General features: G+C 48.2%; 1 long non-coding RNA gene and 1 pseudogene across 1 annotated transcript; one reads left to right on the plus strand and one right to left on the minus strand.

Annotated features, from left to right (window-relative positions):
* Window positions 1-29,100: 29,100 nt before the first annotated feature.
* Window positions 29,101-51,882, minus strand: LOC136626040 (uncharacterized). The gene is made up of 3 exons (XR_010792611.1): window positions 51,576-51,882; window positions 38,369-38,446; window positions 29,101-29,522 (listed from the first exon to the last, which is right to left on the minus strand). It is a non-coding gene; the product is annotated as an uncharacterized lncRNA (long non-coding RNA).
* A 1,594-nt stretch (window positions 51,883-53,476) lies between these two features.
* On the plus strand, window positions 53,477-57,841 carry LOC136626608 (nuclear pore complex protein Nup155 pseudogene; annotated as a pseudogene).
* Window positions 57,842-72,089: the final 14,248 nt, after the last annotated feature.

The following is a 72,089-nucleotide window of genomic DNA, read 5'->3' on the forward strand; positions in this document are numbered from 1 at the left end:
TCTAAGACCATCCTACGATAAGACTGAGGTACCACCAGCTGTTCTACCATCTCCCCACGGACCTTGTCAACCTGATACAACAAGTCTTGATTGACTGCAACGTGTGGGAACTCTGCCTCAGCCCCTGGGAATTGAGGCTCCCCATTGATCACTTTAACACTTTCCCTGGCTTTTACTAAGGTGGGGTCTCGGAGCTGCTCCGTTCCGAAATTGGCACGTGAGACCTCTAAGTCAGGCATGGCAACCACTTCGTCCTGCACCTCCGTCTTACCTGCCAGTACCGTTAAGGGAAAGTTATCCCCATTCTCTTGGGTTACCGCGACTGCCGGAACCGTACCCTCAGGGTCAAATGGTTCGGGACATACATCATACATATTTGCATCATCATGAACCTTACTTGTAGACGACCCTTGGCTTTGCCACAAGTCCCAAAATAGGGGAAAGTCTCTCCCGAGGATCACGGTGTGCATTAAGGACCTTACGACGCCCACCTCATGAGTGGCAAGTCCACACGGAATCTCAAGTCTTACAGGGGCAATAGGATACTCCTTGGTGTCCCAATGCACACACACAATGCCCATGCGATGGCCGGTGACGGTTGTGGGATCGACCAAGCTGGAGTGCACCAGCGTAACCAAGCTCCCCGAGTCCAGTAGAGTTGTTCACCTTTAAGTGGCATAAGGGGCGATCAATCTCTGACACCGTTCCTGCAGAGCATACTGGCCGTGCGAACATCGACCTCCGCCGGGCAGAGTCACAGTCCATTGGCTCCACGGTGAGTGGACAGTTGGCGGCAATATGCCCGGGCTCATGACAGCGCCAACACAGTATGGGGGCTCGGTCACCTTGGGGTTCTATCCGGGACCAGACTGTCCATTTGGGACTCCTCTTTTGTCCCAAACGATCCCCCCTCTGAGCCGCCTCCCCTGCGACACTTTTGACACCCTTTACATAGGGAACAGTCTTACCAGGTGCTCCGGTCGACTTGCTGTTCCCAGGGTTGGAGCTTCCAGGAGGCACGGCTTGCAATAAGTCCTCTGTGGCTTTATACCTCTCGACGAGGCTCACAAGTTGTTCCACATCCTGGGGGCCCCCTTGTCCCACCCAGCGCTGAATGGCGGGGGCAACGAGCGGATAAATTTGTCCAGAACCACTTTTTGCATGATCTCTGCCGGGGTCGACTCCTCCGGTTGCAGCCACTTTCTCACCAGGTGGAACAGGTTGTACATCTGAGAGCGAACTGGCAGGTTGTCAGCGAAAGTCCAGGCGTGTACGCGTCGGGCCCGCTCATTGGTGTCCACGCCCAAGCGTGCCAGGATCTCACCCTTGAGCTTAGTATAGTCCTTGGCATCCTGCTCACCGAGGTCAAAATAGGCCTTTTGGGGTTCCCCCGTCAGGAAAGGCGCTACTACCTCAGCCCACTGATGCGCCGGTAACTTCTCCCTTTCTGCCACTCTTTCAAGGACAGGCCTCAATGTCATCGGTGGGCGTCATCTTTTGTAAGGACGCCTGTACCGCGGTACGGGTGGTGGAGAGTGAACCAGACGACCTCTGCACACTTTGTGCCACCGCCAGGACTTGCTCTTACAGCTGCTGGTTAACCCGCTGTTGCTCCTGCAAGGCTAAATGATTGGCTTCCGCCAGGAGAGCATTAGTTTCGGCCTGAGCTCTCATGGCCTCCTCATGGACCTTTTGCTGGGTCGCCGTCATCAGCATCAACTGTTTCATTAGGTCCTCCATCTTGGCCGTATCTGCTTGTTGCACCATGCAGCTTTCACCCAGCACATGGGGGGTTACAGCACTCTCCAGTAAATCCCTTGGGCAGTTGCCCTTAGCAACGGTTCTCCAGCTGCTGCAGCATAACGTCCATTAATAGGCGTATGTCTCTTTAAGACCGTTTGTCCGCATCCAAACACCATATGTGAGGGCTTAGAATTAGGATAGGTAGCGATCTGGGCGTTGACAGTCAGAGACAGTGACACTCTGGATAAAGTTCGTAGTCCAGGCTTCGCCTGGGTTTATTTCAGCACAAAACAAAGAAAAACAGGCCTTACCACCAGGCCAACATAAAGTAACTCCTGCTCGTCTGAGCACTTACTAGACATAGACCGACCCTGACTACTCACTTGCAAAAACAAACGCTTGCTGCCCACAGCCAGCCTGGCTCTCAGAGCTGCAGAGGTCTCAGCACACCTCTCCTAGGACCGGCAGGTCCAGGCTTTATAAGGCCTGGTACTAGCCTCACCTGGTACATGGGAGTGGCCATCCCACCCTTCACTTTGACCACTCCAGGAAAAGCCGGCCAGGATTATGCGGCTTGGAGCCACTTACCAACTACAACGTGTCAGTAACTTAAAGGGGTTGTCCCACGCCGAAACGGGTTTTTTTTTCTTCAACCCCCCCCCCCGTTTGGCGCGAGACAACCCCGATGCAGGGGTTAAAAAAGAACACCGCACAGCGCTTACCTGAATCCCCGCTCCGGTGACTTCTTACTTACCTGCTGAAGATGGCCGCCGGGATCTTCTCCCTTGGTGGACCGCAGGGCTTCTGTGCGGTCCATTGCCGATTCCAGCCTCCTGATTGGCTGGAATCCGCACGTGACGGGGCGGAGCTACACGGAGCCGGCATCCTGCACGAGCGGCCCCATTGAGAAAAGAAGAAGACCCGGACTGCGCAAGCGCGTCTAATTTGGCCATTAGACGCCGAAAATTAGTCGGCTCCATGGAAACGAGGACGCTAGCAATGGAGCAGGTAAGTGAAAAGCTTCTTATAACTTCTGTATGGCTCATAATTAATGCACAATGTACATTACAAAGTGCATTAATATGGCCATACAGAAGTGTATAGACCCACTTGCTGCCGCGGGACAACCCCTTTAATGCTACTGACACACAACTGCCGGCTTCCTACACTGAGCCCAGCCTGCTCGGTGGCACGTATCTGCCCACGTGCTCCCTAAAACCTCAGGCCAGAACCACGGCCAGGGAGAGGAGACACAGTTCAGGTGCAGGTTGCCTTGTTAGAGTGCCCTGGGTGGCACCATTATGCCTGAGCTTTAATGAGGCACCCCCAGTGATGATGCAGGCAGTGATGCCCAGTAGTTTCAGCCCCAACGATAGGGGATGTGAAGAGGGCTACCCCTCTACTTGCCCAGAGAGCTTAGGAAATGATTCAGCATGCCTAACATTCTTTCATGTGAACTTTTCTATAGGAACATATTGGTTCCTATTAGAAGACTAATAGCGCGAAAACAGCACTCGTCTGAACGAGTTCTAAGGGAAAAGTACCATGGCAGTTCGTTAGCTGTGATCAAGAAAGAAATGTCTTTTGAAACATGTATGAAGGTAGACATGGTGTTACACGGTACCTACCATTTGTGATTTATAGATTTTTAAAGTCGGCTTTTCTTGTAGAACAGTCTTACGGTCTCATTCCCATAAACTTATAGCTTGGGTACCAGGTCTTTTTCAGAGTCTCTGATGGAAGGGTTTGGCCTACCTGCAATGGACAATCTTCCCCCCTGAACGATTAAGGGAAACTGGGGTGAACCTACGGAGTTGACCAACTCTGATCTTTATGCAGTAGTAGTACAGCAACAACTTCTGCTATGCCCGTAAGGCAATCGGACCTTCCTTGCAGAGCCGCTCCGCATACGTCTCACTCTCTCAACAACCTTGCTCACTCTGCCCACTTTCCAAATTCTGGTCCATGGTTGCAGGCCGGAACAGCCATTGCTTGGGTCTCCGTGACTCTTAAGGATACAGGAACAAACATAACATGTAAAAGCAAAAACATTGCCCTGACTGGCTACCCTTTACATGAATATTATTGCAGACCAAGTATGTGACCTCCATTTGCAACCTTTGGACTGCCTATGAATCCTGTACAGTTGCTTTTTTTAATGGACTACAAGTTTACTGAGGAACTACTCAGACAGTCATTGGTTGTGCCATGTAGATATACCCCTGTATGTTGTGTGGAACAGCAAGTTGGCTGGATGACAGGCCTAGTGCCCTGCAATGTCATAGTATATATTGTGCTTTAGCTGGACTAGGAATGAGAGCCTTCTGAGGACCAGTTACATGAGAGGCATGGAGGAATCACTAAGCTAGGGGATAAGTATCTGATTGGTGGGGGTCCGATCACTTGGACCCCCACCGATCATAAGAACAGTGATCCTATGTACCTACAAATGACTGTAGTGGCAGTCTAGTATATGTGCTGCCCCCTATTAATTTAAATTAGACTACTGGAGATAGAATGGGCTGAATATGTCTAGAGATTTTAGCTCTTCCAGACACACCCATGCAGCTATCCCTGCTGATTAGCATTCAGTATACAGATGGCCTGTTTACAGCCCCCTTCAGGTCATTCTATGCACAATCTTGCCAATTTCTCTTCCCAAACTCTAAATGGATAAAAATGAGTTCATCATCTTTCCCTACATTGCTCCCTGTCCTTCAAACCATACTTACAAGCTATCACCACTTCCTGCCGCCTCCAACTCAAAAACATCTCTTGGATGTGATTAGAGATGAGCGAGCACACTCATCTGAGCTTGATGCTCGATCGAGTATTAGGCTACTCAAGATGCTCGCTACTCGAGTCAAGCACAACGCAGTACTCAAATACATTTCATTTCCCCTCCCAGCACGTTTACTGCCATTTTGTAGCCACTAAGCATGCAGGGAAGGCATTACCACTTCCTGCTGTGACGTGCCAACCCTGTGCACGTCTACAGCAGTGAGTGGCTAGCGAGATCAGGTGACCACGAAATACTTAAAATGGTGCCACCAGCGGCTCGCCTCAGACGCATGCTGGCAGAGGTTAGGGAAAGAGCTGCTGAGATAGGGAAAGTGTTGGTGTAGTCCTTCTTAGGACTACTCCTCATTTAGTGAATTATCATTTTAGCTGGCTGGGACCAGTAGTGCATCAATTTTTTTTTCAAGCATCCCGGCTGTATTCTGCCCACTGGTAGAGGTTTTATGCAGTGTACTGCCAGGGGTGTACACACAGAACATAGGAATTTACCATTTTTAATTTACATTTTTTCTGGCCTTGCTCAGAGTCTATAAAAGCTAACAGTCTCTGTGTGCAGAGAATTAGCCATAGTTCTCATTGCTAAACAGTGGGTTCATTTTTCTGGCCTTGCTCACAGTCTGAAAAAGCTAACAGTCTCTGCATGCGGTGAATTAGCCGAAGTTCTCATCACTATACAGTGAGTTGATTTTTTCTGGCCTTGCTCACAGTTAATAAAAGCTAAGAGTCTCTGTGTGCGGTGAATTAGCCATAGTTCTCATCGCTATACAGTGGATTAATTTTTTCTGGCCCTGTGCAGAGTCTGTCACATCTACCATTCTCTGTATGCAGTGAATTAGCCGTAGTTTTCATCGCTATACAGTGGGTTAATTTTTTCTGGCCTTGCTCACAGTCTATAAAAGCTACCATTCCCTGTTTGCGGTAAATTAGCCGTAGTTCTCATCACTATACAGTGGGTTAAAGAAGATGTCTCGAGGAAGCAGTGAATTTTTTTTTTTGCCCAGTCCCCCCCATTAAGTACACATTACTAAGCCCCCCTGTAAATGACATTTCTAGCTGGTTCGTACTTACCGTTCCAGCGTTTCAGCAACTTATAAAAGTTTCCCCAAGATGGCCGCCAGCTCTTTTCCCGTCGCTCGCTGCAACCCGACGTGCGCGCTCCCGAGATGCTGCCAGCTGTGTCTCCATGGCAACCAGACGCCCCGCAGCCGCCGACCGGACCCACCGCAGCCGCCGACCAGTCACCCACCGCCAGGCAGCCCCCCCGGCGCAGCGCTAGTTCCCCCGGCCTAGCGACAGCCCCCCCCGGCCCAGCGACAGCCCCCCCCCCCCGGCCCAGCGCTAGTTCCCCCGGCCCAGCGACAGCCCCCCCCGGCCCAGCGCTAGTTCCCCCGGCGCAGCGACAGCCCCCCCCGGCCCAGCGCTAGTTCCCCCGGCGCAGCGACAGCCCCCCCATCGCAGCGGCAGCCCCCCCCCGGCGCAGCCCGGCGCAGCGGCAGCCCCCCCGGCCCATGACTTACCAGGACAGCTGGGCGGATTCTCCGGACAGCTTGGCAGCTCTGCACCTTCCTCTAACAGAGGAAGGTACAGAATGGCCGCTCCAGCGCGCTCCCGAGCAGTGACAGCTCGTCTGCGCATGCGCAGAAGAGCTGTAGCGGGGAGCACACTGAAGCGGCTTGTGCTGAATGGAGAAGACCGGACTGCGTAAGCGCATCTAAAAAAGCAAGCTGCCGGCGAATTTAGACGGAACCATGGAGACAAGGACGCTAGCAACGGAGCAGGTAAGTGGAATAACTTCTGTATGGCTCATATTTAATGCACGATGTATATTACAAAGTGCATTAATATGGCCATACGGAAGTGTATAACCCCACTTTGTTTTGCGAGACCACCCCTTTAATTTTTTCTGGCCTTGCTCAGAGTCTATAAAAGCGACCATTTTCTCTGTGCGGTGAATTAGCCGTAGTTTTCATCACTATACAGTGGGTTAATTTTTTCTGGCCTTGCTCAGAGTCTATAAAAGCGACCATTTTCTCTGTGCGGTGAATTAGCCGTAGTTTTCATCACTATACAGTGGGTTAATTTTTTCTGGCCTTGCTCAGAGTCTATAAAAGCGACCATTTTCTCTGTGCGGTGAATTAGCCATAGTTCTCATCGCTATACAGTGGGTTAATTTTTTCTGGCCTTGCTCAGAGTCTCTCAAATCTACCAGTCTCTGTGGGCGGTGATTTAGGCCTAGGTCTCAGCGTTATACACTGGTTAAATTTATTCTGGCCCTGATCAGAGTCTCTCAAATCTACCAGTCTCTGTAGACGGTGAATTAGCCCCAGGGATCAGCGGTATCCACTGGTGAAATTTTTTCTGGCCCTGCTCTATGCTTTATCCTTCATGATGAAGAATAGGGGTAAGGGTCGAGGCCGAGGACGTGGGCCTCCCAATGAGCGTGTGGGCAGAGACCGAGGTCCTTGGCAGGGTGAAACAGTGCCCTGCTGCAGAGAGATTAGTAGAGCACCGCGTATCTCCACTCCCCAGCTTCATGTCACATTTTGCAGGTCCGCGTGGTAGACCATTCATTATTAAAAGCAAGCACAGCAGTGCAATCAGCTGCTGACGTGGATAGCGGATAACACCTCCACTACTTTATCCAACACCCAGTCTTCCACGCAGTCCACTCACGCCACCCAAGGGAATGCATCTCTGAATCCTCAGGCTGCTCCTTCTTCCGCCCAGCCTGGTCACTCTAGGAAAAGGAGAGATTATGATGAACAGGCATACACCCAAGAACTCTTCTCGGGTCCCTGCCCTGAGTGTAAAAAAATGGTTCAACAGCCACGTGAGGAGTTTTCCATGACCGATGCCGAAAATGTGGAACTTTCATAGACTCAGGGTGATGAGGGTGGGGACTTCGAATTACTTTCTCAAGATCTATTCGTGGATGATGAGGATGAGACACAGTTGTCTGTCAGCGAGGTGGTTGTTAGGGTAGTAAGTCTAAGGGAAGAGCAGACTGAGGAGTCAGAGGAAGAGCTGGTGGACGATGAGGTGACTGACCCCACCTGGCTTGCAAAGCTTCCTGAAGATAGGGCTTCAGAGGGGGAGGCAAGTGCTGCAACAGAACAGGTTGGAAGAGGCAGTGGGGTGGCCAGGGGGAGAAGCAGGGCCAGAGCAAATATTCCACCAACTGTTTCCCACAGCAATCCCTCGCGGCAAGCCTCCGTGCAGAGGGCTAGGTGTTCGAAGGTCTGGTGGTTTATTAGTGAGAACACGGAAGACCGACAAACAGTGTTGTGCAACTTGTGCCGCACCAAGATCAGCCGGAGAGCCACCACTACCAGCTTCACCACCACCAGCATGCACAGGCATATGATGGCTAAGCACCCCATGAGGTGGAACGAAAGCCATTCACCGCCTGCGGGTCACACCACTGCCTCTTCCCCCGTGTCACAACCTGAAACAGAGGTACATTCCCCCTCCCAGGATGCAGGCACGAGCGCCTCCCAGCCTACACCCACACCCTCACCTCTACGGTCCTCCACTGCCTCTACCAATGTGTCCCAGCACAGCGTTCCACTGTCGCTAACCCAATCGTTGGAACAAAAGCGGAAATACACGGCCACCAACCCGCAAGCACAATCTTTAAACGTGCATATCGCTAAACTACTCAGCCTGGAGATGCTGACATACAGGCTATTACAAATGGAGGCTTTCCGCAACATGATGGCGGCAGCTGTCCCTCGGTACTCGGTCCCCAGTTGCCACTATTTTTCCCGGAGTACTGTCCCTGCCCTACACCAGCACGTCTCACGCAACATAAACCGTTTCATCACCTATGTGGTTACAGGGAAGGTCCACTTAACAACGGACACGTGGACAAGTGCTGGCGGGCAGGGACACTACATCTCCCTAACTGCACATTGGGTGAACTTGGAGGCTGGGACCGAGTCTGACCCTGGGTCTGCTCACAAGCTACCCACACCGAGGATTGCGGGTTCTACCTCGGTGAAGGTTTCACCGGAGAATTATGCCACCTCCTCCAAACACCCTCCCTCCTCCTCCACACCCTCCACCTTTCTATTACCACGTGTGAGCACGTCGCCGGCAGTCGGTAGCTCGAGGTGCTGTAGCACTGCGGTGGGCAAGCGTCAGCAGGCCATGCTGAAACTACTCAGCTTGGGAGAGAAGAGGCACACCGCCCAAGAACTGTTGCAGGGTTTGACAGAGCAGACCGAGCAGTGGCTTTCGCCACTGAACCAGGCATGGTCGTGTGTGATAATGGGCGTAACCTGGTGGCAGCTCTGCATCTTGGCAGGCTAACACACGTGCCATGCCTGGCCCACATGTTCTATCTGGTGGTTCACTTTCTGAAAAACTACCCCCATTTGTCTGACCTGCTCACCAAGGTGCGTTGTGTGTGCGCCCATTTCAGGAAGTCCACCACAGGTGCTGCCACCCTCAGGACACTGCAAAAGCGCTTCCAGCTGACAGTGCACTGACTGCTGTGCGACGTGCCCACGCACTGGAATTCTACATTGCACATGTTGGCCAGGCTGTACGAGCAGTGTAAAGCCATTGTAGAATACCAGCTGCAACATGGCCAGCGAAGTGGTAGTCAGCCTCCACAGTTCTTCACAGAGGAGTGAGTATAGATAGCAGACATCTGTCAGGTCCTAGGAAACTTTGAGGAGTCTACACAAATGGTGAGTGATGACGCGGCCATTATCTGCATAACCGTCCCGCTGCTTTGCCCGCTGAGAAGTTTGCTGCTAAGGATAAAGGCTGACGCTTTGCAGTTAGAATAGGAGATGGGGATGACAGTATGTCGCTTCATAGCCAGACCACCTCCACGCCTGTTTCTCAGTGTGTATGGGAAGAGGAGGAGGGGGATGAGGAGGAGGAGGGGGAAGAGACTGCTTCCCACACTGCAAAGGGTACCCATACTACTTCCCTCACATTTGTTTAGCGTGTATGGGCTGAAGAGGAGGAGGAGGATTATGAAAGTCATCCTCCTAGTGAGGACAGCGATGTGTTGCATACTGGGACTCTGGCACACATTGCTAACTTCATGTTAAGCTGCCTTTCCCCTGACCCTCACGTTAGACGCATTCTGGTTAACAAGGATTACTGGGTGTTGATCCTTCTCAACCCATGGTATAAGGAGAACCTTTCCACTCTCATTCCCGAAGAGGAAAGGAGTATGAAAGTGATGCAATACCACAAGGCCCTGGTGGGAAAGCTGATGCTAAGGTTCCCATCTGACAACGCTGACAACGCTAGCGGTACAGGACGTACATCAGTGGGCCAACTAGCAGGGCACACGCAGGAATCAGGCAGCATGTCCAGCGCAGGCAAGGGAACACTCTCCAAGGCCTTTGCCAGTTTTATGGCTCCCCAGCCAGACTGTGTCATCACTCCCCAGTCTAGGCTGAGTCGGAGGGAACAGTGTAAAAAGATGGTGAGGGAGTATATAGCCTACCGTACCAACGTCCTCCGTAATCACTCTGCTCCGTACAATTATTGGGTGTCAAAGCTGGACACGTGGCACGAACTTGCGCTGTATGCCTTGGAGGTGCTAGCCTGCCCTGTCACTAGCGTCTTATCAGAGAGGGTGTTTAGTGCTGCTGGGGGGATCATCACGGATAAGCGTACCCGCCTGTCAACTGTCAGCGCCGACAGGCTTACACTTATTAAGATGAACAAAGGCTGGATTTCCCCAGACTTCTCTTCTCCACCGGTGGAATGCAGCGGAACATAAAGGTTCTTTCAGCTGGAACAAGAGAACCATTCATCCTATATCACCCAAAAAAGGGGAGAAGTTGCTTGGTCTATCCCTCTCTGATCTTCCTCCTCCTTTCTTAAACCAGCATGTCATCACGCTGAACAGCCAATTTTTCTGAGGGCCAAAAGGCTCCGTTAAAACAATTTTTTTTCCGAGGGCTGCCTCCAGGTATTGTTAGCAGATTAAGCAACTATGAGTTGTATCTTTAAAATATGTTTCTGGGTTTCACCTGCACCGTGGGTAAACCAATTTTTCAGGGGTACACCTGTACTCTTGGTACACACATTTTTACGTGCTTCGTCTATACTCAGAGCAAAACAATTTTTTCTGGGCTTTGTCCAAACTCATAGCAAACTAATTTTTCAGGCCTTCGCCTATACTCATAGCAAACCAACTTTTCCGGGCTTCGCCTATAATGTTAGTAAATAAATGTTGGAGGTGTTTGCCTATACTCTTGGTACAACAATTCTTCAGGGGTTCACCTATACTCTTGGTACAGGAATTTTTCCGGGCTTCGTCCAAACTCATAGCAAACTAATTGTTCTGGGCTTCGCCTATACTCACAGCAAACCAATTTTTTAGGCCTTCGCCTATACCCTTAGTAAATAAATGTTTGAGGCGTTTGCCTATACTCTTGGTACATCAATTTTAGAGGGGTTCACCTATACTCTTGCTACACCAATTTTTCCGGGAGTCAGCTATACTCTTTGTACAGAAATGTTTCAGGGGCTCGCCTATACTCTTGGTACAGAAAGGTTTCAGGGGTTTGCCTTTAATCTTGCTACTGAAAGGTTTCAGGGGTTCACCTATACTCTTGGTACAGAAATGTTTCAGAGGGTCACCTATACTCTTGCTATGGAAATGTTTCAAGGGTTCGCCTATCCTCTTGCAACAGAAAGGTTGCAGTGGTACGCCTACACTCTTTCTACAGAAATGTTTCAGGGGTTCGCCTATACTCTTGCTTCAGAAGGGTTTCAGGGGTTTGCCAATACTCTTGCTACAGAAAAGTTTCAGGGGTTTGCCTATACTCTTGCTACAGAAAGGTTTCAGGGGTTCGCCTATGCTCTTGCTACAGAAAGGTTTCAGGGGTTTGCCTATACTCTTGCTACAGAAAGGTTTCAGGGGTTCGCCTATACTCTTGCTACAGAAATATTTCAGGGGTTTGCCTATACTCTTGCTTCAGAAAGGTTCAGGGGTTCGCCTATACTCTTGCTACAGAAAGGTTTCAGGAGTTCGTCTATACTCTTGCTACAGAAATGTTTTAGGGGTTTGCCTATACTCTTGCTACAGAAAGGTTTCAGGGGTTCACCTATACTCTTGCTACAGAAAGGTTTCAGGGGTTCGCCTATACTCTTGCTACAGAAAGGTTTCAGGGGTTCGTCTATACTGTGGGTACACAAGGGTTTCCCATAGCAGTGTTCAACTATCTGACACATACACAGAATAAATTGTGTGGGTACACAAGGGTTTCCCATTGCTGTGTTCAGCTATCTGACACATACACAGAATGAATTGTGTGGGTGCACAAGGGTTTTCCACTGCAGTGTTCAGCTATCTGACGCACACACAGAGCGAATTGTGTGGGTACACAAGGGTTTCCCAGCGCGGTGTTCAGCTATCTGACACATACACAGAATTAATTGTGTGGGTACAGAAGGGTTTCCCATTGAGGTGTTCAGCTATCGGACACATACACAGAATGAATTGTGTGGGTACACACGGGTTTTCCATAGTGGTGTTCAGCTATCTGACACATACACAGAATGAATTGTGTGCGTACACAAGGGTTTTCCATAGTGGTGTTCAGCTATCTGACACATACACAGAATGAATTGTGTGGGTACACAAGGGTTTCCTAGCGCTGTGGTGACAACTTTGGAATACCTCCTGCCTAAAAGAAATCTTCCATTTTCGAAAGGATTGCTGAATTTTGCTGATGCTTGGAAGTACTAGCATTCGAGTCAGCTTTATGCCCACGATTGTTGGAGATGTGGGCAGAGGCCGAGGTCCTGGGTGAGGTACAACTGTGCCAGGTGTGGCCAGTGGAATTTCTTTGTGGTTGATCCAGTCTTTGGAGCAATGAAAGGAACCGTAACTGATTTAATGAGACATTCACAGCAGTACTAGCATCCGAGTCCGCTTTATGCCCACGATTGTTGAGTATGTGGGCAGAGGCCGAGGTCCTGGGGCGGTGGGGGTGCAACTGTGCCAGGTTTGGCCAGTGGAATTTCTTGGTGGTTTATCCAGTCTTTGGAGCGATGAAAGGAACCGTAACTGACGGCACATTGGGTCAACCAGGTGGAGGCTGGGCCCAAGTCTGACCCTGGGCCTGCTCACATGCTTCTCACACAGAGGATTGCGGGTCCTACCTCGGTCACAGTTTCTCGGGCTTATTATGCAACCTCCTCCTCCAGCTTGGGGTCTGGGGATTAGCGCTGGTCGACATGTATTTGCCCTCGTTTTACCACAGTTATCCGAGACACTGGTTTGGACCAATCAAAAGAAGCGTATCTGAATTAATGAGATGTTCACAGCAGTACTATCATCCGAGTTTGCTTCATGCCCACGCTTGTTGTGTCTAGTAGTGCGCACTAGGCTTTTGCAAGCATTCCGGCTGTTTAACAGGTCAACTCATTGTACATTGCCTGTCCCTGACAAGCCTGTTTTTGGGTGTCCGCTGACGTATAATGCCATGAGTTGTAAACTGCCGGATTGGTTTAGGTGTGATAAACGCACGCATCCCTAGGAGTCAGCATTGGTCGGCATGTATTATCTCTCGTGTTACAACTTACCACAGTTATCTGAGATACTGGATTGGAGCGTTCACAGGAAGCGTAACTGATTTAACCCTTTGCAATCCAATTTTGGATTCAGGGTTTCCTAGGGGGCTTTCTCTTTTTGCCATTATACAATGGCACCATCTGCTGGCTAAAGCCAGTACTGCGGTATGGGACATGCTGGAGAGGCCCCCGACAACAGAGTGGCCAGTAATATACAGTAAGAATACACTGCCGGATGTCTTTTGACATCGGAGCTGTACAGCCTTCAATCAGAATGTCTTCAGACATCAGACATTGGATTGGAAAGGGGTAATGAGACTTTCACAGGGTCACAGTATACCTGTGGTGGCTATTTTTGTGACACCTCCTGCTTCAAACCAATCTTTGGTCTTAGTATGCGCTGCTGCAGTGTGATGTGTAGAAGTACTGGCATCTGAGTCCCCTTTATGCCCACGTTTGCGGCTCCTGACAATTTTGTGATGGAGGTGGCACGGGATTGAAATTATGATTGTACGTTAATTTATTATCAGTTCTCATCAGCATTGTGGGCTATCGCCCACAATTTCAAAGAGGGTCGCTGCCAGGCACTGCCAACCCTCTGCAGTGTGTGTCTCCGGTTTCTCCTCATCCAAGACGCACTTATAAATAGACATGAGGGTAGTGTGGCTATCAAGCGAGCATGTGGCATGAGGCTGAGCCCTGGCTGTTGAAGGCAGGTGAGTATCATTTTTTTATTTTTTAAACTGTTCTTCATGGTTTTTCAGGGAAGGGCTTATATTTAAAACCCTTCACTGAAAAACCATCAACTGCCGGGGCTCAGCCACGTCTTAGCCGCGTTGACCCCGGCTCTGTAGCGCCGTTGATCTTTCAGCAGGTGGGGATTCAAAATCCCCGCCTGCTGATAGATCAGGACTACAGAGCTGGGGACAGGGTGGAGAAGATGTGGCTGAGCCCCAGCAGCTGAAGGGAGGTGAGTATCATTTAAAGCCCTTCCCTGAAATCCAATAACGGATGCAGGCAGCAGAATCCTCTACCGCAGCTGTCATGTGTGACAGCTGTGGTAGGGAATTGAAGAATTCATATGCTGCATCTGTCACAGATGTGGCAGATATAGCAGCAGGGAATTGTTCTTACTAGCAGGGATGAAGGAAACATCTGATGCATGCGATAGATGTGTTCTTCATCCCAGCGGGGGACGCGGCGGCGGGTTAGTTTTTTAAATTTTTTTTCTCTTTTTACACTAAAACTATTGCTTTTCAGGGAAGGGCTTATATGAAAATCCCTTCCGTGAAAAACAATTTAGGGGTGCCAGCAGAGCATTGTTTTCAATGGAGCCACTGGCAGCAGCCGCGGCTCCATTGAAAACAATGCACGCTCCGCCCGGATCATCAGTCACCCTGAAAAGTGCTTGACTCTCTCATTGACTTCAATGGGGTTCGTTACTCGAAACGAGCTCTCGAGCATTACAAAAAGCTTGTCTCGAGTAACAAGCACCCGAGCATTTTGGTGCTCACTCATCTCTACCCAGGTGTAATAGCATCCAACACAGTAACTCAGTAGTAATAGTGACCCCCACAGTTTCCCCAGTAGTAATATTATCCCCCACAGTTGTCGCAGTACTAACAATGACCCCCTCATTAGACTCAATAGTAATAGTGTTCCTTCACAGTAGTATCAGTTGCAATAGTGACACCCACAGTGGCCCCAGTAGTAATAGTATCCCCTACAGTTGCATCAGTTGTAAGAATGACCCGCACATTGGCCTCAAAAGCAAAAGTGTCCTCCACAGTAGCCTCAGTAGCAATAATGACACCCACAGTGGCCCCAGTAGTAATAGTATCCCCCACAGTTGCATCACTTGTAAGAATGACCCGCACAGTGGCCTCAAAAGCAAAAGTGTCCCCCACAGTAGCCTCAGTAGCAATAATGACACCCACAGTGGCCCCAGTAGTAATAGTATCCCCAACAGTTCCCTTAGTAGTAATAGTGACCCCCACAGTGGCCTCAAAAGCAATAGTAACTCCCACAGTGGCCCCAGTAGCAATAGTGACCCGAAAGTAGACACAGTAGCGAGTGTCGCCCACAGTGGCCCCAGTAGCAATCGTGTCCCCCACAGTAGCCTCAGTAGCAATAATGACACCCACAGTGGCCCTAGTAGTAATAGTATCCCCAACAGTTCCCTTAGTAGTAATAGTGACCCCCACAGTGGCCTCAAAAGCAATAGTAACTCCCACAGTGGCCTCAGTAACAATAGTGACCCCAAAGTAGACACAGTAGCAAGTGTCCCCCACAGTGGCCCCAGTAGCAATTGTGACCCACACAGTAGACCCAGTAGTAATAGTATCCCCCAGAGTTGCCTCAATAGTAATAGTGACCCCCACAATAGCCTCAGTAGTAATAGTGACACCACATATCAGCCCCAGTAGTAATAGTATCCCCTATATCAACCCCAGAAGTAATAGTGCCCCTACAGTGGCCTTATTAGCAATAGTGTCCCCCACAGTGGCCTCAGTAGTAATAGTGACCCCCACAGTAGCCTAAATAGTAGTAGTGACCTCCTATAATGGCTCTAGTAATAATAGTGTCCCTTATATCGACTGCAGTAGTAATAGTGACTCCCCACAGTTGCCTCAGCAATAGTGACTCCCACAGTGGCCTCAGTAATATTAGTGACTCCATATATCGACCCCAATAGTAACAGTGACCCCCAAAGTGGCCATAGTAGCAATAGTGTCCCCCACAGTTGCATCAGTAGTAATCGTGACCCCCCCATAGTAGCCTCAGCAATAGTGACTCCCACAGTGGCCCTCAGTAGTAATAGTGACCTCCACAGTGGCCTCAGTAGTAATAGTTACCTCCACAGTACCCTCAGTAGTAATAATGACCCCCTATACCGATCCCAGTAGTAATAGTGAGCCTCACAGTGGCTACAGTAGCAATAGTGGCTCCCACAGTGGCCCCAGTAGTATTAGGGACCCCCACAGTGGCCTCAGTAGAAATAGTGACACCCACAGTAGCCTCAGTAGTAATAGTGACCCCCTATATTGACCATAGTAGTAATAGTGCCCCCTATATTGACCATAGTAGTAATAGTGACCTCCACAGTGGCCTTAGTAAAAATAGTGAGTCTCACGGTGGCTTTAATAGTGACTCCAACAGTGGCTCCAGTAGTAATAGTGTCCTGCAGTAGCCCCAGTAGCAATAGTGACCCCCGCAGTGGACCTAGTAATAATAGTGTCCCCTACAGTGGCCTCAGTAGTAATAGTGACCCCAACAGTTGCCTCAGTGGTAATAGTGACCCCCCACACTGGCCTCAGATGCAAAAGGGACTCACACAGTGGCCCCAGTAGCAATAGTGAGCCTCACAGTAGACCCAGTAGTCATAGTGCCCCCACAGTGGCCCCAGTAGTAATAGCAACCCACACAGTAGCGTTTCAGTAATAATATCTGCCACAGTGGTCTCATTAGCAATTGTGACCCTCACAGTTGCCACAGTAGTAATATTATCCCCCACAGTTGTTGCAGTAGTAATAATGACCCTCATGATAGCCTCAAAAGCAGTAGTGTCCCCACAGTGGCCCTAGTAGCAATAGTGACCCCTACAGTAGACCCAGTAGTAATAGTGTCCTCTACATTGGCCCCAGTAGTAATAGTGACCCCCGCAGTGGCCTCAAAAGCAAAAGCAACTCTCACAGTTGCCCCAGTAGTAATAGTGTCCCCCAGAGTGACTCTAGTAGCAATCGTGTACCCCGTAGCAGACGCAGGTGTAATAGGGTCCACCACAGTGGCCCCAGTAGTAATAGTATCCCCCACAGTTGCCTCAATAATAATACTTACCTCCACAGTAGCCTCAGTAGTAATAGTGACCCCCTATATCAGCCCCAGTAGTAATAGTGTCCCTAATATTGACCCCAGTAGTAATAATGTTCCCCACAATGGCCCTAGTAGCAATAGTGACCCCCCCCCACAGTACACTCAGTAGCAAGTGTCCCCAGTACTAATGGTGACCCCCACAGTAGACGCAGTAGTAATAGTGACCCCCACAGTGGCCTCAAAAGCAATAGTGACTCTTACAGTGGACCCAGTAGTAATAGTGTCCCCCGAAGTGACCCTAGAAGCAATAGTGATGCCCACAGTAGACCAAGGTGTAGTAGAGTCCACTACAGTGGCCTCAGCAGCAATAGTGATCCCCACATTGGCCCCAGTAATAATAATATGCCCACAGTTGCCTCAGCCTTAATAGTGACCCCATATATTGGCCTCAGTAGTAATAGTGTCCACTATATCGATCCCAGAAGTAATCGTGACCCCCACAGTGGCGTCAGTAGCAATAGTGTCCCCCACAGTGGCCTCAGTAGTAATAGTGACCCCCACAGTAGCCACGGTAGTAATAGTGACCTCCTATATCAGCCCCAGTAGTAATAGTGTCCCCTATATCAACCTCAGTAATAATAGTGACCCCCACAGTGGCCTCAGCAATAGTGACTCCTACAGTGATCCCAGTAGTAATAGTGTCTCTTACAGGGACTTAGTAGTAATAGTGATCCACACATTAGCCCTAGTAATAACCTCCTCAGTAGCAATATTAACCCGAAAGTAGCCACAGTTATAAAAATAACCCCCTAAGTAGTATTAACTCCACGTTAGCATCAGTAGTAATATGAACCCCTCGCAGTAGCCCCAGTCAGAGGCGTAACTTGAAGCTCCCGGGCCCCAATGCAAAACCTGTAACAGGGCCCCAACTATAATGGTTTAATAATAGTACTGGGCTCCCTATATAGAGAAGAGAGGCCCTTTGGGCCCCCTAAGGCTCCTGGGCCCGGGTGCAACCGCATCCCCTGCACCCCCTATAGTTACACCCCTGGCCCCAGTAATAGTAGTAACACCACAGTACATTGTTACGCCTGTCAGCTCATAGTTTATTTTGCCAGCACACCTCGTTCTGTCCAGACAAGCCAGGGTTAACATCTCCCGTGCCTCCCAGTCAGGTTAATTATCCTGCTATGTGTCTGAGGAGTGTGCTGGTGATTGACAGGTCTATTTACCTATCGGCTCCTCCCGCCTTCCTATAAGATCCAGCTCATGCTGCCTGGAAGTTGCCAATTATTGTTCTGTTGTTCTAATTTTCTTGTCTGTTGGACCTTGCTATTGTCTGCTTTACTTTCTGTTATCTGCCAGGCCTGTCTGCTAGACCTTGCTTTTATTTTCAGTTTTCAGTGTCTGCTGTGTAGTTCAGCTACTCTGACCTGCTGGTAATCTGGCCCTGGTACTTTGTGTCCTTCCCTCAGTCTGCTTGCTAGTCTGCCTCGTTTTGGTATCCTGCTTCCGTCACCTTGTCCGCTAGACCTCACTGTTATCAGCCACTGTTTTCCAGTCCACCTCTGTTTGTATCTTGCTTCTGTCAGTTTGTCTGCTAAGCCTCGCTGTTATCAGCCACACCTTACCATCTGCCTTTCCTGTCGGTGCTAGTGGGTAGTAGTCTCTTGCATAGGTACTGCGGTCCCTGTCTGTCCCCCCTAGTAAGCGTAGGGTTAGAGTTGGCGGCCTGGACGAGTTCACCATAAGGACTATCTCCAGGAAGGGACAGTGGCGTGGGTGTAGGTCAGGGAGCCCCGCGCCTTGCGTACCTAAGCACCCCACTAGTACCGTAACATACATTGAGTAATAGTAACCCCCTCAGCAACCCAAGTAATAATATTACCCCTTCCAGTAGCCCCAGTAATTAACTCCCTCAGTAGTAATATTATTTCCCACTGTAGCCCCAGTATTAATAGTACTCACCTAACCCATATACTTACCTCCTCCTTACAGTCAGCGCCGCTTCTTCTCTTCGAGAAGTAACAGCCGGCTCCCACTGTGGGATAGTGTTGGCTCAGCTTCTGAACCACGCCATGCACAGGACTTAATTTATGTCCTGTTCCGTTAAGTATATGACAGCTAGGACATAAACTTACGTACTCTAGAGTTAAGAGGTTAAAGGGCCATTCCAGTGATTTTTTTTCCCATTCATTATATAGCTGTCCCTCCAGTATATAAAAGTGAGCTAGTGTAAGTTGATCAGATTTTTCCAAGGGTCAAACCAGGACAAAGGGGTGTGGTCAGGGGGTGGGGCTTATCCGATGTATGATTCTCATCACAATTGTTACAAAACGTACAGGGCCCCCACAGTAGCCCCAGTAGTAATAGCGACCCCCACAGTGGCCTCAAAATCAATAGTGACTCCCAAAGTGGCCCCAGTAGATAAAGTGTCCCCCACTGGCCCCAGTAGTAATAGTGACCCCCACAGCAGACCCAGTAGTAATAGTGACGCCAAAATCAATAGTAACTCCCACAGTGGCCCCAGTGGATAAAGTGTCCCCCACTGGCCCCAGTAATAATAGTGACCCCACAGTAGACCCAGTAGTAATAGCGACTCCCACAATGGCCCCAGTAGTAATGGGGTCCCCTATATCGGCCCCAGTAGTAATAGCGACCCACACAGTAGCCGTAGCAGTAATAGTGTCCCCCACAGTGGCCTCAGTAGTAATAGTGACCCCCACAGTTGCCCCAGTAGTAATATTATCCCCACAGTTGTCATAGTAGTAATCGTGACCCCCACAGTATCCTCAGTAGCAATAGTGACACCCATAGTGGCCCCAATAGTAATAGTATCCCCCACAGTGGCCTCAAATGCAATAGTGTCCCCACAGTAGCCTCAGTAGTAACAGTGACACCCATAGTGGTGCCAATAGTAATAGTATCCCCACAGTTGCCTAAGTAGTAATAATGTGCCCCACAGTGGCCTCCAAAGCAGTAGTGACTCCCACAGTGGCCATAGTAGTAGTAGTGTCCCCCACAGTGGCCCTAGTAGCAAGTGACCCCCACAGTGGCCCAAGTAGTAATAGTGACCCCCACAGTAGAACCAGTGGTAAAAGTGACCCCCACACTTGCCTCAGTAGTAATAGTGACCCCCTATACCGATCCCAGTAGTAATAGTGAGCCTCACAGTGGCCTCAGTAGCAATAGTGGCTCCCACGGTGGCCCCAGTAGTATTAGGGACCCCCACAGTGGCCCCAGTGGTAATAGCATCCCCCACACTTGCCTCAGTAGTAATAGTTACCTCCACGGTAGCCTCAGTAGTAATAATGACCCCCTATACCGATCCCAGTAGTAATAATGACCCCCACAGTGGCCTCAGTAGCAATAGTGGCTCCCACGGTCGCCCCAGTAGTATTAGGGACCCCCACAGTGGCCCCAGTGGTAATAGTGTCCCCCACAGTTGCCTTAGTAGAAACAGTGACACCCACAGTAGCCTCAGTAGTAATAGTGACCCCCTATATTGACCATAGTAGTAATAGTGCCCCCTATATTGACCATAGTAGTAATAGTGACCTCCACAGTGGCCTTAGTAAAAATAGTGAGTCTCACAGTGGCCTTAGTAGAAATAGTGTCCACCTTAGTATCATCAGTAGTAATAGTGTCCCCTATATCGGCCCCGGTAGTAATGTCTCTGATATTGGCCCTAATAGTAATAATGTCTCCCACAGTGGCCCTTATAGCAATAGTGATCCCCACAGTACACCCAGTAGTAATAATGACCCCCCCACAGTGGCCTCAAAAGCAATAGTGACTCCCACAGTGGCCCCACTAGTAATAGTGTCCCCCACAGTGACCTGAGTAGCAATAGTGATTCCCAGAGTAGACCCATGTGTAATAGAGTCCACCACAGTGACCTCAGAAGCAATATTAACCCCCACAGTGGCCCAAGTAGTAATAGTATCGCGCACAGTTGCCTAAGTAGTAATAGTTACCTCTACAGTAGCCTCAGTAGTAATAGCGAACCCCTATATCGGTCCCAGTAGTTATAGTCCCCCCAACGCATATACTTACCTCCTCCTTGCAGTCAGCGCAGCTCCTCCTCTTCTTGGCGCTGATCCCGGGTACACACTGACAGCAGTGCAAGTGCCCGGAACATTTTTTCCCTTGTCCTCTCCTGCGGAATGAAGGAGAGGACTTAGGGGAGGAGGATCCCGGATGCACACGTTTACATCAGAACATGCGCCATGATCAGTGCTGCCAGCGCCACAACTATGAAGGGCTCTGCATGCCACCTCTAGCACGCGTGACCTACCCACTGACCTAGGTGTGTGTGAAGACTTATAAGACGATCGATACTCTTTTGGAAATATGCAAAAAGGGAACATGGAACAATACCTCTGCAGCACCACCTATTGGAAGACAACATTCATGCAAGTCATTGTTATAAAGACTTACATAAAGAGTCAGACAATGCCTTGCAGGAATGCTGGTCTCCTCACTGGCCTTCTAGGTTATAACTTATAACCTTAAGGAGAAACGATACACTTTCTGAGGGTGCCTTCCCACTTGCAAACGCGATATTGCTGCATTTTTTTAATGCGAATGTCAATGGGACTTTGTAATGTTAAAAATGCATCGCACAAAAATCCCAAGTTTATGCTTTGTGATTTTTGTGCAATGCCTTAACATTAGAAAGTCCCGTTGATATGCACGTTAAGAAAGCGCAGCTATATCGCGATCGCAAGTGTGAAGGCACCCTGACCGCCATTCCTATATAAAACACTGAGTGGGGAGTGTTTAAATCCACCGAGAAGTGAGCAAGCCAACGATGATTATTGTGCTGGCTGAAACTGAACAATGAACGATAGGTTAGTCGTTGGCTCGCATTTAAACTGAGCGATTTGTTCACTTTCATTAGGCTTAACAATTGTTTGAAGGATAATCGTTGCGTCTTAACGCACCTTTAAGCGTACAAGGAGAGCGGTGTGCAATGCATATTCTAACATTTCCTCCATTATGAAACAAAACTGCTAATATTCCTTGTTAATAGATTTTATTACTCTTTTGTATAGTTATAAAACACCTAGAAAAAAATTAAAGAAAGAAACCCCAATACATTTAGGTCAGTTTCACGCGACCAAGAAACTCACATGAGATTTGTGCGTTGCACACAAATCCCGCATGAATATGATCCCTATTCTTTGGAGTCATACGCATAAGCAATGTAAAACGCGCTGCATGTTCTATCTTTTCACGTTCCTTGGAACGCATTGCCATTGTTTCCAGTTGGACAGTAAACCACAGTGCACTTGTCGATCCTCCGACACGGCTGAAAGCTGCGCCGGAGGATCGCTTCTTTACTGAAGTGATTTGAGGCATTTTTGCCGTGGATATCGCGTTCGCCCCTGTGTATAGGTAGCCTCACTGATTAGCTATAAAATTAATTAAAATGAAAAGTCCACTGGAGCTCTGTTTAATAAATCTATCTATTTATTTAACCACAGAGGGCTCTGTTACTTCCTAGTACATCCTACGGACCTCACCAGTCCACACACCTACACATGTCCATCCCTAGGCAGTCACATTTGGCACTATACGGGTCACCCTGAGCGCAGGAGTCATCCTCTTTTTCTCTTTACTTAACCCCTTAGTGACCAAGCCTGTTTGCGTCTTAATGACCAGGCCAAATTTTGCAAATCTGACATGTGTCACTTTAACATGGAAAAACACCAGAAAGGTTTTGCATATCCAAGCGATTCTGACATTGCTTTTTCGCCACATGTTGTACTTCATTTAGGCGGAAAAAAAAGACCGATAGAATTTGTGTTTATTTATTAAAAGCGCCAAAATTGGGAAAATTTTGAAAAAATCATCATTTTTTCAGATTTCCAACTGCAATATCTCAAATAATCTGCAAACATTATCCAGAAATTTTTGCTGAGATATATATTTCCACCCGTTTACTTTATTTTGAGCGCACATTGGAAAAACTTTTGTTTTTTTAACCATTTAGGAGACGTATAAATTTAACATTACTTTTCAGCATTTTGAGGAACACAAAGCCAAGATTGGAAAGGCTCATAGGAGTCAAAATGATAGATACCCCCACAAGTGACCCCATTTTAAAAACAACACCCCTTAACGTATTCACTGAGGGGTGTCATGAGTATTTTAACCCCACAGTTTTTTCTCACGAGTCAATGCAATTTAGAAGAGAAAAACTAAAATTTTTTATATTTTTGCAAATATGTTATTTTAAAGACAGGACTAAGGATGAGCGAGTATACTCGCTAAGGCACTACTCGTCCGAGTAATGTGCCTTAGACGAGTATCTCCCTGCTCGTCCATAAAGATTCGGGGACCACTGCGGCTGACAGGTGAGTCGCGGCGGGGAGCAGGGGAGAGCGGGCGGGAGAGAGAGATCTCCCCTTCGTTCCTCCCCGCTCTCCCCCGCAGCTCCCCGTTCCGCGGCGGCCCCCGAATCTTTAAGGACGAGCAGGGAGATACTCGTCTAAGGCACATTACTCGGACGAGTAGTGCCTTAGCGAGTATACTCGCTCATCCTTAGACAGGACGTTTTTCTATAGTACACATGAAAATGAGGATTTGCACCCCAGAATGGATACCCCTGTTTGTCCCGTGCTCAGAAACATACCCATTGTGGCCCTAGTATTACGTCTGTATGCACAATGGGGCCCAAAATGAAAGGAGCAACCGGTGGCTTTCGGAACAGAAATTTTGCTTGAAGGAGATTTAGTCCCCATTGCACACTTGTAGAGCCCTTGAGTGACCAAAACGTTGGAGAACCCGCACAAGTGACCCCATTTTGAAAAGTAGACCCCTTAACGAATTTATCTAGGGGTACGATGATTTTTTTGACTTCACAGTTTTTGAATAAATCTAAGCCAAGCAGAAGGAAAAAATTATGATTTTCATTTTTTTGGCAATTGTGTCAATTTAAAAACAGTTTTTTTTTGTACAGTGTACATAGGAATGAAGACGTTCACCCCAAAATGGGTACCCCTGTTTGTCCCGTGTTCAGAAATATACCCATTATGGCCCTAATCTACTTAAAGGAAACATAGCTAGGCCTATAATGGAAGGAGCACCTGTTGGATTTCAGGGTACAACTGAATAAATTCCAGGCCCCATTGCCCACTTGTAGAGACATTGAGCGGCCAAAACATTAGAGAACCCCCACAAATGACCCCATTTTGAAAACTAGACCCCTTAACGAATTTATCTAGGGGTGTACTGCGTATTTTGACCCCACGGTATTTGAATGAATTTAAGCAAAGCAGAAGGAAAAAATTACGATTTTCATTTTTTTGGCAATTTTGTCAATTTAAAAATGGTTTTTTTTTGTACAGTGTACATAGGAATGAAGACGGTCACCCCAAAATGGATACCCCCATTTGTCCCGTGTTCAGAAACATACCCATTGTGGCCCTAATCTACTTACAGGACACATGGCTAGGCCCATAATGGAGGGAATGCCCGCTGGATTTCAGGGTACAACTGAATAAATTCAAGGCTCCATTGCCCACTTATACGGAAAAAAAATTGACTTCCTAAAAATAATCCCCCCCGCCATCGCCATTTTTTTGGCACTCCCTAAATATTAGATAAAAGTAATAATATAAACTGCGTTTTATGTCCAAAGACAGGGGTAATTACGGTGGCTGGTTGGGATGGGCACATGGGGCAAGAAAACCGGGTATCCCCCCTTCTCTCTCGGGGGTATTTCGTGACCTCAGCGGCAGGGATAGGGGTGTAAAAAGTGGCGCTCTGTGAAGCTTCGTAAGCTTGCTGCGGTGCGGCGGTCTCACACAGAAGTTGCTCAATAAGCTGCTCCTGGAACTGCAGGTAGGCGAGCGTTCCCGGGGCTTCTTGTAAATTACGGATTACAGGTAGCGATCTGAATAACGCCGGGCTCTCACGGCCATATGCAGAATCCGCTTGCGGAGGCCCGCAGCGGATCCCAGCTGTGCGCCCGGACGTGACCCTGCGTATGGCTGCGTAATGTACTGCGCATAACTGCCTACTCACACAGGCGGTCATGCGCAGTACACCGTTTTTTGTTTATATTTCCCGTGCTGTTGCTTAGAGATGACCCGGGTACCCGCAGCCCGTACACAATGTATTTGCACATGGGCTGCGAGTATATCCGTGGTCATAGAGCACAATGGGCTCTAGGTCACGGATATCCACGGTAAAATATAGCATGCAGTGTTCTGTTTCTGCGAGTGGATTACGTAATTCCGACCCGCTAATTGGGGGGAATTGTGTAGTCCAATGCATGTGATTCCTCTCCAGTCATGCGTGACCGGCCTGTTATATCGCTAATTTATCACGTGACCGGGGACCGCTCAACGAGGCCTCCGATCACTGCTGCAAGCACTCAGCGACCAACGCAAGGAGATTTAAAATTTCCTGGGCTCCCCGGCTCCTGTGAATGTGTCCGGCATTTTGCCGGCGGGTGCATACCCAGTAGCCGGCAGGATCCATGGAGGATAATCGCATCTGGATTCAAATGCGGAAGCCTCCGAGAAGATGTTTCATCTCCTCTCACCGATCGCATTGGTGAGGGAAGATGAAACTTCCACTTTAAGAACTTTTACGTGATCGCCATTATGCATTGGATAACGGCGATCACGTGATCAGTAACCGCATACCGCAGCTCCCCGTGACATCTCCAGGCTCTTGGCTACGTTTGGTAGCCAGGAGCAGGGAGATTTTAAATTTCTGGGGCAATCTTTCACTTTTGCGCATGCATCCGCCATCATGCTGACATGCGCATGCGCCGAAGCTGGGGTAAGGTCCGCGGATCAACATCCCACCAGGGAACAAATCCGGGGATCTTGGGTACGTAATTTCATCCCCCCTTACAGATATGATCCGTAAGCGGAGATGAAACTTTAACTTTATAAACTTTTAACTTTTTTTTAAAAACTTTTTAACGTTATATGATCACCGTTATACGATTGATAACGGTGATCATATGACTAGAAACTGCATACAGCGGTCCCCAGTCATATCTCCCTGCACTCGGCTATCTGTGACAGCCGGGTGCAGGGAGATTTTGAATTTGACGGGCTCACCGGCCTTCTGCGCATGCGCGCCACATCGGTGCGTGCGCAGAAGCCAGCGGAGGGTCCCGAGACTGACCGGAGGACATGGAGAAAGCAGGGTGAGTATTTTCACCTTCCCTCATGGATCCGATCCATGAGGGGAGGTGAAGCTTTTCTTTTTTTTACATCTTACTTCACTTTTCCGCGATCGCCGTTATCCATTGGATAATGGCGATCGCGGTACCGGGGACCGCTCACCGCAGTCCCCACTGACATCTCCTGCCTCCCGACGACCTACAAGAGCCGGGAGCCAGGAGATTTTAAATTTCCCGGGCCGCCGGGGCATGCGGCTGACGTAAAGCCGCCTGGCGCGCATGCGCAGAAGGCCGGCTTCAGGGCCCGGAGGACCAGGAGAGCGGGGAGCAGTGCGGCGGACTCAGGTGAGTAATTTCAGCTGCCCTAATAGATCCGATCCATCAGGGCAGCTGAATCTTTAACTTTTTAAAAACTTTTTTTTAACTTTAATGCCGATCGCATTGCCGGGGGGGAGGGGGGTCCCTGCAGCCCGGGATGACAGCTCCATGCTGTCGGCTACCTGCGGACACCGACAGCATGGAGCTGTCACGTCCAGAGCCCGAGGGGCTTTATTCTCTGCAGGACACATGTTTTTACGTCCTCAGAGAATAAAGCCCACTTGGGCAGGACGTAAAAACACTATGGGCTGGTCGTTAAGGGGTTAAAATTAAAACCTGTCACACGTGAAGTGTGACGTGAAAAACATTTTCTTGTTATAATCTCACCTGTCAAGGGGTGGGATATATTAGCCCCTTAAGGACATGACCTATTTGGGGTTTAGAGACGCAACGATTTTCTGGGGATTTTCGTTTCTGCTTTTCAAGAGACATAACTTTTTTTAATTTTTCCATCGACACGGCCAAATAAGGGCTTGTTTTTTGCATGGCGAACTGTAGTTTTTATTGGTATCTTTTTGGGTGCATATAATATATTGTAAAACTTTTATAATGTTTTTTGAGAGCAGGGAGAGAAAACATCAATTCTGCCATTCTTTTTTAATTCTCATCAAACAGCATAAATGACACAATATATATTTTTTGCGAAACAGTACGATTACAACAATACCGAAAACATAATTTTTTAATGTTTTCCACTTTTGCATAATAAAACCCTTTTTTGGAATTGATGATTATTTTTGCATAATTGCATTCAAAGTCGCATAACTTTTTTATTTTTCCATGGACGGAGCTCTGTGAGGGCTTGTTTTTTGCGTCACAAGCTGTAGTGCTTTATATACCATTTTGGGGTACATATGGCTTTTTTGGAGGTAAAGGCCGCCTGCAGACAGGCGGAAATTCTGCGGCGGGATTTCTGCCGCTGGAAGCCTGCATAGGATTGCGTTAACAAACGCAATCCTATGCAGACGGCCGCAGTTAGGCTTTGTGAAATCTCGCGAGGCAAACAAACCGCGGCATGTTCTATTTCTGCGAGCCCCGCACAGAAACGTCACTCACCCGCTGCTGGCTCCGGTCTGCGCATGCGCCAGCTGCCGGTACATGAAAGATCCGGAGCTGCGGGGCATGGGTGAGTATGCGCTGCTCTCTGCAGGCGCTCGGGTCGGGTCCCGCGGCGAGAATTCTCGCTGCCGGATCTGATCCAGCCGTCTGCAGGCGACCAAAATAAATAAAATAAGCATTTTGCCTCCATTTTTTACCATTTTTTGCTGTGCAGGATAATTAGTGTGCTCAAATTGGTGCTCAAACAGGTCATTAAAGACACGAGGATACCACATTTGCGTTTTTTTTTTCTATAGAAATAGGGAAAAATGAGCAAGAAAGGGTTTTCTTTCTTTCTGTATTTTTTTACACCATGTCTTTTGTTTTTTACACTGTTTATGTCCCTGAAGGGGACCTCATTCATAACAGCTATGATAGGGCATTGCAGGACTGCTATGGCTTTTCGCTGGTTTTAGCGAACATAGGCAATGGCAAAGCAGGATGCCTGTATCTGGCGTCCTGTTGCCACGACAACCCGACGGTCCTCGCAATTACATTGCGTGGGTCCAGTAATGTCCAGAGGCAGCGCACTCCCTCTGTGAACCCTTTAAACGCAGCGATCTACATAGATTGCAGCATGTAAAGGGTTAACAGCGGGGATCACTGTCCCAATGCACCCCCGCTGTTGCAGGCTATCAGTATAAGCCAGCTCCTGCTGCCAGATGGCGCAGGATTGTTTTAGATCCCGCGAGATCCACATGACGTAAGGTTATGTAATGTTGCCTTAAGTACCACCCTACCATGACATAACTCTATGTCCTATGGCGGGAAGGGGTTAAAGGTGTTGTACCAGGATATAAAGTTATTCCCCTATCCACAATATATGATTGGTTAGGGTCCTAGTGGTTGGACCCTGACCAATCGCAAAAATGGGGGTCCCAATGGTCTCCACGTGAATGGAGCAAAGGACACACGAGCATGCCACAGCTACGTTTATTTCAATGACAGTGCCTGAAATTGTCGAGTATGAGCGCCAGAGATTGCTGAGCGCTGTCACTGAAGTTAATGGAGCTGCAGCACGCATCACACTCATCCTCACATCCAGCCATGAGGGGTCCATCGGAACACCCATTATTGTAATCGGTGGTCGGATCATAATGTTATTCCCTATCCTGTAGGCAGGGGAATAACTTTATATCTTGGTACAACCCTTTAAGCATCAAGTGAAGAGTCAGCTCTTGGTGTGTTGGAAGCAGGTAAAATGGGCAAGTGTAGGAAACTGAGTAACTTTGGCGAAATAGTAATGACTAGACGACTGGAACAGAGCCCTCCAGAATACCAGGGAGGGCGGTTCCCAAGATGCAATGGTTAGTACCTACCAAAAGCGGTTCGAAGAAGGACAACTGGTGACAGGGTCATGGGCACCATAGGCTCATGTATGCATGTTGAGAGAGACTTTTGTTAAATGTAAATGAGCAAATTAAAGAAGTATAGGGATCATCGCACTGTAAGAGGTCATTAGATACCTCTACACCCTGGACAGTGGATTTCTAAATTACACTTTAGTTTTTTCTTGCTGGCACAACATTACATCTTTCCTCACAATTAAAACACTAATAAAAATGTAACTACAAAACTCATCTTTATTTTAGAAAATAAAAACATTTAGCAAAAATGTAACATTATACACAAGTTTTCACTGTATACAAATCTGAAAACAATCGTCCCTGTTCATTCCCAGTGAAGGTACAATGGTAAACGGCTTTATGGGTCGGGATAGTCACAAATGGTAGAAGACTTCAACGTGTAGCGATTTGTAGACTCATTCTATGGAGCGGCAACGACTGCAGTATAAGATGCTGGTTTTAGAAGAACAACTGAAGACATGGTAGAGGATGTTGAGCCCTGGTAGTACCTTCTCATGCTTGCACATAACAGTTTAATCGTTTAGTATGGTCCGGCTCAGGGGTCGAAGTGGGCTAGGGGTCATCTGCTTCCAACTCTTCCACTAATCCGGCCAACTTCTCCATCCGGGATACTTGTTGATCTGAAAAGATTAGACCTAAACAAATGTTACTGCAATTAGAACAGGATTCTCTCCAGTCTCTCCAGGTTGCTCCATGATGTCGGGTAATCACTGAGAAGGATCATAAGAAATCACTGCTTTTGACAGGAACATAGTCTTATCACAGTGTACATTGACACTTACAAGGTGCTCTCAAGCTGGTGACAGACTGTCTGAGCAGTTAGAAGACTTAGAAGGTTCTTTAGGGATGCTTCTTTACCAAATTAGTGTAGGCACAGGTTAGACTGTTCATATCTGTGCAAGCGTCTTCGGCACACAGCTGACATAGATTCCCGAGCAGCCTGGCGGAAGCCCGGAGGACACCATGCTAGTCAACTGGGTCCTATGGACATCATTCATGTCAGTTAAGCATGGGGTCCAGCACTTCCAATGTTTAGCTCCTATGATGGAGCCAAACAATGGAAATAATAGTGCAAATGTGAATCCAGCCTAGTTTTTGGCTGTGGATGGAGGGTTTATTATACAATCAGGATCAAATATGGCTGGATATTCAGAGGAAGTGGATAGTTTGATTGAGAAAAGAGGTCCATCCAAGTGTAAAATACCCCATTTTTAATTTTGCATAAAATGCCTTTATCAAAAATACAAATAGTGGGGGCGTGGCCTGATGCAGCGGAGGAAAGTCGAGTGAGAGACAGCTCCGCTCTAAAGACCCAGAAAAAGCGACTTTAAGCGACCCCAGCCTTCTCAGAACGAGCAGAGGAACTCATCTTACCCTGAAGAAGAGATGCCTAAGAGAAGGAGCTCAAAAACACCGCTTACCAAGGTGTCGGACTTCTTCTCTTCTCGGGGCCCGGCAAGACAGCAGCGCAGCATCCAAGATGGCGCCGCTCCGAGTGCAAGCGCCGGAGCTAGCGGAGAGGAGCGGCAATCCCCCACACATCTCCCGGAGGGAGCGATCCCGCGGACTGTCAGCGGAGGGAAAGCGCGAGGGAAGCAGCCAAGAGAACCCGCTCAGGAGAGGGTGAGTGAGGAGAATGATAATCTGCATGTTAATGAAGCAGGTACACCTAAAATGGCGCTGAGCTGCTCTCAGTCGCCATCTATATCTCAACGCTCCTCCCCCTCCACCAGCCCTGAGAAGCAGAGACCCTGTCTTTCTCCTTCTTCTAGTACATGCCAACAAAGGCTACAATTTGGGGATGAGCTAATTATGAATGTGCCATCTTCTGACGCTCCAGCCTCAGAAGAGTTCATTAAAAATATGATTCTAGCTCTTCACAGCTCCCTGCAAAAAGACATCCATGCCCTATCAGCCACAGCTAATAAATCTATACATGAGCTGGAAGCCCGTGCGGACCACGTGGAAACTAAAATGGGCGAAATTACAGCTTCACACAATAGCCTAATTGATGCCCACTATACGTTAGAGGAGGAGCTAGAGACTGTTAAAAACAAGCTGACCGATTTAGAAGACAGGAGTAGGAGGAACAATCTAAAGATAAGAGGCATTCCTGAAAGTGTTCCCCAAGCGCAATTAAAACAGTTCCTCGTCAAACTAATAAAATCAGCTATACCCAACGTTAATGACCGGGACTGTATAATCGACAGGATCCACAGGCTAGCCAAGCCAAGTTTCCTACCAGATGCGGTGCCACGGGATGTAATTGCTAAGCTGCATTTTTATCACATAAAAGAGGAACTGATGCTAGCGGTTAGACAGAACCAATCGCTACCACCTGCATTCGCTAACATAAGTCTATATGCGGACTTATCACAATCTACAATAAGAGCAAGAAGAGCCCTTTCGCAGATAACAACATCCTTACGTGCAGCGAACATTCCATATAAATGGGGTTTCCCAACAAAAATACTAATTCATAGAAATAATGTCATGCATGTCATCTCCTCCCCGGAAGCAGGAGAAAAGATCCTAAAGCAGTGGAATATTCAGATACTGGACGTGACACAGCCGAGCAAGCTTCCCAACCCCAAAAATGGATCCAACAGAAGGGAGTTGCCGCCCACTCCGTCAAGAGATGAGTTTACCAACCCGCCGTAAAAAGCACCTTTCGGAAGGACTGATCTCATAGAATTTGTGAGTAACTGATGGGTTTTTTCTTTCTATAAGGCGGACTTTTACCCCCATCATTTACCAGGTTAACCCTGAGAATTTACAGAATTTCTTCTGTTATGTGGCACAGATCTTGATTCTAGTGCACAACGACCTACTGAGTAAGACAATGTCTGGAAAGAGACCTGTGACAGTATTTCTATGTTATTCAATTTATGTTATGTTTGTTTTTTATAATGCCAGCAAGATTTCTCACACTATGCTATCTCTAAAAAAATACCATGTCTATTAAGATATTCTCGCAAAATGCCAAAGGGCTTAACACTCCATTTAAAAGGGCAATGATTTGGAGAGATGCAAGAATGCATAAGGTAGATGTACTATGTGTGCAGGAAACGCATTTTACTGAACTTACATCATCCAAATTCACGAATAAAGCTTTTCCCCAAATTTTCTCGGCCACGGCCCAAAACAAAAAACATGCGGGTGTGATTATAGCCTTTAAAGAGGGCTGTCACTTCTCTGTAGAAAATCAAATAACTGACCTAAAAGGGAGATACATTATTTTACAAGGGACGCTGGGTGGTACCCCCCTCACCTTAGCTAATATCTACGCCCCCAATAGTTCCCAAATCTCTTTCCTAAATAAAATAATGAAAAAAATCAGGAAAATCCAAAAAGGGAAATTAGTTATTTGCGGAGATTTTAATATTATACCGAACAAGGATGCAGATTCAACAGCTGGACACAGGACAGCTCCCACCTTACAACCGTGGCTGCACAAGGAAGGCATGTACGACACCTTTAGGTGCCTCAATTCTTCATCCAGAGAGTTCACTTTTTTTTCACCTAGATTTAAAACATTTTCCCGTATAGATTTGGTGGTAGTGGATAGGTGGACACTTTCTTCCATAACGGACTCCTCTATAGGGATAACCACGTGGTCTGACCACTCTCCTGTTAGTATTAGTCTTGAAGTAGGCCCTCCCTTTAATCCCACCAGAATTTGGCGGAACGATACGAGCCTATTCAAATCACCAAATACTCAGGAACAAATAAAACAAGCTCTACTTGAGTATTTTGCTCTTAATGAGAATCAGGAAACGAGCAACCTCACTATATGGAACGCCCATAAGGCAGTGATCAGGGGAGAGTTGATTAAACTAAAAATAATAGATAGGAAAAACAGACAAGCAAAAATAAACTCCTTATTGGGCAGAATCCAAAAACAAGAAGAGAAAGAACAAAAATTCCCCCTAATAAATACTAAATCAGAGTTGACCTCACTGAGACAGGAACTACGGAAAGAACTCCTAGAAAATTATAATAAGGGTCTGATATACTCAAAAGCTAATTACTACACCAATATAGATAAACCTTCGAAATTGATGGCAAGAATGGCCAAAAAGAGACAAATAAGAGCAAAAATCCCATATTTAAAATGCCCGACTAACTCTACAATACGTATTTCCCACCCGCAACAGATAGCAGAACAATTTCAAAAATTTTATGCGAACTTATACAATTTAAAAGACTGCGGGGAGACCCCCCAGCCTACTCCTGAAATTATAAAAAATTTCCTGGACAGGATATCCCTCCCATCGATGGGATCACGCAACATCGCCCTGAATAAACCCATCTCGATTAGTGAAATTAACAAAGTGATATCACTATCCAAAAGTCACAAGTCCCCCGGGCCAGATGGCCTGTCGAACGAATATTATAAGTGCTTTGCCCCGGTCCTATCCCCTCGATTGACATCTATATTCAACGACTTCATGGCTAAAGGCGAGATGCCTGAAGAAATGCTTCAAGCAACTATCATAACGTTACCTAAACCAGGTAAAGAACCAACAGTCCCGGCAAATTTCAGACCCATCTCGCTATTAAATTCCGATGTTAAGCTGTATTCAAAAATCCTAGCCTTGAGACTGTTGGAGGTCTTACCAGAGATCATACATAGTGATCAAGCAGGGTTCACAAAAGGCAGGAATGCAGCTGATGGGGCGCGCAGAACTCAAAGCCTGATTGAGATAATGGGCTCGAGTCGAGCGCCTTCTCTCCTCCTTTCCCTGGATGCGGAGAAGGCGTTCGATAGAGTCCACTGGGAATTCGCGTTTGCGGTTCTCCAGAAGTTTGAGGTGGGGGAGTTTTTCCTTCAAGCGGTCCGAGCACTCTACGCGAAACCATCGGCAAGAATTTTAGTGGATGGTGCCTTGTCCTCCCCTTTCTATATAACGAATGGTACCCGTCAGGGATGCCCCCTCTCCCCTCTGTTGTTTGTGATGGTAATCGAACCTTTAGCAGAAGCAATCAGAACAAACCTAAAAATTAAAGGAATTTCCAACAACATAAGACAGCATAAAATAGGGCTTTTCGCTGATGATGTTCTGCTGACTCTGGAGGACCCCCTAAATTCATTGAGAGAAGTGCGGGAGCAAATCGCACACTTCAGCAGTGCTTCTTATTACAAGCTTAATGTAGATAAGTCGCAAATCTTGGGAATAAACATAGACAAGAAGTTAAAACTAGACATCCAGAGAGAATTTACATTTCAATGGCCCACAGAAATATCATACCTAGGGATTAAACTATGCCAATCCAAGACAAACATTATTACATCCAACTTAGATCCGTTATTTAATTCACTAAAGTCGGAACTAGCTGACCTGGCAAAGAGGGAGTTCTCTTGGGTTGGCAAAATAATTTTATATAAAATGTTAATCCTCCCGAAAGTCCTTTACCTCTTTCGAACATTATCCTATCCTATTCCAAGATATTCGATAGCCAACTTTCAAAAACAACTCTCCTCATTTATCTGGGGGGGGAGGAGGCCTAGAGTAGCTGCCTCGATCCTGCACTTGCGAAGGGGTCAGGGGGGCCTTGGAGTTCCGAATCTTTGGGCATATTACCAAGCAATCATTATTGGACAGTCAGGGGCATGGGCGAGGAAACCGTCAATCCCCCCCTGGGGGCACATAGAAAAAAGTATCAATCATAATAGACCTCTAGAGTTGCTTATCGTGGCCTCCATAATAGAAGCATTGTATCCTCATATTAGCACACACTCGTTAACGCACAATCTCTCTCCTATGATGGAAAACACCATGCAATGCTGGAAACATCTAGCAAACAACTATAAATTGGCTCCTAGATCAGGGGCGGTTCGGCTCCCCATTGAAATTCTCCTATATTATATCCAGGACATCAATATAAAGGAATGGAAAAAGAGGGGGATTGAATGGATAGCCGATCTCTTTGATGGAGATAAGATGCTCACTTTTGATAAACTTCAAACAAAATTCGATCTACCAAACTCAGAGCTATTCTCTTTCATAAAAGTTGTCTCTTTTCTAAATAGCTCTCGACTGGAGAAATGCTATATTCCTACACATCTAGAAACACTGCTCCAAAAGGTGTTCTCGGGTCAGGGCTTATCGACTAAAACAATATACGACTGTATTTCTGGTAATATGAATAACACTAAGAAAATGCACCTAATCAACTGGGAACGTGACTTAAATAAAAACTTCTCCCCGGCTCAGTGGCTAATTTCCTTTGCGTGGGCAAATAAATCCACCCTTTCTGCCGGATTACTCCAGACTCATCAAAAAATCATTTCCAGATGGTATTACTCACCTGCGAAACTAGCTAGATGTTTTAAAGAAGTAGACGGTGGGTGTTGGAGAGGTTGTGGGAGTGAGGGATCCCTGTATCACCTATTTTGGAAGTGCCCGATAATTCAACCATACTGGAGAGAAGTCTTCAATAATATACGGATCATAACTGGTGTGAGGCTGTCGGGCTCTCCACAGTTGGCGCTCCTACTCATAGATTGCGAACTTATACCCCAAAAAGATAGAAAATGGATATGTCACTTCCTCTTAGCAGCGAAGAACCTGATAGCAAGGAGGTGGAGATCAGTGGTACCCCCTACCATCGCAGAAGTATTAGACATGATGGCAGATCACTATTATTATGAGAGGATCCAAGCAAAGAATAATAATGGTTTACATAAATTTAATTATGTGTGGAGACACTGGCAAAAGTTCAAGTTATAAAGTTGTTTTTTAGTTCAGAAAATACAGAGATTTAATTATAATAACTAGTAAAACTATACAATTTTCTCATCGGGAAGTGGAATTATCAGAATTCCTTAATGAAACATTGAACACGTTAATAATATTGCAAATTTATCTTTAAGAAGAAACTTTGTCATTTGAGGGCAAAACGTAATAGTATATTGATGCACATTATTAGTAACAGCAAAACAATATTGCGTTCCCTTGACTGTTTACATTACTTTACTCGCGGATAGGAGGGTTCATTTTACAACGTGTACTTGTACTTGTTTACATCCAATGAGAAACATCTGTATGTATTATTTGAAAATGTTCAATAAAAAGTTTTTGAAAAAAAAAAAAAATACAAATAGTGGGTGCCTTACTTGACTTATGGTCAGTAAATTACGGTGTAGCATAAGCAGAGGCAGTGAACGATAGCAAAGTACAACTCAAATGGTGCATTTCCTTGAAAGCCAACAAAATCTTGGAGATTTTCTACAGTATAATTGGCTGTGAAAATCAAGACTTCTAGACCAGCTTTTCTCAACTCCAGTCCTCAGAGACCCCCGACAGGTCATATAGGGGGGTCCCTGAGGACTAGAGTTGAGAAACACTGTTCTAGACCAGTCAACGCTTTGATGGGCTGCGCCAGCTGTCTTGGCAATGCTGATTGGAGGACCGTCTCTGACTGATGCATATCCCAAGATATGGTGCATATTTCAAAATGTTGGTGCAGAAAATGAACATGGCATGGGGTGGAGGGGGAAGGGGAAGGAAATATCATACTGCAAATGTGCTGATAATGTAAGCCTTTAAAAAGCTAAGTTGATATTTCTGTTGCCAAATTTTGTGCCTTCTGAAGTGTCTCTCGTTTTGATTGGAAAAATAGCTCTGCATACAACGCTGTTTTTCTAGTCAGAATTAGTGATGAAGGCTCCAAATGTAGCCCAACCTTTGCAGAAGTCCTTACCACCTCATGACATTAGCACAGTCTAGTCTTATAGTTTTCTTAAATCATAAGTCATATGAGTACAAAAGTAACCAGTCATTTGTAGTAACTCATACCTCTTGTTATAGTTGTATATCTCAAGATCTGTAAGTTATAGCATTAACCTCTTCAGTGGCACGCCCGGAAATTTTCCAGGACTAGCTGCGCTGCCCATAGTGACATAGCCCAGAAGATTTCCTGGCTATGTTTCACTATAGGACCATGCAGAACACAATGCCATAAGCTGTGGCATTGTGCTCTGCCTGCATAGTCCCACAAAGAACCAGTGCAGGACTTTAAAAAAAGAAGCGGGAAGATATAACCGATCTACCGGCAACTTTCCGATTCTTCCCTGCACTGTTTACATCTGGCCACGGAAACCATCGGCTTTTCAGACGCCGGCTGATGGTCCGCGTGCAGGGAGAGCTGGTGACCAACTGTCAGATGATAGCCGGGCACCAGCTCTTACAGCAGAGAACAAAGAAAACCTCCAATCTCCGCTGTTTAACCCTTTACATACCGCAATCTCTGTGACCGCAGCATGTAAAGTGCTGACAGCTGAGAACGGAGAAAACCTCTGATCTCCGCTGTTTAACCCTTTAACATGTTGTGGTCTGTGCGACTGCAGCATGTAAAGGGCTGACAGAAGCAGAGGGCTCCCTCTGTCACCATTGGACAGCTCTCCCTGCCACGTGGACCATCGGCTCGTCAGAAGCCGGCCAATGGTCTCCATGGCAGGGAGAGCTGGTGATCGGCTGTCAAATGAAAGCCGTGTCACCATCAGAACCCTCGCAATGTGATCAGGCGGTTCTGAAGGGTCTCAGTTGCATCCGGAGGCTTGAATATAGCCTCCGGGTTTGCCAGCTAAATTAGGCTATGGCGCTAAGACTCTGAGCTTCATAGCCTGTCTAATACCCTACTATGCCTCAGCATTCCAGAGTATTAGAAGAATAAAAAAAAGGATTATGCAAGTTCCCTAAAAAAGACAAAAATGTAAAAAAAATGAAAAAGTTAAAAAATTATAAAAAAAACAACAATAAAAATGCCAAAACCCCACCATTCTCCCTTTAGGGCTTATTTAGACGGGCATATATCGGTCAGGTTTTCACGCCCGGCTGATATACGCTGCCCCTTTCTGCAAGGGGAGGAGCTAGTGCATTGAACTCCCGCCCCCTCTCTGCCTCTTGCTACTGTTTGCAATGGAGGGTTGGGTCAGGGGCGGAGCTATGTTCCATCCTGTTATGCCCCCTCCATTGCAAGCAATGGCGAGGGTCAGAGAGGGGACGGGATCTCAGTTCACCAGCTCCCCGTCCCATCTCACCTGTTTCTGGGCTGGTGCACTGAGCTGATTTCTGCAGGAAGCAGACAGCTCCATAATCACTGCAGTGGCAGGGCTCGGTATTGCATCAAATTTTCCATTCATTTCAATGACTGCAATGCCAGGGCTGGCCACCGCACTGAGAAGGAAGCTGTCTGCTTCCTGCAGATTTAAACTTAGTGCATTGGCCCTACAAACAGCTGATCGGTGGGGTTCCTGGTAACGGACTTCCACCAAGCTACTATTGATGATCTATCTTCAGGATAGGTCACCAATAGTTTACAAACTCTTTAATTCACTTCCCTCAGCCATAAAACAGGCATGCATTACTTAATACAGTTTGATAGAAGAGAAATCTGTAGGATGAGTTTCTGTTTGCTGGTGTAGACTGGATTATGGTCATGATTTGCACTCGTTACTTACCATGTTTCACCTGCTTCAGCGCTGATGCGACTTGATAACTGAACACGGATTCACAAATGAAAAATCCCTCTGCGCCATCTGCAAACAGAAGGATAGAAAAACGCATGAGCAACGTTCTTGACCAGACTGCACTATTGTATGTCCTGCCTACAAGTTGTAGAACATCTACTGACACTGGCCAGGATTCCAATCATTTCCACCTACTTTTACTGACATGTGCATGTTATGGCCCCCCGTGCACGCTTATGGACTACTAGCGCCAAACACATGTCTAGGTTAAATGGCCGTTGATGAAACTGTCCCGCATCTGCAGGCGCGTGTAGTGTGTGTTTGCGGTAGAAACATTACATTGTGAGCGTTACCGGCGACCATGACAGATATTAGGGACGACAATCTCTGTACATTGCTGCAGAATATGTTGGAGCTATAGAGGTAACAAGAAAATGAAGACCAGCACAAGTAACCATTTCTCCGCATTCACATGGGCGCTTGCGTATTTCGGTCTGTAAATACGCTGTTGCCTTGCGCTTTGCGGCGTATTGGTATTCTTTTACTTCACATAAATATGCAGCGTATTTCCGCATGTAATAGAAACGTGCGAAATCTTCTTGATTTTGTGGGTAAATACGTAGCGATTACGCAGGTTTCCTGTGTATTTTGTGTGCATTTGCGCATGCACATTGATTTCAATAGGCTTCTACAGTGCGTAACAGACGCTAAGATACCGTGCTTCCTTAAAAAGAAGACCCTGTCTTATATTAACCCCTTAAGGACACGGCCTATTTTGGGCTTAAGGATGCAGCTATTTTTGGCAGGGTTTTATATCCATTTTTCAAAAGCCACTTTTTGTCGCCACGGCCATATAAGGGCTTATTTTTTGCATGGCGAACTATAGTTTTTATCGGTGCCATTTTTTTTTACTCTAAATCATCACTGTTATCTATTGGATAACAGTGATCACGTCCCCGGTGACATCTCTCTGCACATGTTACCCAGGAGCAGAGGGATTTAAAATTTCCCGGGGCACGAGCCCCTCTGCGCAGAAGGATACTTCAGGTCCCAGAAGATTGGGACATCGCGGAGGACCCGAGTGAGTATTTTCACCTCTCCTTATGGATCCGATCCATGAGAGGAGATGGAACAAACTTCTTTCCAACCTTTTAAAACTTTTTCGTGATCGCCGCTTTCCATTGAATAGTGGCAATCACGTGCACAGGGGACCGGTCACCTCGGTCTCCAGTGACATCTCCTGGTTCCCGGCTACCTTCAGGAGTCGGCATCCAGGAGACTTTAAATTTGCCGGGGCTCCTGGCCTTCTGCGCATGCGCATGACGTCATACATCTGGCACACATATGCAGAAGAGCGGTGACGGGTCCCAGAGAACCAATTCCCCGTGGGAGACCACGGACAAGGCGGGTGAGTAATCTCAGCTGCCCTGATGGATCGGATCCATCAGGGCAGCTGAATCTTAATCTTTTTTTAACTATTTATTCATTTAATTGCGATCGGCGCTATACACCGGATCACATTGCCGGGGGGGGGGGCAATAGGGCTTTAATTCTAAGAGGATGCATGTTTTTATGTCCTCCAGGATTAAAGCCCGCTTAGCTAGGACGTAAAAAGGCAATGGGGCTGTCACTAAGAGGTTAAAGTTGAAAGTGTAAATTGTTACAGATGCCCATAATCCCACTGACAGATGATGTCACAGGAAATCAGGTGACCGCTGCAACCAATGAGAAGCTGCAGTGTCACCATCCATTCTCCTGGCATCGGCGCTCAGACCCTGATAGCCGCGATGCCAGGAGTTCAAGAACATGATGCTGCATTTATCATTGGCTACAGAGGTCATGTGACTTCCTATGCCCCTCCCCCTGAGTCTGCAGCAGGCTGCAGTGCTGAGTCCTGGGGTACGCGTGTATCTCTGTATATTATTTTCACACAGGGCGTCCTACTGAAAAGGGGTTGTCCGGTAACCGGAGAGTCCTTAAACATAGACATATACCTTATATTTACCATCTACAATGCAGTAACAATAAAGCAATATGACCGTTGTTCTCAAACAGCTGAGCGATCTCTCCGAATAAGTGCGAGATTTACTAAACTGAATAAGGCAAAATTCTGCCTCAATCTTAGGCTGAAGCGGTGCGCCCCCTGTGTACGTATGATGTAACTACACGCTATGCCTCACACTCACTCATCATCACCATAGCATCTGCAGGGTGGTCCACGGAAAAGAAGGACGGCAGCCCACACTGTCTATAAGAAAGTCTATCAATGTTGTCCATAGCAACCAATCACAGCGCAGCTTTCATTTCTTATACTGCTGAGGTAAATGAAAGCTGCGCTGTGATTGGTTGCTATGGCAACAAAGATTTTCTTTTAGACAGCTTTGATGAGAGTGTGGTGACGGGCTAATATTCCGTGGCCCATCCTGTACAAGAAGCTTCATTAGAATATTGCTTACTGGGAAATATTGTAATTAGATGCGCCAAGAATATAACAAAAGTCTGGAAGCTGCTGAACAGTTCCGCCCGTGGCTACAGAAATATGGCGGAGGGGGCATGCAGAGGGACCTCCATGTTGGTTCACCCCGAGTACTTTGTGGATTAGGAACAGAGGACGCCTTTACATTATAACTATTATTCCTAAGGGCTCGTGTCCTCGGGTGGTCTTTCACCGCCTATTACACATGCGTTGCACGGCCACGTAAAGCGTGCTGAATGGAGCTAATGAGAGTAAATGGACCTTCATTAGTCCTTGCACATGAGCGTATAGACACTGCATGTAGATACCAGCGAGAACTAGATCGCAGCATGCTCTATTCTCCGGCGTACCACGCAGAGTGAGCCGTATACGTTTGTATAAGCAGCGTATGCAAACCTGTCCATACACAATACATTATGTACGGGCGGCGATTCATACGCAACGCAGATACGACACAGCGGGGGATTAAAAAAAAGACAGCTACACTGCGCATGACCGCGGCCGTGAGATACGCAGATATGCACAGTACACTCGCTGCCCGTACGCGGTATCACAAACACTGGTAAAACGCTGCGAGGGCACCTGTGGACATGAGCCCTAAGGCCGCTGAGTAATTCTCCTGAGCATGGAGATATGTATATAGATTGCAGTCGCCGTCGGGACGGGCTTCCCAATAATACACCATATCCCTGCAGCACATCATATATTCTGTCACACAAGTACCACGTCCGCTGCCGGATATCCATACTAATAGTATACATGCTAAAGTAAGGCCCAATGTCCACAGGCGGATTCGATTTGTGGAACCAGCGCTGGAGAACCGCAAATCAAGCCGTCCATAGGGATGCATGGATGTCCGCAAAGCAATGACAAGCATGCAGATGTGATTTTTCCCACACACCGCATACAGGGCTCAGGCAGGCAGATCAGCCGGAAGGTCAGTTTCTTACTTTGATATCTGATGTTCAAAGCAGCTTTCAAAGATGGCGCCGTTGTGCTGACTTCCCACAATGCCCTGCGCTCTCCCCCCTCTGTGTGCGAGCTCCCAATGACTGGCCTCGCTCAGCTCCCGTCCTGGCCACGCCCACCTCTAGTGAACTCATCTAAGTCTCTTCCTGCCCAGGCCCCGCCCCCTCTAAGTCCCTCCACAGGACAGCATGTTCTCCTGCTGTACAGTGTACTTAGAGGGGGCGGGGTCAGGAGAGACTGTCTATACTCACAGGATAAAATCCTGAACGACCAGAGTTCAGTGTAAACAGCAGCCGTTCAGTACTGAACGTCCGCTGTGCAAAGTGAATGGAGAGGGGCGGGGAGAGAATACCCGCTTGACAGGCACCTCCCCCCCGACTGTGACAAGTTATGGTGACAGCCCCCTCCCACCGTGCAACAAGTTATAGCAATAGCCCCTTCCCCCCTGCGACAAGTTATGGTGAGAACACCCCTCCGCCTCTCCCAGTGCGACAAGTTATAGCGACAGCTCCCCTCCTCCCGACAAGTTATGGTGACAGCCCCCCTCCCGTGCGACAAGTTACGGAGACAGTCCTCCCCCGTGACAAGTACACTGACAGCCCCCTTTCCCCCCACATGACAAGTAACACTGACAGCCCCCCCCTCTTCCCCGCGGCGACAAGTTGTCAGCACCCCAACTCCCGCGGCGACTAGTTGTCAGCACCCGAACCCCCGCGGCGACAAGATGTCAGCACCCAAACCCCGCGGCGACAAGATGTCAGCACCCAAACCCCATGGCGACAAGTTGTCAGCACCCCAACCCCTGCGGCAACTAGTTGTCAGCACCCCAACCCTCGAGGCAACTAGTTGTCAGCATCCCAACCCCCGCGGCGACAAGTTATCAGCACCCCAACCCCCGCGGCGACTGGTTGTCAGCCCTCCAACTCCCGCGGCGACTAGTTGTCAGCACCCCAACCCCCGCGGCAACAAGATGTCAGCACCCAAACCCCCATGGCGATAAGTTTTCAGCACCCCAAACCCCACAGCGACTAGTTGTCAGCATCCCAACCCCCGCGGCAACTAGTTGTCAGCACCCCAACCCCCGCGTCGACAAGTTGTCAGCCTCCCAACTCCCGCGGCGACTAGTTGTCAACACCCCAACCCCCGCGGCAACAAGATGTCAGCACCCAAACCCCCATGGCGATAAGTTGTCAGCACCCCAAACCGACTAGTTGTCAGCATCCCAACCCCCGCGGCAACTAGTTGTCAGCACCCCAACCCCTGTGTCGACAAGTTGTCAGCCCCCCAACTCCCGCGGCGACTAGTCAGCACCCCAACCCCCGCGGCAACAAGATGTCAGCACCCAAACCCCCACGGCGACTAGTTGTCAGCACCCCAACCCCCGAGGCAACTAGTTGTCAGCATCCCAACCCCCGCGGCAACTAGTTGTCAGCACCCCAACCCCCGCGTCGACAAGTTGTCAGCCCCCCAACTCCGGCGGCGACAAGATGTCAGCACCCAAACCCCATGGCGACAAGTTGTCAGCACCCCAACCCCTGCGGCGACTAGTTGTCAGCACCCAAACCCCTGAGGCAACTAGTTGTCAGCACCCCAACCCCCGCGGCGACTAGTTGTCAGCACCCTAACTCCTGCGGCGACTAGTTGTCAGCTTTTAACCCGCGCGGGGACTAGTTGTCACCCCCCAACTCCTGCGTCCACTATTTGTCACCACCCCAACTCCTGTGTCGAAAAGTTGTCAGCACCTGAACCCCCGCGGCGACAAGTTGTCAGCACCCCAACTCTTGCGGCAACTAGTTGTCAGCACCCCAACCCCCGCGTCGACAAGTTGTCAGCACCCTAACCCACACAGCAACTAGTTGTCCGCACCTCAACCATTCAAAATAGTCATGGCTCTCCTCCCTGCACAAACAGGATTACACTGAGATGAGACACATCTGTATAGATAACACAGGACCACTATTCACAATACTCACAGCTCACCTCCTCTCCTCCCTGCACATACAGGATTACAGTGAGAGGTGACACCTATTTGTAGAGAACACAGGACCCACCATTAACAATAGTCACAGCTCACCTCTCCTCTCCTCCCTGCACAGACAGGATTACACTGAGAGGTGGCACCTATATATAGATAACACAGGACCACCATTCACAATAGTCACAGCTCACCTCCTCTCCTCCCTGCACAGACAGGATTATACTGAGAGGTGACACCTATATATAGATAACACAGGACCACCATTCACAATAGTCACAGCTCACCTCTCCTCTCCCTGCACAGACAGGATTATACTGAGAGGTGACACCTATATATAGATAACACAGGACCACCATTCACAATAGTCACAGCTCACCTCTCCTCTCCCTGCACAGACAGGATTACACTGAGAGGTGGCACCTACATATAGATAACACAGGACCACCATTCACAATAGTCACAGCTCACCTCCTCTCCTCCCTGCACAGGCAGGATTATAGTGGGTGGGTTGGTGGCTCGCTGGGCAGGTCGGTGGCAGGGGCAGTTATACAACCCACTCCCCTCCCCCCCTGCAATAAGTTATGGCAGCCCCCTCCCCCACTCCCATGAGAGAAGTTATGACAGCCCCCGCTCCCAGTAGTAATACTTACCCTTCAGCTGATGACCGGTGGACACTCCTGTCCGTCTCTAGTACGGACTGCGCATGCGCGAATAATCTGACGCGTGTTCCTGAGCCGGCAGGCGCTGCTGCGCATGCGCAAAAAAACAGGCGCGCACCCCTGGCCCGAGGACGTGTGTTTACGGCCCGACAAGAGGAGAAGACTGAAGATAGGGAGCACTCCTGTAGGTAAGTATATATCTTCTGTATGGCTGATTTACAAAGCACAAAGTATATTACAAAGTGCTTTGTAATGGCCATACAGAAGTGCATACATACATTTGTCAGGGCCAGACAACGCCATAAAGTGCGGTGGAGCGGAGTGCCTCCACAAACGGGCAGACAACTGAGGGCAGACGTCGTTGCCGCACGTATGTGATTATTAGGCTAGCAGGGGTACCAGCGTTGCCCCGGATTAAGGGTGGGTTCACACAGGGCGGATTCCCGTCGGAAATCTCGCGGTTTGGCCACAGCAAAAACCGCGAGATTTCCGCCGGGAGAACCGCCGCGGTTTAAGCTGCGGCAGCTTTGAAGCAGCTCGGCGGCATGCTTTTCCGTTGCGGCTGGTGCTCCCATAAAGGGAGAGCGCGGCCGCGGTTTCAACCGGATTTACTGCAGCGGATTAGCCGTCCCGTGTGGACGAGGTTTCTGAGAAATCTCATCCACATGGCTGGCTAATCCCGAGATTAGCGGCCGCGGGCGGATCTGCTGCGGCAAATCCGCCCTGTGTGAACCCAGCCTAAAACTTGAATGAATGCCACATTAACATGGATTGAGATTTTAAAGAAAATCTGGGTTTCCCATAGCAACCAATCACAGCGCAGCTTTTATTTTACCTCAGTAGTATAAGAAATACCAACCAATCACAGCGCAGCTTTTATTTTACCTCAGTAGTATAATATATACCAACCAATCACAGCACAGCTTTTACTTTACGTCAGTAGTATAATACATACCAACCAATCACAGCACAGCTTTTACTTTACGTCAGTAGTATAATACATACCAACCAATCACAGCACAGCTTTTACTTTACGTCAGTAGTATAATACATACCAACCAATCACAGCACAGCTTTTACTTTACGTCAGTAGTATAATACATACCAACCAATCACAGCACAGCTTTTATTTTACCCTAGCTGTGTAAGAAATGATTTTGACAATTGTATTTCCCATCCATTTTTTGCTCTTCCTGTAATTCGCCTCACAAGGACAAGTCAATCACAGAACATGGCCGTTACTTACTGAGTGAGGAGTGCATATAGACAAGTCAGCTCGAGCGCATCTGATGACCAGAGCATTTGTAATGACCATCAATAAGGCTCAAGGGCAAACACTGAGGCCCAATGTCCCCAACCGAAAGATACACAAAGGGAAACATGGCCGTCCGCAATGAAATAAAGCATGTGGATTTGATTTGTGGACCTTTCGGTCTAGAAACAAGTTGCAGCATGCTACATTTCAGTGCGGATCCCTCATGGACGACTTCCATTGCAGTCAATGGAAGCAGTCTGACCCGCGGCCCACGCGTATCTAACTGTGCCGCCGGGCAGCGGATCCCGCGGGAAAGCAGGAGACTTGAAAAAAATCCTCCACTGCGCATGTACGGCGGCACGCCAGCCGGCACTGCCGCACACATACGTAGTGAAGAAAATAGAAGACCCGGACGGGTAAGCAGTGTCCTCGGCCACGAACAGAGTGGGAATCCACTGCGGGCTACTGCCACGGAATCCGACCCGCCCGTGGACATGAGACCTTATGGTAGGTGGTGTACATTTTCTCATGGGCACCTATGCGCCGCGCTCACATGTATACAGGCCACAAAACCTTTATATCCTAGCAAAAGATGACAAGACCAGAAACGTACAGAACTGCGCTGACAGCAGATCGCGGCTACATTCCTTTCACTATTTCATAAAAAACACAAATTCCACGCAGATGGAAATATGCTATAGCCCCCCCTTGGCTCATGTGCTGGGATAGCGCTGCCGCCGCACACGGCTGGGGTCAGGGGTTGGCCACGGCAGTCATGTGTGTATATGAAAATGTCACCCCAGCAGCATGTCAACAAAAGCCAGCGAAGAAGCCTGGAGCAGTGGAGAAGACTAACCACTTTACCCCTCATCCGCTCCATCCATGGCAGGGCGGCTGTCTCTGACAGCTGACACCCGCCTGTAACAGCCGCCATCAGCGTTCACATTGATCGCAGCTGTTAATCCTTTAAATCGATCTGACAGCGGCATTTAAATGCCCCAATCGGCATTTAGTGGTCCAAAACAGCCCCCTCGCGATGAGATTGCAAGGTGCGGTTTGGTTGTCATGACACCCTGGGCCTCCTGAAGATTCCCAAGGCTACCATGAAGAGACTGACTGTCAGCATACAGCATAATGCAATACTATGGTACTGCATTACACAGTATGGCCTCATGCCCATGGCCGGGTCCATTTCCACCTGTGAAATATCGCAGCAGAATCAGACCTGGCGTCCCCCAGACACCCTATAGCAGTGATGACGAACCTTTTAGAGACCGAGTGCCCAAACTGAAACCCAAAACCCACTTATTTATCGCCCCAGCGGTAATAGTGACTGCGCACAGCGACCTCAGTGTTCATAGTGACATCCCACAGCGGATTTATTTAGCTTCACAATACATTATATGGTGCATTAAAGAGAACCATAAAAAACTACAATTCGCCCCACAAGAAGCAACAAGCCCTCAGACAGCTGCGTTATCGGAAAAATAAAACGGTTCGGATTTTCTGAATGTGGGGAAGAGAAACGAATCTTATATAAAAACCGCCTGCAGGCTTTTCTTGCACCGCACTTTGACCCCTTTGTGTGACCTTGGGTGGATGATTTTGGTGTCATTAGATTTGTGACATCGTCACCACCGCCGTAAAATCATGAAATTAGAGTTTGATGCATTGAGTGACTCTCAGGCCGGGTCAAAGATCTTATGTTAAGTCTAGCGGCGCTGTTGTGCTTCACCCATTGATTATGAGCGCTATAACCAGCGATAAGGTATTGCTGTACAGAAGTCATGCAATGCCTTACCATAGCAATCACTGCTGCTATGGAGCAGGTCCGCTTCAGGGCTTATTCACGCCTGTCCGATATACGGTGTCCCTTTCTGCAGGTGGAGGAGGTGGGCTGGTCCAGGAGCAGTGCACTGAGCTCCCGCCCCATCTCTGCCCCTCGCCACTATATGCAAGCGGAGGGGGCAGGATGAGGCGGAACTTATCTCTGCCATCCCCACCCTCCTGCCCCTCCCATTGTAAACAGTGGTGAAGGGCGTAGAGGGGGCAGGAGCTCAGTGCACTGCTCCCGGACCGCCTCCTCCCCCTGCAGAAAGGGACACCGTATATTGGGCGGGTGTAAAAACCAGGACAATATACGGACGTCTGAATAAGCCCTCAGAGAAATAAACAGTGTAAATAAACTAAAGAAATAATGTAAAGAAATAAAATAAAATACCTTGGTTTTTTACTTGTTTACCGCTATTTGCAAGAAAAAAAATTACTAATTTCAGAAAAACCTCACATATGTGGTATCATTGTGTCGGTAATGAGCACACGAATTATCCTGCGCAGCAAATATCTCCTAAAAAGAGCAATAAAGGCAATCCAAAGAGCCATATGTACCCCGAAATGGTACAAATAAAAACTACAGTTCGTGACGCAAAAAACAAGCCCTGACAAAGCTCTGTCCATGAAAAAATCAAAAACGTTATGTGACTTTGAATGTGATGAAGTGGAAAAACCTAAAAAAAATTATGTTTTTGGCATTGTTGTAAACGTATCGAACCGCAGAAAAAATGAATTGCGTCATTTATACTGTTAGGCCTCATGTCCACGCGCTTAGAATCCGCAGCGTTTCTCCCGCACGCGGATCCGCGCCTCATAGGGATGCATTGCACACCCGCAGGTAGTTAAATACCTTTGGATGTCATTTCCCGCGTCAGGCGCGGATCCGCGTGCGGGAAACAAAATGGACATGCTCCATTTTCGTGCGGGTCTCCCGCGGGGACGGCTCCCGCAGGCTTCTATTGAGGCCTATCGAAGCTGTCCGGATCCGCAGGAGACCCGTACCAGAATTAAACTCACCTGCTCCGGACGATGCGGTTCTTCCCTTCTTCGCGGCCGGATCTTCTTTCTTTGGCCCGGCAGATGTGCCCGGCACGCCGCCGGCGTGTCGAGCACATCCGCCGGGTCGGAGAATGAAGATCCGTCCGCGAAGGAAGGAAGATCCGCATCCTCCGGAGCAGGTGAGTTTATTCTGATTTTTAGGCATCATGTCCGCGAGGCAGGAGGGACCCGCTGCGGGATTCTACATGAAGAATCCGCGGCGGGCCTGATTTTCCCCGTGGACATGAGGCCTTAGATTGTCGCTGTAAAAAAAAAAAAAATTAAAAACAATGGCAGAGTTAATTAATAAAAACTATAGTTGACCACGCAAAACATAAGACCTTATACGACTGTCGACTGGAAAATTAAAAGTTGTGGCTCTTGAAAACTGTAAATGAAAATCCCTCAGAAATCGTTGCGTTCTTAAGCCCAAAATAGGCCATGTCCATAAGGAGTTAACCGCTTAACATCACAGGACCACAGATCGCGGTATGATGTAATGCTATACATTAGATCATACTGTAGGAGCGATCAACGCATCACAAGTTGTTGTCCCCTCTGGGGACTAACAAAAAAGGTAAAATTGCATTTTTACTGATTATTAAATTAAAAAAGCTAATAAAAGTAAAACAAAACCCTTTTGCCATATTTATAATAAAGGGATCTAAATAGTAATACAAAAAAACATATTTAGTATCGCAGCGTCCGTAAAAGTCTGATCTATCAAAGTAATGCATTATTTACCCTGCATGGCGAACATCATCAGAACTAGAGATGAGCGAGCCTACTCGGCCAAGCCCCTTTTTTGCCTGAGTACCGCGATTTTCGAGTACTTCCGTACTCGGGCGAAAAGATACGGGGGGCGCCGTGGGTGAGTGGGGGGTTGCAGCGGGGAGTGGGGGGGAGAGGGAGAGAGAGAGGGCTCCCCCCTGTTCCCCGCTGCTACCCCCGCTCCGCCACGCCGCCCCCCCCGAATCTTTTCACCCGAGTACAGAAGTGCTCGAAAATCGCGGTGCTCGATTGAGTAATTACTCGAAACGAGTAGGTTCGCTCATCTCAGAACATAAAAATAAAGAACACCAGAATTGTGCTTTTTTGGTCACCCCTATATCCAAGAAAAAATGTAATAAAAAATGATCAAAAAGCCGTATGTACGCCAGAATGGTAGCAATGGAAACAATGGGGCGTCCCGCACAAAATGAGATGTCGTACAACTATGTCGAAAAAATGAAAAAGTTATAGTCGTCAGACGATGGAAGCAGGAAATAATTTTTAAAAATTACATATCTTCGAAAAACAAAAAAAAGGAGTACAGCCCAAAAAAAACCTATATAACTTTGGTATTATAAGTATTCGTACTGACCCATAGAATAAAGTGATCAGGTCATTCTTGTTGCAGTCTGTACGCCGTAAAAACAAGACACACCCAAGATGGTGGAATTTAGTTTTTTTCCCATTTCACTCCACTGAGAAGTTTTTCCTTACATTATATAGTACATTATATAGTACCACTGAAAAACACAACTCGGCCCGCAAAATACAAGCCCTCATAGAGCCACGTCGATGAATAAATGAAGGAGTTATGATTTTTTTAAAAGGGGAGAGGAAAAAGCGAAAATGGAAAAACAAGGGCCGTGTCATTAAGGGGTTAAAACACATATATACCGAGCAAAAAATATATAACCATCACTTGCATCATATATACACTTCTGTACATCCCATATGCCCCCTGTATATACAGATAACGACAGTTATCACACATTTTATATATAATGTGAGCCCTCACTGACCGACTCTGAGGCTGACTTCACACTGCGCTCGTCAACGTGCGATTTCACCGCGGATGCGAGGCGTCTTTTGTATTAAAAACATCTGGCATCACTTCGGAGAAGTAGCGATCCTCCGCCGCGGCTGATCACGGAGTTTCTCCCATTGTTCTCATTGGTGAGACGCCTCATTGCATCGCGTGCATCTAGCACATGGAGCGATGCTGCCGCCGGCCCCACTGACAACAATGGCCGCTGCGATGTGAAGGCGCGCCCAAAGACGGTACGTGTCGCGATTCTTTTCCTGTATCGCTTTGTGGTGCAATGTGGGTAAACAATCGCTCATGCGTATGACCCCGTTCAAAAGAATGGGGATCATATTCACATCCCGCAAGGCACAAGACTCGTGGGAGAATCTTGCCCGTGTGAAGCCGGCCTGACTCATCACTAATTCCCTAAGGCCGCTCTCACGCACGCATTAGCACATCATGGCGTTTTACTGCGATTTCGTGCGGCCTTTTCTAAGGCATTCCACTATTTGTCAGCGTTTTTTGAAGCGCCCCACTATGGGTGATGAGGTGCGTTAAAAAGTGCTAAAATGCACGAAAATAGAGCAGACAGCGCTTGAAAATCACAGCGTTAGACATGCTGCGTCCGAGCGCTAGTCGGCAGAACATCACTGAAATCAATGGAGGCGCTGTGCCGCGATTAAGCATCGCAGTAAATAGCGGGCTGTGTGAGAGCGGCCTTACTCCCCATGGAGGACAAACATGACATTTGGCGCAAATGTTCCTTAGATCCTAAGTAGGAAAAGTAACGGGGTCACAACTGGATTATACAATTCTAGTCAAGGAAGCACGCGGTCACCTCCACGCGGTGTTTCCTGGGTAACGTGAAGAACCAGGCAAAGTGGGGAACATACTATAATCCTCGGTTCCTGTTCTCTGTACCAAACTAACTGGGGCGAAGCCGAGTATATCAGCCAGTATATATATATATATATATATACACACAACACCCGTATGCGCATAGCGCTCACACCATACATACAGCACCATCATCCACCGGCCATACACGCCTTCTACACAGGAATATGGGGTCGGACACATATACTCTATCATATATATATATATACAGAACAGAGATCAGAAGGCAGCGCCCCAGAGTGGGGGGGGGGGGGGATTTATATTTACCAATTTAATAAATATAATATTTTTATCTCACCCTGCGGTAACCGGGTTTCCCTGGGGAGCGCCGGTGGGTCAAAGATCCAGGCCGGCAGGAAGAACCAGATAATCGGGTGGTTGAGGTGATAGATATGCTGGTCGCCGGTCCTTACGACATCACATCATGGAGAGCATCGGAGGGAAATTAGAATATATAAGTATAAACCGGAGAGAGATAGACAATAGCAGAAACTAAATAAAAATCCCCAGCGAGCGGTCCGGACCATGCGGAAGGGGCGGGCCCAGGGGATTATACAACGCTTCTTTAGATGAGGGGTGCACTCGGTGTGAGGCACCCTGTGAAGTAGGTCCAGCACATTTATATGTCTGTTGGAGTCCGTTCACTGCAGCGCTGGGAATATTTATATAGAACACACATATACAAACGTTATACAACATCCAGAGCATCATATACAGACAGTATGCACACAAGGTATAATGTGCATTCACAGCATGCACACGGTGTATTATTTAGGCCGCCTGCAGACGGCTGGGTCGGAGAATTCTCGCAGCAGGATCCGACCCGCGCCCTGGCAGTGAGCAGTGCGGCTCACCTTCTTCCGCGTCTTCTCCTCTCTGTGATGTGCAGGCTGCCACCCAGCGGGCACATGCGCAGAGCGGAGGCGGCGTGCCAGGGGTGACATCTCTGTGTGGGCCTCTGTGAGACCCGCACAGAAATAGAACATGTCATGATTTGTTTACCGCGTGTGATTTCACACGGACAAATCACGGCCGTCTGCATAGGATTGCGTTTTGCAAAGCAATCCTATGCAGGCGGGCACGGGCGGAAATTCTGCGAGAAATCCCGCCGTGGAATTTCCGCCCGTGTGCAGGGGACCATAGTCATATACAATGTATACCAACTATACAGTGTAGTATACAGGCATATCTATATACAGTGTACTACATATAGAATATACACACTATGCCCACAGTGTATTATACTACCATATACACACACTGCACACTGTAGTATACAGCCATATATACACACTATACATACCGGTAGTATACAGCCATATAGACACACTATACATAGCATACAGCCATATACACACACATACATAGTATACAGCATATATACACACACTACACATAGCATACAGCCATATATACATACATACATAGTATACAGCCATATATACACACTATACATAGTATACAGCATATATACACGCACTATACATAGTATACAGGCATATCTATATACAGTGTACTACATATAGAATATACACACTATGCCCACAGTGTATTATACTACCATATATACACACACTGCACACTGTAGTATACAGCCATATATACACACTATACATACCGGTAGTATATAGCCATATACACACACACATACATAGTATACAGCCATATACACACATACAGACTATACAGCCATATATACACACTATACATACCAGTAGTATACAGCCATATACACACACACATACATAGTATACAGCATATATACACACTATACATACCAGTAGTATACAGCCATATACACACACATACATAGTATACAGCATATATACACACACACTATACATACTATACATAGTATACAGCATATTAACACATACATAGTATACAGCAAATATACACACATATGAGCAGACTACATACACCAGACGTGCAGCAGAGTGAAGCTTCTCTCCTTCCGCAGTAGGAGCTCCGAGGCTCCGCAGAGCCGCTCACCATGATGTAATCCTGCGGAGGGCATATTAACTTTTTCTTCCCCAGTTCTGCCTAAACTCAGCAATTCAAGCAACCTTAGGGTTAGGGTTTAGGCTTGGGCTTAGTTGCCGACCCTCCTACGGCCGTGCTGCTGCTTGTTTAACTACCCGGCCACACGTGCACATCTCCAAAGGGGGTGTGTCTCCAACAACCAATCAGGTCGCTGGAATCGCTCACTGCTACTGAACTGCGGCTGAAATCCCAAATATGCCTCCCGGCTACTCTGTGTTGCAGTTCTGCAGGAAGAAGAGACAGGAGTCACGTGAGCTGTCAAACCCCGCTCGAGCTCCGCGGGTCACGTGTCCTCCCGCGCGCACCTGATGTCACAACAGACTGCACACGGCTCAACTGACAGTTGAGAGTCGCGCTCAACCCGTATGGACGACGCGATGGACGCAGCCAAGAAGAGGATCCAGCGCCTGCTGCACGAGGCCTCAGCCTACAGGGACTTGTCATCCGCCCTGGACCTTCGGGACAGCCCTGCTCTGTCAGGTAACTCCCCTGCTGATTACCCTCTGCAGGCCCCTCATCTGCTCGGTGTCGCCCCCACACTCCCGGTGGTCAGCGCTGTGCACACAGTGCCGCTTCCCCCGGAGATGTTAGATTATTTTAACCCTATGAAGAACACTCATTGCATGATGGGAGTGTTCCCTGAGATCAGCCAGGCTTGGCTGACCATTAGCAGTGACCTCTTCCTGTGGGACTTCCGCACCGGCCGGAATGTCACTCGCTTTGGTGGCCTCAGGGACACAATAGTGTGTGCTGGACTGGTCAGACCTCAAGAAGGTGTCGTCCAGCCACAGACATCCCATCTGCTGATCATTGCCACTCCGGTCACACTTGTTGTATTAGGAGTGAGCTGTCTGCAGCCTGAAGATCCCCATGACAACCCTTCTGGGCAGATCCAGCTGCTAGAAGAGCCCTTGTATTCAGCCGCTGCAGAAGATACCTACGTATCTGTCGCCGGCACACACAATGGGCGCATCTTTCTGTCTGGTACATCCGGCTGCTTGTATGAAGTGGTCTACCGGGCTGAAGCCGGCTGGCTTAGCCCCAAGTGGCAGATTATTAACTGTACGCGGAGCGCGGCCGGCGTGCTGCTCGCCTCCTGGCTTCTAAGCAGCCATGACCCCGTCGTTCAGATCGCTGTGGATGACAGCCGAAACATCTTGTATACCCGCTCTGAGAGCGGCGTACTACAGGTCTATGACTTGGGTCCAGATGGCAGCGGAATAACCAAAAAGGCGTCAGTATTCCAGGACGCCATCGTATCCGCTGCTGTAGGGATCGCCAAGACAGCCGACCCGTCACTCTTCAGGCCCATCATTCAGATTGCTGTCATTGAAGATTCAGAATCTGTGAATTGTGACTTGGTGGCTATTACTGGCGCCGGCGTCCGCCTTTACTTTACATCCGCCCCGTCAAAGCGGCCCGCAGCTCAGCCCTGGCGATTGGATTTAGTCCATATTCGCCTACCGCCCGGATTTATAGACTCTGCCACCGTGGACAAGCCATCAAACGTCCATCAAGTGCTTTATAGCGATGGCGTTTTCCTTATGGCAGCTGCTGAAAACGCCGTCTATGACCAACTATGGTGCATCAACCATAACTGCGTCCCATTTCAGAACCAATTAATGGAAACACATGCCGTAAAACATCTGCGGGGTCATTCCTGTGTAATTGCGTCTGTCAAGGACTCTTCCATCCAACAACATATGGTTCCAGCCAAGACGTTTGTTGTGCTCTCCGCACATGGAAGCCATATCTTCTCTCTGGTCAGACCGGTGGAGCAGCTTCAGGATCCTCTCATCGACGCTTATGAAGATGAAGATGAGCAGAAGACTGAACAACTTTTTAAGGTGTATCACCCGGACCAGGCCTGTGCAGCTAGTTTACACCTTGCGTGTTCTACTGCTGCCTCCGATCAGAAGCTGTCTACCTGGGCTACTGAGGTATTTTTCAGATATGGAGGAATAGCGCAGGTGAAGAATAACTCTTCACTTCCCGCACCCAATAACACCAGGGCAAATAACACCATATCTGTTGGGTCACCCTTACCCACATGTAGCCAGATACCAAATAAACGCTTCCAGGGTTCAACTCAACAACATTTTTCTGGAGGACACAATGGGATTTACATCTATTTTACCAGCATTATTCACCTCATCTGGGATAAAGACCTCATAGTCGAAAGAACATGCAAGAATGACAACGGTGACTTCATAAAAATGGATAGTGGCATCTCCGGAGAACTTCTGCAATCAGCTCTACGAGACCTCAGAGACTTACAAGGATTTCTGGAGAGAAATTTTAATTTTGGAACGGGCACCCTCAGAGATCTAAAGTCTAAATATGAGAGCACGGTCCCTCGTGGCAACAGGGCGACCACCGGCACAAGGCAGAAGCTGAAGAACAGTTCTGGAAAAGCCTTCAGTTTCCTAAAGCGTGATACCAACACCTGCCATCACCAAGAGGTACATGACGAGTGTCACACTGAGGCCCCGCTAACGGAGAAGACCTCCCTTCAAGGAATTCACCAGTTGGTCAAGAAGACCTGCCAAACCTTAGCGGTGTGGAACCAGTTCTGTGAGCCCTACTTTCACCAGGTAGTGTCTGGGCTTCGCAAGGAGTTGCAGAAGCAGCTGAAAAACATGACCTTTAAAGATCTAGTCATCCGGGGGAAGAAGCTGACCAAGACTCTCATCGCATCATTGATCGACTGCCATATCCGTCACAATGTAAATACGGATGAGGTGATCTCTTACCTGCAGCACATGTGCCCGATATTTTACAGCAGTGAAGATGCCATATTGTCCAAGGCTTATGTACTTATACAACGATCCCTTCAAGTCAACAACAAGTATGATAAAGAACAATTGCTGCGCGCGTCACTGCAGGAGTACCAGAAAGTATGTCACCTTCTTGACTTGGCTAGTGTTTGTGGCAAGTACAGACAGCAGTGTTTTTATGAGGGTGTAGTACAGCTGTGCCTTACATATGCTGGAAACAAGGATCCGCAAGGCCTTGGTTTGCGCTATCTGAAGAACGGTGAGCCCGAAGGCGATGAGTTGGGCTTACAAGCATTTGAAACCAAGATGCACAGCTACAAAATCATCATTGATTTACTGCAAGAGCTGGTCAACCAAAGGAAATCTGCTCCCCGAAGAGTAACCACAAAGCACGACCCCTCTGGACTTCTTTTTCACCAGATACTGGAATTGCTTCCGCGCTCTGCAGATGAATTCTTCCATATTGTGTTATTCAACTGGCTCATCAAGGTTGATCTCACAGACGTCCTGCTGGAGCTGAAGTCACCTTTTCTGGAGTCTCATTTGGTGCGCATGTCCAACCATGAGGACAACGAAGTGCGCTACATGAATTTATTGTTCTGTTACTACCAGAAGAAGGGAAGTCCCATCAAAGCTGCCAGGGTGATGGCCAAACTAGCGGACTACGAGAGCCCCAACATCTCTCTGAAAGGAAGGATTGAATACTTATCTAGAGCCATCTTGTGTGCCAGAACCACCAATGGCCAGTATGGACGTGCTGAAGATTCAGAACTCATACATGAGCTGGAAGACTTAATGGATGTCGCTAAAGTACAGCTTGAAATCCAGAAAGTGCTACTCAGGAAATACTCCCAACATCCTCCAGCACAGACTTCTGCGGCGCAGCTTGATTCACAGGTAATGGACCTTACAGTTCTGTATGAGAAATTTGCAGACCCATTCCAGCTTTCAGAGTGCAAGCTTGCAATCCTTAGATGTGCTTCTTTTTCTAATGCTTTCTTGGTGCAGCAGATATGGAAGGAAATCATACAAACAGAGTTGAAGGACAGCGTAGAGATGGATGCTGCCGACAGGATGCAACTGCTGAACCTGAAGTTGGTCTCACTGGGCAAGATCTATGCCAGCACTCCCATGTATCTTCCTCTTCAGTTTTTGGCTCAGTACCTGGAACAACAAGTCTGCTCCTTGGATTGGCCGGCAGACTTTGGGTTAAAGACAATATTGGAGATGAATGTGCCGTTTCCCACGTGATTTCAGAATTGGAAATCCCTTCTGGACGGAGGTGAAGAAGCCTTTCCTTCTGCCGCAATGTATTCATGGGCTGCTCCCCGCATATGGAAATGACCATAATATCGTCCAGAGCCTTGACAGACAGCAATTTAACACAACCTGTGTTCCAATGCATCAGATCACACGGGCGTATTTCCAAGCCAATATAGCTCCGGGCGTTTTTACATTGGGCCCAAAAGATAGTCCAAGAACATCGGCCGCTGCATGGGCTCCTATGCTTAGCTCCGCCCCTTCCATTGCACAGTATCAGCGGGGAGGAACAAGAAGTAAGCCTGCGATTGGAAGGGAGGGGAATGGAGAAGTTGAGAAAACATCAATCTATTTTACCACCTTTTCTCAACAACCACTCATTCCACATTCCCCATTGGCTTATCAGTTCCGCCGACATTCTCCATGCTCCACATCTTACTCTACTGCTAGAAATATTGGGCATCTTGTCTTGCTGCATAGATAACATCGATCTGCCGTACCAACTTTCAAAATGTTGATCCAGGGATTATTCTGACTGCCATTATGGAGTCAGGAAGGAATTTTTTCCCCCAATGGGCTAAATTGGCTTCTGCCTCATTGGGGGTTTTTTGCCTTCCTCTGGATTAACAAGATAAGGTGGTACAGCAGAATGATGGTATTTATGCATCAGGACAACATGTGCCACATTTAGAGCAGTAGAGAAAGATTTTAATCATGGGGACTGTGGACTTAAACGACAAGCCGAGGGAAATTGTGTAGAAGTGGAAAAAACATCAATCTATTTTACCACCTTTTGTCCACTTCCACTAATTCCACATTCCCCATTGGCTTATCAGTTCAGCCGCCATGATCCATGCTCCACATCTTACTCTACTGCTTGAAATATTGGGCATCTTGTCCTCCTGCATAGATAACATCAATCTGCTATACCAACTTTCAAAATGTTGATCCAGCGATTATTCTGACTGCCATTATGGAGTCGGGAAGGAATTTTTCCCCCCAATGGGCTAAATTGGCTTCTGCCTCATTGGGGTTTTTTTGCCTTCCTCTGGATTAACAAGATACGGTGGTACAGCAGAATGATGGTATTCATGCATCAGGACATGTGCCTCATTTAGAGCAGTAGAGAAAGATTTTAATCATGGGGACTGTGGACTTAAATGAGAAGTAAAGGAAAATTGTGTAGAAGTTGAGAAAACATCAATCTAATTTACTACCTTTTCTCAACAACCACTCATTCCACATTCCCCATTGGCTTATCAGTTCCGCCGACATTCTCCATGCTCCACATCTTACTCTACTGCTAGAAATATTGGGCATCTTGTCTTGCTGCATAGATAACATCGATCTGCCGTACCAACTTTCAAAATGTTGATCCAGGGATTTTTCTGACTGCCATTATGGAGTCAGGAAGGAATTTTTTCCCCCAATGGGCTAAATTGGCTTCTGCCTCATTGGGGGTTTTTTGCCTTCCTCTGGATCAACAAGATAAGGTGGTACAGCAGAATGATGGTATTTATGCATCAGGACAACATGTGCCACATTTAGAGCAGTAGAGAAAGATTTTAATCATGGGGACTGTGGACTTAAATGATAAGCCAAGGGAGAATGTGTAGAAGTTGGGAAAACATCAATCTATTTTACCACCTTTTCTCCACTTACACTAATTCCACATTCTACATCGGCTTATCAGTTCAGCTGACATTCTCCATGCTCCACATCTTACTCTACTGCTAGAAATATTGGGCATCTTGTCCTCCTGCATAGATAACATCGATCTGCTATACCAACTTTCAAAATGTTGATCCAGGGATTATTCTGACTGCCATTATGGAGTCAGGAAGGAATTTTCCCCCCCAATGGGCTAAATTGGCTTCTGCCTCATTGGGGTTTTTTTGCCTTCCTCTGGATTAACATGATAAGGTGGTACAGCAGAATGATGGTATTTATGCATCAGGACAACATGTGCCACATTTAGAGCAGTAGAGAATGATTTTGAGCATATAGAACATGGACTTAAATGACAAGCCGAGGGAGAATGTAGAATGTGTGGAAAGTGACAAAAGGTGGTTCAGCACATTGATGTTTTCTATACAGCAGGAGAAGATGCCCCATGTTGGGAGCAGAAGGGAAAGATATTGACCGTGGAGAATGTGGGCCTAATTGATAAGTCGATGGAGAATGTGTAGAAGTTGAGAAAACATCAATCTAATTTACTACCTTTTCTCAACAACCACTCATTCCACATTCCCCATTGGCTTATCAGTTCAGCTGACATTCTCCATGCTTCAACTCTTACTCTACTGCTAGAAATATTGGGCATCTTGTCTTGCTGCATAGATAACATCGATCTGCTGTACCAACTTTCAAACTGTTGATCCAGGGATTATTCTGACTGTCATTATGGAGTCGGGAAGGAATTTTTTCCTCCAATGGGCTAAATTGGCTTCTGCTTCATTGGGGGTTTTTTGCCTTCCTCTGGATCAACAGGGGGGGGGGGAACAGGCTGAACTAGATGGACATTGTCTCTCTTCAGCCTGTGTTATTATGTATTTGTGGGCAGCATGGTGTCTTAGAGATTATCACTGCTGCCTTGTAGGGCCATAATTAAAAGGGGTTGTCCATTTGCAAATGATTGATAGCCTATCTTTAGAATAGGCCATCGCTAGCATATCCGCCAGGGTGTATTCACAGACATAGGTTAATGTAGTCAAGCACTCAGCTGATTTCTGCAGAAAGAAGACAGCTCTATTCCCAGGGCAGTTTTCAAAGGGAATTTGGACTGCACCACAAAGCAAGGCCGCTACAATGCGAAAGGAGCTATATGCTTCCTACAGAAATCAGCTCAGTGTACAATCACCCTGGCCTGGTAAACAGCTAATTGGTGAGGGTATTGTGTGATGGATCCACATCACTCTACTATTGATGACCTAAACTGATGATAGGCCACCAAAAGTTTACAACTAAACAACCCCTAGAAATTTGGCTATGGCAACATCTGCTGTGCATGGAGCTTGTTTTCCGTGTGTTTGCCTGGTTTTTTTTTGTTGTTTTTTTTTAGGATAGGGAACTCGCAAGGTAATGAGGACCCTTGACGTGGGTTGCGAGCTTACATATCTTGGCCAAAAGCGGTGGAAACGAACACCTCTGTATTGCATTCTACTTTGTCCATACACTTTGATTTTATATTGGCATAGCGTGGTGTTAGTACGTTTGGTGCACTTGGGGTGTTGGAGTATCTGCCAGGTCATATATTCATGCCACTGCATTGTCAGTACATGACTTTGTTTTACTGGCAGACCATACCCAGTGCATATATAAACACACTGAGCAGTCACTGGCATCTCCTCAATATATTATTTATTGTTCATTTGGATCCACACAATGAAGAATAAGTTTTCAGTGATGAAAAAACGTGCACAAACACGGCCATGTGAAGAAGCCCTAAGACCTGGATAAGTTAACACAATGGTGGAACTTGACATGTTTGCGTATTTTGGCCAAGATATAAACCAATACCTCATGTTATTTAATGAAGGAAGATAGAACAATTACGAGATTGATATTTTCTTTATTTAAATGAGTAAAAAGGTTATGAGTTCATGGGTAAAATGAAAAGAGGAGCTTCTACATGAAGGTATTGTGAGGTGCAGATGGGTTCACATGGCAGCCCAGAATCAAGGGAAGGTTCCTGGGTCTGCCATGTATTGCAGTCTATTAAGCTCTGTCACAGTCAGCTCTCAATAAAGCATCGTTAATAATACTATATGCTACTGTAGAAGTGACCAAACTGTTGCAAGGTCAAATCACCAATGGGGACCAAAAAAATTAAGATTATTAATTTTTAAAAAAAATATTTCAAAAATAAAATCTATTTAAATAAAAAAAAAAACCTTAAAGGGGTTGTCTGGCCAAGACAAGTGTATGTATGCACTTCTGTATGGCAATTACAAAGCACTTTGTAATATACATTGTGCATTGTTAATGAGCCATACAGAAGATATATACTTACAGGAGTGCCCCCTTCTTGTGTTGACGGTCCTGTTGTCCCTGGTTCCGACAAATTTCTTTCTTCTGTCTTCTCCTCTAGTCGAACTGTGGACTCGCGTCCCGTTTGTTTGCACATGCGCAGTAGCGCTCCTTGGGCTGTGAGTGCGTGCCTGTGTCTTCGCGCATGCGCAGTAGCGCTTGCTGTCTCGGGTACGCGCGGCAGTTCGCAGTGAGGGTCCGCCGGTCTCAGCTGGAGGGTAAGTATTATTACTAGGGGCGGGGGCTGTGTCGGTGTGGGGTCTGTCACCATAACTTGTCACACAGGGGGGTGGGCTGTCACCATAACTTGTCGCACGGGGGAAAGTGGGTGGTGGGATGGGGGGCTGTCACAATTACTTGTTGCACAGGGGGTGTGTAGGGGGAAGTGGGCTGTCACCATTACTTGTCGTTTCGGGGGTGGGGGTGTCACCATTACCCATCGCACGGGGGTTGGGTGGGGGAAAGGGGTCTGTCACCATTACTTGTTACATGGGGGGGATGTCACCATTTCTTGTCGCATGGGGCGTGGGTGAGTGTGGGGAGGGGGGCTGTCACTATTACTTGTCACACGGGGGAGGGGGGCCTGTTACCCTAACTTGTCGCACGGGGTGTGGGGAGGGAGGGCTGTTACTATTACTTGTCGCACAGGGGGTGGGGGGACTTTCACATAAACTTGTCGCACGGGGGAGGGGGGCCTGTTACCCTAACTTGTCGCACGGGGTGTGGGTAGGGAGGGCTGTTACCATTACTTGTTGCACAGGGGCGGGTTGGTGGCCGTAGGGGGGGCTGTTGCTATAACTTGTTGTGCCGAGGGCGGGGTGGTCGCTGTCGGGCTGTCACTGTTCGGTTCGGGTGCGGTACTGGGACAGGTTTGTAATTGCCCAAGCAGTGATAGTAATCCCCAATAATTGCTACAGCAGTGATGATCACTTGGTGTCATTATCACTGCTGGGTAATTACTGTGTGTCACAATTACTGCTGGAGCAATTATTAAGGGGTAACTGTCCCAGCAGTGATAGTGATCCCCAATGATTGCCCCAGCAGTGATAGTGAAGCCCCATATTATTACTGCTGGGGCAATTATTGGGGGTCACTATCACTTCTGGGGCAATTATTGGGGGTCACTATTATTGCTAGGGCAGTTGCCCCAGCAAAAATAGTGACTCCCCTAGCAGTGATAGTGACCCCCAATAATTGCCCCAGCAGTGAGTGACCCCTCAATAATTGTCCCAGCAGTGCTAATTACTGGGGGTCACTATCACTTCTGCAATTATTGGGGGGCACTGTTACCGCTGGGGCAATTATTGGGGGGCACTATTAGTGCTGAGGTAATTGCTGGGGGTCACTATTAGTGCTGGAGCAACTATTGGGGGTCACTATTACCGCTGGGGCAATTATTGAGGGTTACTATTACTGCTGGAGCAACTATTGGGGAAGCACTGATGCTGCTGCGGCTGCTATTGTCGGGGCAGTGATGTTGCTGAGGCTAATATGGAGGGAGCGCTGATGCTGCTGTGGCTATTATGGAGTGTTTCACTATGCTATGTGGGGGCACTATGTTAGTTGGGGGCACACTGCACGATCACCATGTTGGGGCACTGTGGGGGGGGGCGGCACTGGTAGCACCATGTGGGGGCACTATGTGGGAGCACTATGGGGGCTCTATGTTATGTGGAGGCACTAGGTGAAGTCACTGTGGTAGCACCATGTGGAAGCACAATAAGAGTTGTGAGGGGTAGTATTACTGGCGCTGCCAATGACTGACCCAGCCAGCCTCCCATCCAGTGTAATCCTGCCTGTGCAGGGATGGGAGGAGGTGAGCAGTGACTATTGTGAATGTTGGGTGCTGTGTTATCTATATATAGGTGTCTCCTCTCAGTGTAATCCTGCCTGTGCAGGGAGGTGAGCACTGTGGGGATACTATGTTATGTGGGGGTGCACTGTGGGGGTACACTGTGGGAGCACTATGTGGGAGCAATATGGCAGCACTATGATATGTGGGCAGGCTCTATGGGAGCACCATGTGGCGGCACTGTATGGACGGGCACTATATAGGTGCACCATGTAGAGGCACTGTGGGGGCACTATGTAGGTTCACCATGTGGGGGCCCTGTGGGTACGCCGTGTGGGGGCACTATGTGGGAGCACCATGTTATGTGGGGGCACTGTGGTAGCACCATGTGGGAACACTATGTGGGAGCGCTATGGGGCTCCATGTTATGTGGGGGCGCACTATGCGGGAGCAGTATAGGGGTACTATGTTATGTGGGGGGTGCATTATGGGGGTACTATTTGGGAGCACCTCAGTGTAATCCTACCTGTGCAGGGAGGGGAGGAGGTGAGCTGTGAATATTGTAAATGGTAGGTCCTGTGTTATCTATATATAGGTGTTCACGCTTAGTGTAATCCTGCCTGTGCAGGGAGGGGAGCTATGATTATTGTGAATAGTGGGTCTTGTGTGATCTATATCTAGATGTCAGCTCTCAGTGTAATCCTGTCTGTGCAGGGAGGAGAGGAGGTGAGCTGTGATTATTGTGAATGGTGGCTCCTGTGTTATCTATATATAGATGTCACCTCTCAGTGTAATCCTGTCTGTGCAGGGATGGCAGGAGGTGAGCTGTGACTATTGTGAATGGTGCCTCCTGTGTTTTTTACATATGGGTGTCTCCTCTCAGTGTAATCCTGTCTGTGCAGTGATGGGAGGAGGTGAGCAGTGACTATTGTGAATGTTGGGTCCTGTTTTATCTATATATAGGTGTCTCCTCTCAGTGTAATCCTGCCTGTGCAGGGAGGCGCGCACTGTGGGGGCACTATGTTATGTGGGGGCGCACTGTGCGAACAGCATGGGGGCACCGTGTTGTGCACCATGTGGGGGCACCATATAGGGGCACTGTGTGGGGGCACTATAAAGGTGCACCTTGTGGGGGCACTGTGTGTGCACCATGTGGGGGCACTGTGCAGGTGCACCTTGTGGGGCCACTATCTAAGTGCACCATGGGGGGCACTAACTAGGTGCACCATGTGGTGGCACTGTGGGTACACCTTGTAGGAGCACTGTGGGGGCACTATGTAGGTGCATCGTGGGGGCCACTGTGTGTTTGTGTGGGCCACTGTGGGAATACTCTCACTTTTAAATAGTTTCAATGGGAGAGCATTGCGATCTCCTGCTCCTGCTGGTGACAACTGTAGCAGGAGATTCCTTCATCTCCCCAGCATGTCTCCATATCACTGGACACTGTGACAATGATGTGACAATGATGTGATAATGATGTGACAATGATGTCACAGTGTTCAGTGATGAGGGGACATGCCGGGGAGTTGAAGGAATCTCCTGTCAGAGCTATCACCAGCAGTGGTAAGTGATCGCAATGCTCTCCCATTGAGGGCGGACACCCACTGGTGACATTTTCTATCTTGCGCTGCGAGAGCAAGTGAAAACGCTTGCCTCACAGCGCAAGAAAGAAGCCGCAATGAAACTGGGATATCGCCAGTCTTTTCAATGGGGCAAGCGGCAGCTACGCTAGCCCCATTAAAAAGATAAGGAGAATACCGTGGACTTCTGCCACAGCTGTGGCAGAAGTGCAGCATGCTATCCCATTGCTTTCAAGGGGATCGGCGCTGCTGCCGGTCCAATTGAAAGCAGTGGTTTTTGGCAAACCCTGCAGCATGATTTTCGGGGAAGGGCTTGAAATATAAGCCCTTCCTTCCCTGAAAATCATCAATAAGTGGTAAAAAAATGTAAAAAAAAAAAAAAGTACTCACCTATCCGCCGCTCACACGCGTCCTCCGGCTGGCTCCCCAACACTGCTATCCAGCACTTTCAGCAGGCGGGGATTTAAAAATCCCTGCCTCCTGAAAGGGCTGTGCTGCTTGGCTGAGCGATTAGCCAATAGCAGCTAGTGCTTAGCTATTGGCTGAGCGCTCAGCCAATTACAAATAGTGCTTAGCTATTCATTCATGAATAGCACTATCCTAGCTATTCATGAATGAATAGCTAAGAACTATCTGTAATTGGCTGAGCGCTCAGCCAATAGCAGTGTCGGGGAGCCAGCTGGAGGACGCGTGTGAGCAGCGGATAGGTGAGTACTTTTTAAAAAAAAAATTTTACCACTTATTGATGATTTTCAGGGAAGGGCTTATATTTCAAGCCCTTCCCCGAAAATCATGCTGCAGGGTTTTCCAAAAACCACTGCTTTTAATGGGATCGGCAGCAACGCCGATCCCATTTAAAGCAATGGGATAGCATGCTGCACTTCTGCCACAGCTGTCACAGCTGTGGCAGAGGATTCCTTCATCCCCGCCGTACCCGGGGCTGCCGCTGGCCGCATTGAAAAGACAGGCGATGTCCCGCGCGGCTGCCGGCCCCGTTGAAAGCAGTAAAGGGATTCCCCGCAGGGGTACGTGGCTGTTTTCACATGAAACGCCGTGCATCCAGGAGACTCACATGGATGGAGAGAGCGATATCAGGCCGTCACTCACAGCTTGATATTGCTTTTCCCATCACAGCACGCGCCTCTCTTAATGACGCCAGTCTTTCAGTCATGTGACCGGCGTCGTCAGGAGCGCGCACGCTCAAGAGGAGAGAGAGCAGCGCATCATGGGAAGTACCCTGGTGGCGCCATCTTTAGGTCAGCTTTACAAGGAGAAGATAAGGAATAAAAAGGTTAGCAGAATATCGTTTTTATGTGTAATGCTGCATAGTATGATCCTTTTAATCTACAGGGCATTAACCTCTTGAGTGGCGGGTTTCCTACCACCCTGTCGTGCCCACCAGGGCAGGTTTTTTAAAATGCTCTAATCATTGAATTTCAACTAATTTTGCAGCTGCGTCTCAAGAGCCATAACTTTTTCATTTTTCCATTGACATGGCCATATAAGGGCTTGTTTTTTGCGGGACAAGTTGTGATTTTTTAAACAGGGGGGAGGAAAAAAAGAAAAAAAGGGGCCATGTCATTAAGGGGTTAAATAATGTATTAACTTCCTTCTCTGGGTCATTATGACGCATGGATACCACATGTGTGATTGTATTTTTGATTTTTTACAAAGTAAAGGGAGACAAGTGCTTTTATAATTTTTTAAATAATTTTTAACCTTTTTTATTTTTATTTTTAAAAATTTTTTTTTTTTTGTCCCTTTAGGGGACTTCCACAGGGACCCATCAGGACCCCTGATCACATTCTGGGGGGCCGATGGTAATAGCCCTTTACATGATGCAGTGACAGCCCTTTACATGCTGCAGTCACATAGACTGCAGCATGTAAAGGGTTAACACAGCAGAGATCGGAGGTTTTCTATGATCTCTGCTGTAAGAGCTAGTACCTAGCTGTCCTCTCACAGCCAAGCGCTAGCTCTCCCTGCCACAGAGACCATCGGCTTGCTTCTGACAAGCCGATGGCCTCTATGGCAACCTGTAAACAAAGCAGGAGATTGTTGACAGGACTGTCACAGTGTTCAGTGATGAGGGGGCTGCAGCTGGGACGAAAGAATCCTGTCACTGCTATCCCATTACTTTCAATGGGGCCAGCGCTGCTGCCACCCCGTTGAAAGCAATGGGATGAAGGCAACCCCTGCAGTGATGATGTTCAGAAGGGGTGCTAGACATATAAGCCCTACCCTGAAAATCATCCCTAGCTGTGAAAAAAGAAAAAAAAATGTTCCCCCCCTTCCTGAACCGCTATTTGGCTCTTCTCCCCATCCCTATCAGTCTGCATCTGTATCTGGGGGTCGGGGATTGAAAAGTCCTTGCCTCCTGAAAGCGCAGCCTCTGATTAGCTGAGCGCTGTGTCCAATCAGAGTGAGCGATCAGCTATTCATTGAATGACAGCTGAGCGCTGCCTCTGATTGGTCAGAGAACTCAGCCAATCAGAGGCAGTAGTCAGCCATTCATTAAATTCGTCTGAATGAGCCCCAGACCATGTGATTTGTAGCAGTGCTGCCGTGCGCTACCGACTGCTGGCAACGTGCTCACACTTCTTAATTGAGAGGTAGAGGTGGCGGAGGAGAAGGAGGGGGGGGTTTTGGAGGAGGTGAGATAATACGCCGCAGATACCAGCACCAAGGTAGGACCCGCTATTCTTGGTGTGAGTAGCACGTGAGGGGTCCCATGCTCTGACTCTGTCCCAGCCTCCACCAAATTCAACCAATGTGCCGACAGGGAGATATTGTGTCTCTGCCCGCCAGTACTTGTCCACGTGTCCATTGTTAAGTGGATCTTCCCTGTAACCACATAGGTGATGAAACGGTTTATGTTGCGTGAGACGTGCTGGTGTAGGGCAGGGACAGTACTCCGGGAAAAATAGTGGCAACTGGGGACCGAGTACCGAGGGACAGCTGCCGCCATCATGTTGCGGAAAGCCTCCATTTGTAATAGCCTGTATGTCAGCATCTCCAGGCTGAGTAGTTTAGCGATATGCACGTTTAAAGATTGTGCTTGCGGGTTGGTGGCCGTGTATTTCCGCTTTTGTTCCAACGATTGGGTTAGCGACAGTGGAACGCTGTGCTGGGACACATTGGTAGAGGCAGTGGAGGACCGTAGAGGTGAGGGTGTGGGTGTAGGCTGGGAGGCGCTCGTGCCTGCATCCTGGGAGGGGGAATGTACCTCTGTTCCAGGTTGTGACACGGGGGAAGAGGCAGTGGTGTGACCCGCAGGCGGTGAATGGCTTTCGTTCCACCTCATGGGGTGCTTAGCCATCATATGCCTGTGCATGCTGGTGGTGGTGAAGCTGGTAGTGGTGGCTCTCCGGCTGATCTTGGTGCGGCACAAGTTGCACAACACTGTTTGTCGGTCTTCCGTGTTCTCACTAATAAACCACCAGACCTTCGAACACCTAGCCCTCTGCACGGAGGCTTGCCGCGAGGGATTGCTGTGGGAAACAGTTGGTGGAATATTTGCTCTGGCCCTGCTTCTCCCCCTGGCCACCCCACTGCCTCTTCCAACCTGTTCTGTTGCAGCACTTGCCTCCCCCTCTGAAGCCCTATCTTCAGGAAGCTTTGCAAGCCAGGTGGGGTCAGTCACCTCATCGTCCACCAGCTCTTCCTCTGACTCCTCAGTCTGCTCCTCCGTTAGACTTACTACCCTAACAACCACCTCGCTGACAGACAACTGTGTCTCATCCTCATCATCCACGAATAGATCTTGAGAAAGTAATTCGAAGTCCCCACCCTCATCACCCTGAGTCTATGAAAGTTCCACATTTTCGGCATCGGTCATGGAAAACTCCTCACGTGGCTGTTGAACCATTTTTTTACACTCAGGGCAGGGACCCGAGAAGAGTTCTTGGGTGTATGCCTGTTCATCATAATCTCTCCTTTTCCTAGAGTGACCAGGCTGGGCGGAAGAAGGAGCAGCCTGAGGATTCAGAGATGCATTCCCTTGGGTGGCGTGAGTGGACTGCGTGGAAGACTGGGTGTTGGATAAAGTAGTGGAGGTGTTATCCGCTATCCACGTCAGCAGCTGATTGCACTGCTGTGCTTGCTTTTAATAATGAATGGTCTACCACGCGGACCTGCAAAATGTGACATGAAGCTGGGGAGTGGAGATACGCGGTGCTCTACTAATCTCTCTGCAGCAGGGCACTGTTTCACCCTGCCAAGGACCTCGGTCTCTGCCCACACGCTCATTGGGAGGCCCACGTCCTCGGCCTCGACCCTTACCCCTATTCTTCATCATGAAGGATAAAGCATAGAGCAGGGCCAGAAAAAATTTCACCAGTGGATACCGCTGATCCCTGGGGCTAATTCACCGTCTACAGAGACTGGTAGATTTGAGAGACTCTGATCAGGGCCAGAATAAATTTAACCAGTGTATAACGCTGAGACCTAGGCCTAAATCACCGCCCACAGAGACTGGTAGATTTGAGAGACTCTGAGCAAGGCCAGAAAAAATTAACCCACTGTATAGCGATGAGAACTATGGCTAATTCACCGCACAGAGAAAATGGTCGCTTTTATAGACTCTGAGCAAGGCCAGAAAAAATTAACCCACTGTATAGTGATGAAAACTACGGCTAATTCACCGCACAGAGAAAATGGTCGCTTTTATAGACTCTGAGCAAGGCCAGAAAAAATTAACCCACTGTATAGTGATGAAAACTACGGCTAATTCACCGCACAGAGAAAATGGTCGCTTTTATAGACTCTGAGCAAGGCCAGAAAAAATTAAAGGGGTGGTCTCGCGAAACAAAGTGGGGTTATACACTTCCGTATGGCCATATTAATGCACTTTGTAATATACATCGTGCATTAATTATGAGCCATACAGAAGTTATTCACTTACCTGCTCCGTTGCTAGCGTACTCATCTCCATGGTTCCGTCTAAATTTGCTGGCGGCTTGCTTTTTTAGACGCGCTTGCGCAGTCCGGTCTTCTCCTTTCAGCACGAGCCGCTTCAGTGTGCTCCCCGCTACAGCTCTTCTGCGCATGCGTAGACAAGCTGTCACTGCTCGGGAGCGCGCTGGAGCGGCCATTCTGTACCATCCTCTGTTAGAGGAAGGTGCAGAGCCACCCAGCCGAGAAGCCCAGCAGCCCAGCCGAGAAGCCGCCCAGGTAAGTGATGGGCCGGGGGAACTGTCACTGGGCCGGGGGAAAGGAACTGTCGCTGGGCCGGGGGGGGGGGGGGGGGCTGCCGCTGGGCCGGGGGAACTGTCGCTGGGCCGGGGGGGGGGGGGGGCTGTCGCTGTGCCGGGGGGAACTGTCGCTGGGCCGGGGGGGCTGTCGCTGTGCTGGGGGAACTGTGAGGGTGAGGTGAGGGTGTGGGTGCAGGCCAGGAAGCGCTCGTGCCTGCATCCTGGGAGGTGAATTGGATCAGTGTGGCAGGTTGTGGCATAGGGGAAGAGGCAGTGGTGTGACCCAGAGGCGGTGAATGGCCTTCGTCCCAACTTGTGGGATTTTTGGCCATCATATGCCTGCGCATGCTGGTGGTGGTCAGGCTGGTAGTGGTGGCTCCCCGGCTGATTTTGGTACGGAACAGGTTGCACACCACTGTTCGTTAGTCGTCCGCGCTCTTACTTAAAAACATCCACACATTTGAACACCTAGCCGTCTGCATGGAGGCTTGCCGCGAGAGGGTGCTGTGGGAAACAGTTGGCGGATTCTTGGCTCTGGGCCTGCTTCTCCCCCTGGTCACCCCACTGCCTCTTCCAACCTGTCCTGCTGCTGCACAAATTACCCCACCGTACAGCGCTGAGAACTGGGGCTAATTCACCGCGCACAGAGACTTGTAGATACCGGAGGCTCTATGCTGTGACTGGGAAAAATTAGACCGCTATCTTGCGCTGATACCTAGGGATCATTGACCACTCACGGAGACTTGTAGAGAAGAGAGGCTCTATGGAGTGGGAGAAAACTAGAAAGCCAGTGGATAGTGCTGGTAACTGAGGCTACCTCAACCCCCCCCCCCCCCCCCCAAGAAAAGGGTTTTGTGAGATGCTCTTCACAGGGGCAGAAAGCTATAAAGCCAGTGGATAGTGCGAATAACTGCGGCTACTTCACCACACCCAAGGAAAGGGTATTGTGAGACACTCTGCACAGGGGCAGAAAGCTATATAGCCAGTGGATAGTGCTGCTAACTGCGGCTACTTCACCACACCCAAGGAAAGGGTATTGTGAGACACTCTGCACAGGGGCAGAAAGCTATATAGCCAGTGGATAGTGCTGCTAACTGCGGCTACTTCACCACACCCAAGGAAAGGGTATTGGGAGATGCTCTGCACAGGGGCAGAAAACTATACAGCCAGTGGATAGTGCTGCTAACTGCGGCTACTTCCCTGCACCCAAGGAAAGGGTATTTTGAGATGCTCTGCACAGGGGCAGAAAGCTATACAGCCAGTGGATAGTGCTGCTAACTGCGGCTACTTCACCGCACCCAAGAAAAACGTATTGCGAGATGCTCTGCACAGGGGCAGAAAACTCTAAAGCCAGTGGATAGTGCGAATAACTGCGGCTACTTCCCCGCACCCAAGGAAAGGGTATTGGGAGATGCTCTGCACAGGGGCAGAAAACTATACAGCCAGTGGATAGTGCTGCTAACTGCGGCTACTTCCCTGCACCCAAGGAAAGGGTATTTTGAGATGCTCTGCACAGGGGCAGAAAGCTATACAGCCAGTGGATAGTGCTGCTAACTGCGGCTACTTCACCGAACCCAAGAAAAGCGTATTGCGAGACGCTCTGCACAGGGGCAGAAAACTCTAAAGCCAGTGGATAGTGCGAATAACTGCTGCTACTTCACCGCACCCAAGGAAAGAGTATTGTGAGATGCTCTGCACAGGGGCAGAAAGTTTTACAGCCAGTGGATAGTGCTGCGAACTGCGGCTACTTCACCACATCCAAGGAAAGGGTATTTTGAGATGCTCTGCACAGGGGCAGAAAGCTATAGAGCCAGTGGATAGTGCTGCTAACTGCGGCTACTTCCCCGCACCCAAGGAAAGGGTATTTTGAGATGCTCTGCACAGGGGCAGAAAGCTATACAGCCAGTGGATAGTGCTGCTAACTGCGGCTACTTCACCGCATCCAAGAAAAACATATTGCGAGACGCTCTGCACAGGGGCAGAAAACTCTAAAGCCAGTGGATAGTGCGAATAACTGCGGCTACTTCACCGCACCCAAGGAAAGGGTATTGTGAGATGCTCTTCACAGGGGCAGAAAGCTATACAGCCAGTGGATAGTGCTGCTAACTGGGGCTACTTCACCACACCCAAGAAAAAGTT

Source organism: Eleutherodactylus coqui, chromosome 4 (assembly GCF_035609145.1).
Source record: "Eleutherodactylus coqui strain aEleCoq1 chromosome 4, aEleCoq1.hap1, whole genome shotgun sequence".
NCBI classification, from domain to species: Eukaryota; Metazoa; Chordata; class Amphibia; order Anura; family Eleutherodactylidae; genus Eleutherodactylus; species Eleutherodactylus coqui.